This window comes from Protopterus annectens, chromosome 7.part0, assembly GCF_019279795.1.
Source record: "Protopterus annectens isolate FY-2018-M chromosome 7.part0, PAN1.0, whole genome shotgun sequence".
In the NCBI taxonomy this organism is placed as follows: domain Eukaryota; kingdom Metazoa; phylum Chordata; order Ceratodontiformes; family Protopteridae; genus Protopterus; species Protopterus annectens.
Window position 1 is genome coordinate 1,413,053,842 of NC_056739.1, and position 72,089 is coordinate 1,413,125,930.

A 72,089-nucleotide genomic window follows, 5' to 3' on the forward strand; every position below is an offset into this window, starting at 1 on the left:
ATTTGATATATCAGTGCATGCAGAGGTCTTTTATTCAAGACATATTATACCTTTATTAATGGGTTACAACACCTTTTCATGCTGTCTCACTTATTTTATATAACAGTACATGCAGAGAAGTTACTCAACACTTATTATACCTTTATTAATGGGTTACAACACTCATTTTCAGGCTCTCTCACTTCTTTTATATGACAATACATGCAGAATAGTTACTAACCTGCCTGGTGGCGCAGCCTTAGCAGCCTATCTGCATAGGCTTGCTGATTTGCAGCACGGACACATGCAGCTGTGAAGTAAATGAAGGGATATTGACACATACCTATCCATAACATAGACTACAATAGCAATTCTTACATACTTCATTCCATGGCTACATACTCAGTAGTGGGGCATTTTCTATTTCACAGGCCTCCTGTATCCACTGGTTCAGTCAGTCCTCCTTGCGTCTCTTCAGGTCTGTGTAGTGGTGTCTGACCTGCTCACCAGTCCGGGGGACACCTGTGGCACTGGTGAGATCATGTGCTAGATGGTTCCAGGCTTCCGCTTTGTACTCAGTGCCCTGAAACTGGCCCTGCAGGAGTCTTGCATCATGATGATGGACGAGGAGCCAAACCATTACTTTTGACTCCTCAATGCCCCACCGTTGCGCTCGAAAATGAGAGCCCTCTCCAACACCAGCCATATTGTCTGCAGATGGGAGCTACAACCAGTTATGGCAATTATTCCTGCCTATGGAGCTTAAATATGCCTCATTTCCCGCACTTATTTGTGATTGGCCGGTTTTGAAAAATCTCAGCTAAAAGCAAACCTGCTTAGCAATGGGTAAACTTCCACTGATATATACGAGTGTGTTGGAAATGCATCCATATTTAAAGCTGTCAGGGCTTAGTGGTTTAGTACTGTGATTATGGTTCACAGTATCCCGGGTTCGAGGCCTGTCATTGCTTTTTATTTTACTACTGGCCAGACCGGCTAGGAGGTGTGGCTGTGTTTAGCCGACTTTGCTCAACTTTGCCCAACGTTGCTCAACATTGCTCTACGCTGCCCGACATTGCCCAATGTTGAGCTAGTTAGCGCGGTGCGCAGCTCCGTGCAAACATGTTTTGTTTGCACTAGTTGGCGTGATGCGCAGCTCCACACAAAACTATTGCGCTAGTTAAAGCAGTGCTAAGCTATGAGCAATTGTATTTAACTGTGCTTAATACTAGTAAACTTTGCTTAGTAGTGCTTCACATTGCTTAAGATACATTACTTATGCATTTATCAGTATGCATGACCATTCCACCTTCTTATACATATATAAAATATTGTTCACTACCACATAGGCCATTTCAATGCATTTTACTGAAATTTAAAAGGGAAATGTCAGGAATTCTTTTTATGCACACATTTCCGACAGAAAATTGTAGAGGAGTGGCAGGACTCCAACCGGGAATGCTTTCTCTTTGTGTGAGGGCTCTACCACTACACTATTGCTATTTGGCTTAATTTGCATACAAATAGTTTATTATCCTCTTCGATGTCTACACTGCTAACTGTAGCTAAGCAATGCAATGGGCAAACCCGTGCATACACGCAAAAATACGGACAGCTATATCGGGAATAATAATAAAAAAAGGAAAGCTTTACATTTTAAACTTGTACAGGGATTTAGAATGTGGGGGAGTGTAGTGTTGGGTATGTGGACATTTGAGAGGACTTGCTCATTTCAGTTCACATTTGCAGTTTAGGCACTTGCAGGGGCATGGATATTTGGACTGCTCGGCAGTCTGACACACCCCCTACACTCATGCATGCTCCGTGTTAGCCCTAGAATTGAGTCAGCGCGCCCTCATCAATATGCATGATGCGCTGACATCATACTCTTAGACTGCAGTTTCCGTGTAAGACTTAGTCTTACATGGAGGATTAGTGAATCCCGGCCTAAGTTTATAATTACTGAGAACAAAGTCTAGATTTTTTTTCTTTTTTTCAGCCAGACTTAGTCCCATACCTTGAAATCAATAGAAATTAACTAATGTCCATAATCCATTATTACATTTTAAGACTATAAATGTAAAAAGGCCATATTGATCCTCATATTTATGAATAACTGGTGGACAAACCTCTCAACTGTCCCGAATTACTCGTTTTTTACCGGGTTTTGGGGTCCAAAAAAGGGGTGCCACGATTCCCGAGTGGCACCCCTTCATTTCCGATTTATTTGCACTTTTTTTAAATTTTTTAAAATTTTCGCGCTTCGTGTGCTGATGTCATCACATGCGCGATGATGTCAGCTCCACCAGCCTGTCAGACTTGCTCGCGCTCGTACGTAGCATGTATTTCCGGCTCTGGTTCAAATGCATTTGCGAGTGGCAAAGTTACCAGAGCCGGAAAGGATTTACTTTTACTGGTCTGGAATGGATCTATTAATTTTAGAAGACGTCGTCGCTCGCTCGCTCAAAGCCAAGGACTGGATCTATTTATTTATTTTTGAAAAAATGGATGCTCGTCTCTCGCTCATCGCTGGACTGGAGTTTCAGAAGAAGATGCTTGCTGCAGTTTTCCAGATGGATTTAGAGGTAAGGGGTGGCGGGTGCCAAGTGTTAAGGAACTGCTGAAGTGAAGTCTGCCCATTTGATAGTTATCCTTTCTATATATAAAAACATTTCAACATTTTGGCATTTAGCTTATTGTATTATATACAAAACCGATGCACTTCAGTAAAACAATAGCAGGATATCGATTTCAGGTTTTGCATTTTCTGCACTTTTATTCTGTCCCTCGGCCCTCACAAAGAAAATATAGCTGCTGCTGTTTGAGCGTGATAACAGTTTTCTCTGGACTAGTTTTCTTTCATTTTCACTTTTCATGCTAAAATGTAGGAAACCTGATAATGAAATAAAGTATTATTTTCAGTAATCTGTGACTGTGACACACAAGTAGCTGAGCTAGGTACATCACTTTAAGGGAGTATTTCTATATTCCAAAAAAAGCCAAGAGGCTGTGACAAGTTAAGCAGAGAAAATGACAATCTGTACAAGCTGCATGTGTATTTATTTCATCTGCGTACTGGACTCACTGTTTTACAATCTATCTACTTAACAGACTTGTCCAAGCTGGGGCTTGTGTTGTTTCATTTAATCTGCTTAAAGGAAAGTTATGTCTGTGTGTGTATTTTATCTGCTTACTGGGCTCACTGTTTGCTATTTGCTTAATGGACTTTAACAAAGTTCAAGCTGGCTGGGGCAGCTTGTGTTATTTATCCAATCTGCTTAATGTAAAGCTGTATTTTTATGTACTGGGCCAAAATGTATTGGACTCATTGTTTTACAAGCTATTTATTTAACTGAGCACAAGCTGGGGGGCTGTGCGTTTTACCTGCTTAACGGGCTAACGGCTGTGTATTTTATCTGTTTAACAGCTATGTATTTTACCTGCTTAATGTCTGTGCATTGGACTCACTGTTTTTAAAAGCTATTTGTTTAATGGAGTACAAGCTGTGGGGCTATGTATTTTATCTGCTTAATGGAAAGCGTGTGTGTGTGGAGGAAGGCTGGGGGGCTGTGTGTTTTACCTGCTTAACGGGCTAACGGCTGTGTATTTTACCTGCTTAACAGCTATGTATTTTACCTGCTTGATGTCTGTGCATTGGACTCACTGTTTTTAAAAGCTATTTGTTTAATGGAGTACAAGCTGTGGGGCTATGTATTTTATCTGCTTAATGGAAAGTGTGTGTGTGTATGGAGGAAGGCTGTGTATTTTATCTGCTTAATGGCTGTGTATTTTATCTGCTTAATGGAAAGCTGTATTGGACTCACTGTTTTACAAGCTATTTGTTTAATGGAGCAAAAACTGTGGGGCTGTCTACTTAATGGAAAGTGTGTGTCTGTGTAAAATGCCCTAGTTAAGTATAACTGGTGGTAGGGGTTACTTAGTCTCAGGTTCAAACCCTGCTCCTTGGGTACAAAAAGCAAGAGCCTGAATTCCCTCCCCACTTGTGCTCAATGTTTGGCTCTGGTCTGTTCCTCTTAAAATTTGTGATTTTCTAACAAATTAGTGAGAAGAACTGAATTCATTAAATAGCCATTTAAGTTTCAGTTGTCCTATCTTTCAGGAAACCCTTGGTAATTTGGTAACACAACATTGTATTCTAGCAATTTTCCAAGATTATATAAGCAATGTTTAAAATGTGTCCCTGGTTATTGGGATTTTTGTTTCCCCCTGGTCCCCCACAATAAATTTTGGCATTTTACAGATTTTTACAATGGGCTGAGAACTTCAGGGGAAGAGAAGTTTAGTGCTGCTTGTACCACGTTTGCTTGCATTATTAATAGCATAATGGGTAGAGTACTTGCTTTTGATGTAGAAGGCTGTGGATTCTACTCCAACAGTATGTAGATGGATTGCTGATACTATTCTGTGCTGTACTTTTAAAGGCGGTGGCTGGTGAATGCTGCAGTCCTGAGAATGTCCTCCTTTAAACGAGATACCTAGTAATTATGAACCTGATGGCTAGCTAGTGCAATGCAAGCTTGGTTGGAATTAAATTGTCACCCCCCCCCACCTTTTTTGATTTTCTACATGGAGTCTGCTGTTTGTCAGCTTTCATCTCTCGATTCAATGCAGTTGATTTTAATGTTGTAAAAGACAACTTTATTTTAGTTTTATACGAGTTCGAAGTTTGATACACGTGTGTATTTTGTGCTTAATATTTTGTCCAATGTGTTTGGTATCCCACAATTCCAATGGACTGGGCGGGGTTACATAATTATGCATGTAAATGTTTATGTTAATTAGCGTACAGATTTGTACCTATTTTTCATAACCTTTGTCCAGATTTTTGATTATTTCAGGTTGAGAGGTATGCTGGTGGAAAATCTATGTTTTTCCAAAGAATCATCAAAGCCTTTCCCTTAGTTTTAAAAGAGGATTAGGTTAAAATTATACAATTATTTGGGTTCTAAATGTTTTTCTATATGCTTGATGTGAGTTTCTTGAAAAAAAAAAACACTTGAGTATTGTTTGCATTCAAATAATGTATCAAATTTGATCTTTTTCTTGGATTATTTAAAGCATTAACATATAATAATAACAAAGTTAAATACATCTGTAAGCTAATTTGGACAGCTTTTCCCTTCTACAATCCTTAAAAAGTATAAACAATATAACATAATACATAAAAAGAAGACTATTGTATCTATGGAGCAAAAAGATTAGTAGTTCAGGACTAATATAAAACAAATGAGATGATAAAGAAACACTAATAACTATTTTGTAAATAAAAAAGTTACACATATAAAATGATCTAAATTCCTAACCCAGTAGAATAAAGAAACTATCAGGCTATCCAACATTACCTAACAAGTCTATACCTTAAGAAGTAAAAGAATAAAAAAAACTAAATCTAGAGCTCTGCAGTAAATAATTCATCTAAAGAAGACATTATATGTAATATATATATATATATATATATATATATATATATATATATATATATATAAAATATAAGAAGTCAAACAATTTCATAAAATGAGTATATGGACACATAGGTTCATAACTGCTTAGATTAGTACTAGGCTAACTGCCCTTGCTGGCCATTTACGCTTAGCCAATTACCCCATGTGAGAATCAAACCTTGTACCTTGTGTATGCAAGGAAAACACCTTAACCATTATGCCAGCATCCCTTGAATGTGAATGAATCCATATCCTACAGTCTTACTTTCAAACCAGACTTCTTATGTATGCTAGACAGTGATGCATAAGACCTAAGATGATCCATTGTATAGTGATAAAAAATGTTGAAACACTTTTTCTGTCCACTCCTTTTCCTATTACCTCTGTTCTTCTCACTCACAAACTAAATCAGTTCACCATCTCTAACTTCTCTTTTACTTAATTAAATTGTTTTAATGGAAAAGAAGAGCAACTTATTGCCAATCAACATTGAGCTATGCATTCCTATTGGTGAATTAATTTTTAATTTTCTTAGTTACTATATACTCAACTATAACAATGTTTAGATTTATAATGTATTATCTATTTATCAGAGGTTCTTATTTAAGGTAATATCATCTTAATGCTTTTAAATCAATTCATAGTTCTATCAACAAAAAATATAAAAGTAATAAAGCTCTAAGTATTTAGAATCGACTAATTGTGAGACATATATTTAATAGTATAATTGGATATGAAAAAGTCATAGTTGCTAGAAATATAATTATAAGAGTTAAAGGAAATACATTGAACTAATATATTACATACATTTCATTTTAATTTCTCTGTCTCTGTTTTTCACATCACCAAGATGTTTTTATTAAAAGCATAAAGATTTAATGTAAACCAATGTCATTATATATAATATTTGAGAATAAAATGAAAATTACATGATAGAGGCAAGTTGTTAATAAAAGTATAAATCGTTTAACTCCAGTCATTCAGTTTAAGAAGACAAAACCAATAAAAAACAATATGTAAGGGGCAACGTCATTAAGAAGGAGTATGATCACTTATAACAAAGGTGACTCCTGGAAAACACCTTAACAAATGAAAAATTGTGAACTATATTGCTAAAAGTCTATATGTCTATATAAGTATGTGTGTTTGTGTGTGTGTGTGTGTGTGTGTGTGTGTGTGTGTGTGTGTGTGTGTGTGTGTGTGTGTGTGTGTGTGTGTGTGTGTGTGAGTGTGGGCGCGTGTGCAGATGAGTGTGTGTGTGCGCAAGTGTATGTGGGTTTCATGTGATATGAAATATTAGCCCTGGTCTGCAGGATCTAGACTATCTGTCTGTGAATGAATTCATATCCTACAGTCTTACTTTCAAACCAGACTTCTTATGTATGCTAGACAGTGATGCAGGCTGTAGCTAGCATAACAAGCTGTCTCATTTTGTTAATAATGTTGTTAAAGCAACCGTAATTAAAGTACTATGTTGATTTTTTCCCCTTTTCCCTTTTGAAATACCTTACTGTACAAAATTGTGCCAAACAGCCAGAATCTGTTTCTGGAAACTATACAAATGTTTAAAGCCCAAGGTGACACAAATAATTCACTGTAGCATATGCATCGATTATACCAGTGAATTCTCCATTAAACATTATTTGTTTACTACATGTCATACATAAAGCAAACTTTAAAGAAATATAAATATAGAGCTGACAAACGAAAAACTGAAGAAAAGAACACACTGTGAACAAGCACCAACACTTCAGTCAGCTAGATGAAGAAATAAATGTAAAAAGCTGAATAAGAACAGCTTTTTACATTTATTTCTTCATCAAGCTGAGTGAAGTGTTGGTGCTTGTTCACAGTGTGTTCTTTTCATAAATATAGAGCTCTTTACCTGATTTAGAGATGGTTTATATAATTAATGTCGACAAATCTATAACACCTTTACCTATGGGAAAAAAAAACACAGAAGCTATTATTTTGACATTGCATTCAAGTATCGAGTTATTTCTTGAATGGTTGCACTTTACTTGATTACATTTGCTTGACTTCATTTACTTTTTGTGTTAAATTACCCCAGAACACACCTTGCTTGATTGTATTTTAATGCCCCTGTTTTGCAAGGTCTGGGCTAACATTTGACAGACTATTAAATTCAAGTCAAATGTTTAAAAACAGAATACAATAAATCCCAAAGAGAACCCATAGTAAGGTGCAATATAATTATTAGTACAAAAACATCCCAAATGTGGAATTAATACACATCTTTATCTAAGTAACAGTCCTTCCCCTCACAAAATGTGTCCCCATTCAGGATACATGTCATGATATTTGAAGAATGCCAGGAATGGGTATCATAAATTAAGATTTTTTCCATATTGGACTTAATAAAGTTTGTATAATTGACTGTGAGAATATGAGCATATATGTATATAAATGTGTGCATGTATGTGAATGCGCATCCTTTAAAACAACTGTTAAAACACTATCACTTAAATAAAATGTATGCAATAAAACAATAAGCAACATTTGAAATAATCTACAAATTTAATATCTATTCCCAACATATATAATCATCCAAACACTCCACATATCTCATTAAAGAATCATTGTAAAATACAACAATTCTACAAGTTTCTGATTTCATAAACAACAGGATTGCAAAGCAAACAAACCTAGAAAAAGAACTTGTGCCTCTGCTTCAATATGACCAATCAGAGAACATACCCTAGAACCTATAAATGATATAAAAACCAACAATTTACAAATGATAAGGTAATTTATGTGCAGCAAACACCTACAGCAGGCATCAGAAAACTCTCACTAGTAAACAAAGACAAACAGGAAGTCTCCATGTTTTGTAAAGGAAGAACAGAATCTTGAACAAACATCTGTGCAGCACCAAGAAATTAAAATGGCCATCACAAAGACAGCAACTAGTGAATTGCAGCAAAATAAAAAAAAAATAACAAGGTAAGTTTATATGGTAAAACGTATAGTGGCAGTTACAAAAAAGAAACAGACATCTAGATCAAATGGTGACAAAACAAGTATACAAAAGAAGAAGATTTCAGTGTAAAGCATCCAAACAAGTCCATTATAAGAAGAATTCACTCTCAAATAATTTCTAATATACAAACAATAATTCAGCAACAACATCAAAGCAGATTAAAACCTTGTTCTTTGATGAAAATTGTAAAAGGAAAAATATACTTTAAAAATTATCAATACACGGTAGGTTCAGGTTAAGGAACTTTAATCTTGCAGCAAGGAGACAAAAATGTGCTAATACAGAGTTTGTCTGACCAGAAGCAGGAAATGCAAGCATTTTTATACATTTTCTAATAAGACATTGCCTACTAAGCTGATGTAGCAAATCACAAGTTTTAACATCATCATCATTACATAGCAGTTGTTTTCGTGAATTTCTGCTTGTACTATCAATTTTTTTGTGAGAAACTTCCTAAGAAAAACAACGTGGCCTTGGCTACCACCGGTTAGATATATGCAATGTTACCATTCAAGGTACTATGGCTAATTTGAGCACAAAGAAATTATAGATTGCAGTTCATTTCTCCAACAGTTCTTTGTTTGTCTTTATCTTTTCCTTCTGCAGCTGTAAACATTCTCATACCACGAACAGAGCTAATTGTTCAAAATCATAACATTATAGAATATGGCATTGTTCATTCATTGCTTCCTGACCTAGCAGATAATCACCTGTTTCTCAAGTACATTTCCAAAAGGCATAAACATGAATTTTGCTGTGCTAGCAGTTACTAGGTCACAGGGCATCTTGCAAGTTTCAGAAAGCACACTGCAGTTTCAAAAGCATCTTTTAGTCTCATATAAAACTAAGTTGTATATAAAATAGTGTATATAAAATAGAATGAAAAACATGTTAACTCTTTTAGCTTCTAATTAGCATTAAGCACACACATTAATACATATTTTTCTAACAAAAATAATAATAAAAATAATATATAGCTAGATACAGACATATATAATTAATTAATTAATTAATTAATTAATTAATTAATTAATATAATTTATTTATTTGACGTTTGTTTACTGGGAAAGTCTGGCTGGGTATGTACCCATTTTCAGCGGAGACCTGGGGAGAAAAGCTCCAGAAGCACAATCAACATAATTACAAATTTACATAGATTACAGAGATTATTGTTTTTAGCAAATGTGGAAGCTTCCTCCAGGTTATTAAAACTTCTTATTCCGTTAGTCAGATGTATTTTTATTTTTGCTGGAAAAATTATCTGAGATTTAAAGCCATTTTGTCTGAGAGAGTTTTCAACAGGCCAGCAAGTTTTTTCTAAGGTCAATTGTTTTAGAAGAATAGTCATTCTCAAATCTTATTGAGCATTGCTTTTATTTCAGTGGAGCTTTTCTCCATGCAGTTTTTAGAAATAACTCTTTATCAATGTATGACAGAAACTTAATGACTATAGATTTTGGAGGAGAAGATGGGGAGTAAGAGATAGGTTTACCTACGGCTCAGTTGTCTCTTTCTATCCCATAAAAAAAACTCTCTTGGAGATTTAATATTTCTGGGCTCTGAAAATTTAGAAAAGTCCTCACCTTCAGTTGTTTTCTGGTAAACCAAAAATCCTTATGTTACGACTTCTTTCTCTATTTTCTAAATCAACTATTTTGTTTAGAAGCCAGGTGTTTTGCTTCAGAAAAATGTCAGTTTGAGATACTTCTTCCTTTAGTCTGCCATCAATGTCATTCAAAGCATTTTCCATGTCAAAGATTTTGGTTTAGTGCTCTTGTAACAGTTCTTTGAAGACCTCAGTTTGTTTAAAACAACTTCCTTTTGGATTATTCAAGTTCTCCTGAAAGCCATCCATTTTTACGGAAAATTTTTGGCACCCAGGCAATCAAAAACAGAAACAAATAGTAGAAGTAGAAAAATAGTAATACTGCTGCTGCTGATGCAATATTTATTTCACAAAAAAGAGGTGATGGCTTTAGAAATGCATATATCATGCCTTTAACCACATCTAATGTATCTATTCACAAAGAGGCAAAGTCAGGTTAGTCCTGAATGATTATATACTTAAGACTGCAAATAGAATCATAAGTGGCCTATACAGGAAGTGTATTAGTGTGAGTACTCTACCTGGTTTAAAACTATTAGATGCAAAATATATAATACCAAAACTGTTCCATGAATGGATTACAATCTGTTCTTAGTTCATGCAGAACCAATGACCTGAGGTCAGCACCACTTAACCATATGAAGAATGTCATTCTAGAAATAATCAAAATGATTAACGAAGCTTCTATTAGCCTTATACTTAATGAAGTAACACCATCTCCACCATGGAATAACTATTTTTTTACCAAAGCCCAATGTTTCAATATTTGCTTAAGACAACTTAGTACAGTATACAACATCAAACATATCCACTGGTTGTAAGGCTGTATATATAATAACCACATATTTCCAAAGTCAAAATTCACCATAGTCAATATGGGACTGATTTTGCATCAGGGAAAATTAAGGAATACCTGAAAATGCTTTTACACAATCCAAAACATCATCCTATAGCAACCCAGCATATAGAAGATCTTAAAAAAAAACAACTTTGAAATGTTTTTATTGTATTGCGCATACTTTTGGCAACACATCTGATGAATTTTGTTGGTATAGTTACTGAACATAACTTTACAGTATTAGCAATTATGGAATCTTAGAACATGTCAGCACTGGAAATTCCAAATTACACAAAAAGTTGAATGTCTCAGAGAGTACTGCAGGGGAGGGGACATAATATTATACATTCATAACTATATTCTGTCTTTATATCTGAATTCAGTTAATGAGATAGAATATTTTGTTAATATTCAGGTTTTTGATCCATTATAAATCCTTTAGAACCCTGTTTAACCTGTTTAAATCATAACTTACCAAATTTGGACATTATAGTATTGGGCAACTTCAATTACCATGGTAATTCTTGGGAAAACCATTCTACAAAAATTACTTAGGAAACAGAATTTATTGAGTTCATATTACAATGAGGACTGACCCAATATATCACTTATGGTAAAAGAATAACTAATATTCTTGATCTGGTTCTGACCAACAACCCTAGTATTATTGATAACATAATAACTGGGGCACCCCTAGGTATTTCAAACCACAACTGAAGATTCATTTAAAAATACAGACTCCTGTACTGACTACATAAATATACAATAATGAAAGATTCAATTTTAGGACTTAAAGTCAGTATACTCAATAGATTGGCACTCCTGTTTATTGAATAACAAAGTAAATTTTTAGGTAAAACACTTTGCCTGATTTATTTCTTAATAGCTTTTAGCAAAATAAACAATTCAACTTCTATGGGTCTTAATTCAACCCCTTCCATACGATTACTAACAATTAAAAATCACTTACTGTCAAGGGGTGGAATGAGTCAAGGAAACAGAGTTACATATATTTGGAGAAGGATGACTATAGAACCCTGGTTCTCAGAGCAACTTATTTATTTTTTCCAAGTGAAGGATTGGCAGGTACTTAAAGAGGAGTTTAATCCGGGTTTTAGATACTATTTGGATTACTTAAGATTAAAGACAGAGTTTAGGGATTCTGAAAGAGGTACCAAGGGTTATAACACAAAGCCTTCTCTGGTGGATCTTCTAGTAGACATAGGTCACCTATATGTCAGAAGAAGAGATTTCTTAGCAGGGCATATACAACTTTGCAAAATACATTAAATCAGGCAGATGTTGAGGCCAAGGTGTACTGGAAAAAAAAAACTTTCAAGGGAATTCCTACCTGAGGATCATAAACAGATTCTATTGCCCCTACCTATTTAACAAAGTCCAATAGGTTCAAAAACTTTGCATGGAAGTGTTTGTATAGGTACTTGTATACACCATACAGAGTTTTCAAAATGTTGGCCAAAGTTTGGCATATAGTTGGAGGTGTGTTGAGCATGAGGTGGGGACTTGGGAACATATATTTTGGGATTATAAGGATCTGGCTTCTTTTAAAGTGGAACTAACAGAATTAGTGAGTATGCTGAAAGGTATACAGGGAATTATAACAGAGGAATTCATGCTGCTTAGCTGGCCAAAAGAAACAAACAATAGAAATGCAAAGGCCTTACTATCCTTAACAGAAATACCGGCTAAGAAGGCCATTACATGACACTGGAAACTAGAGAGCAATTGAAGGCAACAAAACTTAAAAAGTTAATAAATTAAGTTAAGGAATTAGAAGTAGAAGATAATATGACTGACGTATTTAAGCATGTCAGAAAGAAATGGTCACTCTAGAATGGGTTGAATGTAATATAAATCTAGGATTGGGATGTCACAAAGTAATGCATTACAGCAGTTGGCGGAGTAAAAATTTCCACTTTAAAACTATGGGAGGGTTATATTATTTACTGTATAAAATGTATCTGCTCCTGGAAATTATAAATATATATGTTAATAATACCAGAGATTTGAGAGTTATACTTTGTAATGTAAGTGTATTTATTTATTTATTATCTTCATTTATAGTAGTTCAATTTCATAAAATGTGTTACATTTCACTTGAATGTTATATACAACAGTATAACACTTATCTCTTGATAGCAGAGGGGACTACAAGGGAGACTTGTTTTTTCTTTGGGTTTTTATCTCTATTTACTACAGACAACATTCAGTACTCTGCTGTAGACTGAATTGTGAAAGTACTACCATAGATATACCTGAGCTAGTCAAAAATATAGGCAATTGTAATGTTGCTTACAATGTATAACAAAAATGGTGTCAAATATAAAACTTACTGACAATGTTATACCAAATATTTAATAAGCTATTACAAAGAGGCGCTGTCCCCAGTTCGTGGAAAATATCTGCAATAATAGCAATACATAAAAAAGTAACAAAAGTGATGTCAGCAACTTTAGACCTATTATCCTGAGTTCTATTATAGGCAAATGCTTTGAAAGATGCATTACTGAAATACTGGGGAATAATACAGATATAGTCATTTTTTACTTAGATCAACAAGATCCTGTGAAGGGTAGACTTACATTGACAAATGGGAGGGAAATTTAAGACAGGGACACATTTTTCACTACAGATTGCCTGCACCTACCAAATGAGGGCTTTTGTACACTGTTTAAAAATGTCTCTGCCCCCATAACACCAGTGCTTTTTTAGATAATGTTACCTTAACTTATTACAGCTAGTTTATTGGCCGTTTGGCAGTTTTTTCCATCTCTTTCAACTTACTGGCTTGAAGCCCGCATTTGCGCTTGTTTCTCATCTTTCCTGTAACTAGTCTAGTCCAGATACAGATTTGCTGTATGCAGGACTGTTTGTAAGCTTCTGAGCCCCCCAAGCCTTTCTGTGTTGGAGGGAAGCCTTCTGGCTCATCAGTAGGAGTGGTAAGCACTATGTAGCCCATCTACCACAAGAGTGGTTTCTGACCCAGAAATTGTAGTTTATTGGCTGTTTGGTCAGTTTTTCCATCTCTTTCAACCTTCTGGTTTAAAAGCCCACGTTTGTACTCAATTCACACCTTTCCTGTAACTAGTCTAGTCCAGATACAGATTTGCTGTATCCAGCACTGCTTGTAAGCTTCTGAGCCCCACAAGCCTTTCTGTGTTAGAGGGAAGCCTCCTAGCTTATCAGTGGGAGTGGTAAGCACTAGGTAGCCTATCTACCACATGAATGGTTTCTGGCCTAGAAATTGAAGTTTATTGGCCATTTGGGTGGTTTTTCCATCTCTTTCAACTTTCTGGTTTAAAAGGCCATGCTTGCGCTTGTTTCCCATCTTTCCTGTAACTAGTCTAGTCCGGATATAAATTTGCTGTATCCAGGACTGTTTGTAAGCTTCTGAGGCCCCAATCCTTTCTGTGTTGGAGGGAACCATTCAAGCTTATCAGTGGGAGTGGTAAGGACTAGGTAGCCTATCTACTACAAGATTCAGGTACAGATTCTTAGTTTTTGCACTTGAATTTGCTTATTCGTGCTCAGCACTTGTTCAGAACTTGTTAGCACCAAATAAGCTACAAATTACTACAGCACTCAACATTCCTCTTTACCTGGAGGAAAACAGTTTTTGTACTTACTTTCCTCACTTGCTTAGAGAAAAACAGCTCTTATACTAACTTTCCTCAATTGTCTAGAGGAAAGTAGTTTTTTATTTAGGCATGTCCAAGGGTCAGCTCCCAGTGTTCTCTCCTGTCTATATGATGAATCTGGGCATATTGAGGCAATATAGCAATTGCCTCATGTACACAGACAACCCTCTCCTCCTACCACCCAGCACCACAACCTGTGAGAGATGCACTTATCTAGCCAAACTGGAGGTAAAGTTCTCTCCAACCAAGACTGCACTTGACAGTCAAGAGGAGGAGGTAAACACCTGAAACACCACACTCATCACATAGTCCCACTAAACCTACACCACCGAAATCCACACAGAGAAACACAAAAACATTTGCAGAGGCTCTCAATAATAATCTGCTCAAGCAACAGAGACCTTCAAAGCAGAAATGCAAGCAACCTCCACCCCCCAACACAACCCAAATGACACACAGCCCACAGACTCAGTGTGCCAATAAACCACAGCCCATAAGGCAAACCAACGTACCCAACACACTAGTCATAGGTGACTCTATAGCCAGGCACACTGATGTCCCACTCACCAGGCTAAACAAGGAGAAAGTTACTATTAGCTGCCTGTCAGGTGCCAGGATCCGCCACATAACCCATGCACTTAGGTCACTCCACAACAGGTACAAATATGACTCTGTCATTGTCCATGTTGGTGTGAACAACCTGAGATGTAGCTCCCTGGACTACATGAAAAGAGACATGGAAGAGCTCTCCGATCTTGTATCCCAGGAAGGTATGACGCTAGCCCTGAGTAGCATCCTGCCAATGCCCAGAATGATACCGCAGTACAAGGACAAAATGGTTGACTTCAGCAATTGGCTAAGCCTCTGGTATCCTTCTAAGGGGATCCAGTATCTCTCTGCCTGGGACGACATGGTTGACAGACCACAATGCTTTGCCAGAGATGGCCTGTACCTGTCACCCCTGGGATTCCGAATACTGGCTAAGACTCCTTCTGCCCCTGTAGTGCCTTTTTTAGGCAAGGTTCAAATGACAAATTCACCACTGTAACAGGAACAGGCAAGTAAAAACTGAGGGTAATGCTACTCAATTCTAGAAGTCTAAACCTTAAAATGCACTCACTCAAGGCACTCCTTAAAATGGAGAACATCGATATCTGTGCAATGACTTCAACCTGATTCAAGGCTCTAGAGAGCAACCCTGCATTACCAGGCTATAACTCATACCACACTTTTTGGCCATCTAACCTGGGCCAGAACACCAAAGGCATGGGTGTGTTTATATTCATTAAGGATATCCACATCTCCAGGCTAGTTGCGCAGCATAATGCATCCGAGATTATCCAAGTGCAACTAACTCTGGGAAAAACTGCAATCCAAATTGTAGCTTGCTACAGATCCCCCACCATGACCCAGGATTCCCACTCCTCTTTTCTTGATATACTGGAAAATATTTGAGTTCAAACAAACACCCTAATAATGGGCGATTTCAACTACCTTACTAATAACTGGGAAAACTACTCATGTACCAACTCCTTCACTCAACGCTTTCTGGAATTCATAAATTCCAATGCCCTGGATCAACTTATCCACACCCCCTCCAGGGGCAACAATATCCTAGACCTAGTCATTACCAACATGAGTGACCGGTGTTCCACACCTGAAATCAACTCCTCGTTGGTCAGATCTGACCATAAGCTAATCACCCTAGATATCCACATCCTGCCCCCACCCACCATTAAGGAAACCACAGCAAAAAATTTCTCCAAAGCCAACTTCATGCTTCTTAAGACAAAAGTGGCAAATGTCATGACACCCATGCAGATGGACAATAAAGTTATGAGTGCTGATTCCTACACAAATGCACTCTATAAGCATTTACAAGAGTGCATGGATTGTGCTATCCCAAACAGAACCAAGACACCATCCTCCAAAAAAAGGAAGCCAATCTGGTGGTCCCCTGCCATAAACAAACTCTACAACAGAAGTAAGAAACTGTTGCAAAAGAGAGTAAAATCCCATGAGTGGAGGAGCTGCCTGGTCAGTCTCAGTAAGAAGCTGAGATCCCTTATAAGATCCTCCAGAGCTAGCTCCAAAAATAAAATTGCCACTGATTCTAAGGGCAACCACAAAGCATTGTATAGCTATGTCAAGAATCTCAATGGCAACACCCAGATCTGCTCTGAGTTACAGCACAACGGCACAAAAATTACAGAAACAACTGATATTGCCAACATCCGGGCAGATAGGTTCAGTGCTAACTTTACCCCTCTCTCACCCCCTAAAGGGCCCATATCTATACAGGAAGAATGCGGAGTCCCTGCAATCACATCTATACAGGTAAAAGCTGCACTCTCTAAAACCATAAACACAGCATCCATGGGACTGGAAAACATCCCAGGTTGTATTCTACATGAAGTTCAGAATTAACTATCTCTCCACTTAAGCACCATGTTCAATCATGGTCTCACATCAGGCTTTGTGCCCACTGAATGGCGCACAGCAACAGTTATCCCACTTTTCAAAGGGGGAGCCACCACTGATTCTGGGAACTATCTCTTTTAGCCTGATGAGCCTGTTTTGCAAGGCCATGGAATGTATCATCTTGGAACTCATAAACAAAGACATTGGGAACCTCCAAACTCTGGACCCCACCCAGTTCGGGTTTGTGAAAAGCAGATCATGCCTTCTGAACCTAATTGACATCTCTGAGGCAGTCAGCAAAACCGTAGATGAAGGAAAGATGGTTCACACAGCCTATCTTGACCTTGCCAAGGCTTTTGACACCATCCTCTATTCTGGAATTATAGCTAAACTCACTAAACTAGGTATAAATCCCTATGTCACAAGATGGGTTGCCAACTGGCTCACTGACAGAACCCACACTGTAAAAGTTGCAGACTCCAAATTTGACTTCAAACCAGTGACAAGTGGAGTACCACAGGGTTCAGACCTGGGACCTCTCCTGTTTGGTATCTACTTCTCTGAAGTACAGGCTAACACAGAAGGCCTCTGGCTAATAAATTTCACAGATGACTGCAAACTAGGAGCCATAGTCGAGTCCCCAAATGATGTGGACATCCTACAGAAGGGTCTCACTGAGACAGATGCCTGGTGTCAGAGGCATGGCTTCAAGCTCAATGCCAAAAAATGCATTGTTATCCCCTTTAGTAAAAACTCTGTACCCACGAACTACAACATAAATGGCAGTCTACTTAATGCCAAATGTGTGATAAGAGACCTTGGAACCCAGGTGGGCAGTAGTCTCTCCTTTGATAATCACATCGCCACAGTAGTCAGGAAATCCTTCTATGTGGCGCACCTCATCACAAAAGGGTTTTCATCCAGGAAAAAAGAGGTCATTGTTCCCCTCTACTTGGCACTCATTAGACCCATTATAGAGTACAATGCCCCTTTTGGAATGTACCTCACAAGATATCTGCAGCAGCTGGAAAGGCCACAGAACTACCTCACAAATAGGATTACTGGCCTCAAACAGATGCCCTACACTAACCGTTTCAAAAAACTCTAGCTTTACTCTGTAGCACATCGCCTACTCTGAGGAGATCTCTGTCTAACATATGAAGCTATGTTAAACCCATAGTGGTTGGACATGCTACACCTTAAGAAATCCCAGTCCCTCCGAGCTACACTCTCTAGGGACCTAACCCTTGTCACCAGAATAAACATGGCATGCTGGAAGGATAGATTCCTGTCCCAGAGACTTTCTATACTCTAGAACAAGCTACCCATCTATGTCAAGCAAAGTTCCTCATTAACACTCTTCAAGAAAAATCTTTATGAGTGGATGGGAAATAGGAAATACACCCTGGTGATCACTTCTGTGGCTCTGCTCAACAGGGTCACAGGAAATTAACTTTCTTGGGTGGCGTAAGCCAGGGAACCTTGTTGGTTAGGTTTACTTAGGCCCTTGGGCCGATAGCCTTGTTCCTACCTATGAATCTATGAACCTATGAATCCAGGCGTTTCCACAGTTAACTCCTACTGATGCCTCTGGGTGTCAAATATTGCCTGCTCATATTTACATTGATAATACCAAAACCATGGTACATAAAAGTTATCAGAAGACTTCATCTTAAAGCATACATGATAGCAAACAAAAATATATCAATATTTGACCTCTATCTAATGCAGCTAAAGAGATTTTGAATATTATTTATATACTGTTTATTTGTATTGTAACAATTTTCATGTTTCTCTAAATATCTCAGGATTCGGATAACACAGACAGACCTGCATAGTCTCACATGAAAGTTCACAGCTGTATGAAGAAAATTCTGCTGACAATATGTGTCTTGCTTTAATAGTTACTGAGATATCATGAGGTGTTTATGCAAAATTACGAAATTAATATTCACTTCCTTTATTTTGGCTTATAAAACCTAGTTTAAAACATTGGATTGAATGAATGCCACTAATGTAAAGATTAATTTATCCTGAATAGTTTGCAATTCACAGTTTTCTAGTAACACTTATGGTTCCAAAGATATGAATATCTGTTTGAAATGTAAGGTGATAACTTCATTTTTAAAAGGCTCAATCCACACCTACTGCGAGTTAAAAGTACACAATCAAAAGAGCTGTACTGGAGGGAATAAGGTAATCTAGCTAACAATGTAGTAAATACAAGTTCGAATCAGTCAAATACTGCTGTAGCAAAGTTTAGCAATAGCAGCATAAATTGGACAATGCTCTCTCCTGTGGCCTTCCTAACACTTGAAAGTATGGATATTTGTGTTATCACTAATGCCTGGTTCCAGAACAGTGGCAGCACCTTCTTCTTGCCTAGCTTCCCTGCCTATCACTCACAAGTGCAGATAGCAATAATACTTGGTGTTTATTTGAAAACCCATCACCTCTAGACTAACTGACCAGGAAAATGATCTTATATTCCCACATTCCTAATATCAGTAAACAAAATCACATATCAAATTCTAGCCAGCTATAGAAAAACATCTATGACATCTGCAAATACAAACATATAGTAGTAAACCTGAGTCTTTTTTCATTAACTCAAATGCCAGCCTTTTAGGAGATTTTCATCCAACTGGAACCCCATCAACAATACAAATATATATGCTCAATGCTTCCTTGCTTTGCACACCAACCATATAAATAACACCCATTCACTCTGGAACAGCTCAGAAAAAGCTGCCTGCTTAATTCCACCATAGGAACAACAGTGCAGCCTGAGCTAATTTTCAGAAAATTAATTTCTAATACCATACAGAAAACAAATGTTCATAACTCTTTAACTATAAGAGGTAGACTAAAAATGTAAATGAGAAAGCTGTTCAGCAGAGACTGACCTTTCCAACGGTATAAATGTTGATAATGTATATCAAAGACATTATTAAATATTTGGCAAGGAATGTTGATTTTGTGCATATTTTTTTACCTTTTTGGAGAAGCAAAGCACAATATCTTGGTCAATGTACCATGTAGACCTATACAATTTGTATTTAATTTATTTGGATGAATGTCAGCTTTAAAATGATACCTTACGCATTACTGTGTGATGCTCCTTTACAGAGATAGTAACAGAAATATGATTAATATAATATTTATCATAATTGATAAATAAAGCATAATATCTCATCACCTGTAACAGACAGAGGCTACCTATCAGAGTATAAGTTGTGCGTCTCATAGTCAGCTTCAAAATGATGCATCATTTGTGTCATCATCATACTCTCTTGCAAAATATATGGGCATAATAATGCGAAGTAATGGGAATGTAAAATTTTCATAATCCTACAAGACTAAACAAACAGTGCACAGACACAATTCTTTTACCATGTTGTAAGGAGTAACACTGTCTTCAAAATGAGGTATTACTTGGCACAGTGACAAGCTCCCTTGCAAAGTTATTTACCAAAATATGAAAAAAATCATAATTTCCATAACCTAAGTCCCAAACAAACTTTGAAATCTGCATATGTGTACAACATCCAGATACAGTTCTTTTACCATGTTGGAACTATGAATACTGTATTCAAAATGAGATATTACTTAGTACATTCAGATGCTCCCTTGCAAAGTTATTTACCAAAATATGAAAAAAAATCATAATTTCCATAACCTAAGTCCGAAACAAATTTTGTATCTGTACATGTGTACAACATACAGGCGTAGTTCTTTTACCATGTTGGAACTATCAATACTGTCTTTAAAATGAGGTATTACTTAACACATTCAGATGCTCCCTTGCAAAGTTATTTACTAAAATATGAAAACATATAATAATTATAGGTTCATAGGTTCATAGGTAGGTACTAGGCTATCTGCCATAGGGCATTTATAAGCCTAGCCAGAGTGTGTCGGCTTTCGCCACCCCATTGATTAATTAACTGATCCTCTGTCAAGCAGAGCCAATGAAGTGATCCCAGGGGTGTATTTTCTGTTACCCATCCACTCGTCAAGGTTTCTCTTGAAGAGTGTTAGTGAGGGGCTCTGCCTGATGTAATTTGGAATTTTGTTCCAAAGCATGGGGAGTCTCTGTAACAGGAATCTATCCCTCCAGCATGTTCTATTTATTGCTGTGGTGAGGTTTAGCTCACTAGAGTGCATGGCTCGCAGTGACTTGGATTTCTTTAGGTGGAGCATGTTCATCAATTCTGAGTTGGACATGGCTTTGTAAGTCAGGCAGAGATCACCTCTGAGTAAGCAATATGCCACTGAGTACAGCCAGAGATTTTTCAGTCAGGCTGCATAGGATATATGCTTGAGACCAGTAATCCTCTTGGTGAGGTGCTTTTGTGGTCTTTCCAGCTGTTGGAAGTGTCTTGTGAGGTACATCCCAAAGGGAGCATTGTACTCCATGATGGGTCTAATGAGTGACGAGTAGAGGGGCACTATAACCTCTTTATTTCTAGATGCAAACCCTTTAGTAATTAGATGGGGCACATATAAGGATTTCCTAGCTACTTTGGCAATATGATTGTCAAAGGATAGATTACTATCTACCTGGGTTCCCATATCTCTTATTACCTCTTCTGCATTAAGGGGGCTGCCATCTATGTGGTAATTTGTGGGTGTTTTATTTTTCCCAAACTGGATGACTATGCATTTTTTGGCATTTAACTTAAGGCCATGAATTTGACACCAGGTGTTTGTCTCAGTAAAGCCCTTTTGGAGGATGTCTATGTCAGCCAGAGAGTCAATTATGGTTCCCAGTTTTCAGTCAACAGTGAACTTGGTTAGCCATAGTCCTCCTGTGTTTGCCTGTACTTCTGAGAAGTATATGCCAAACAGTAAGGGTCCCAGGACTGAGCCTTGTGGGACACCACTTGTGACTGGTTTAGAGTCTGACCTGGAGCCCGCTATTCTTACCGTGTGAGTTCTGTCTGTAAACCAGTTGGCAACCCATCTCATGATGTTGGGGTTTATGTTCAGGCTGGTGAGTTTTTCTGTAATACCCGAGTGGGGAATGTTGTCAAAAGCCTTGGCGAGGTCAAGGTAGGCTGTGTGAACCACCTTTCCCTCATCTATGGCCTTGGTGACTGTCTCAAAGAAGTCACCTAGGTTTAGAAGGCATGTTCTGCCCTTAACAAAGCTGAACTGAGTCAGGTCAAGTGTTTGGAGGTTCCCAATTTCTTTGTCAATGAGTTCCATGATGATGTGCTCCATAGCCTTGCAGACCAGGCTAATCAGGCTTATGGGGTGATAGTTAGCAGGGTCAGTTGTGGCCCCTCCTTTGTGTAGAGGAATAACCATTGCTGTGCACCATTCTATGGGCACATAGCCTGTGGAGAGGCTGAGGTTGAACAGCGTGTTTAGGTGGGGGGTTAGTTCGTTCTGTAGTTCGTGCAAGACGCAGCCTGGGACACCATGTGTACCCATTGACATTGTGTTTTTGGCTTTTGAAAGGGCTGTTTTCTCCTGTGCCTCTGTGATTTTTGGGACACTACACTTTTCCAGTATTGTTGTGTGCCCTTTTGGAGGTGAGAGGGGGGTGAAGTTTGCACTGAATCTATATACCAGGATGTTGGCAATATCAATAGGTTCAGTATATTTTGTGATATTTTGCACTAGTTCAGTGCATGTCTGCGAATTGCCACTTAGATTTTTAACGTAGCTAAAGAAGGCTTTGTGGTTATCTTTTGAATCCTTGGCTATTTTTTTTCGAAGTTAGCCTTGGATGATTTCATGAGGGACCTCAGTTTCTTACTGATACTGATCAGGGATGTCTTTCCTTCTTGGGATTTGCTTTTTTTCTGAACTAGTTTCCTCCTTCCATTGTATAGCCTGTTTATTGCAGGGGTCCACCAAACTGGTTTCCTTCTCTTAGAGGAGTGAGTCTTGGTTTTGCTAGGGATGGCACGATCCATGCATCCTTGTAGGTGCTCATAGAGTGCATTTGTAAAGGTTTCTGCATCTTGGGCAGCATTATCCTTTACTGTGGGAGCTGTGAAACTTACCACCTTTGTCTTAAGTAAGGTGAAGTTTGCTTTAGAAAAGTTTTTTACTGTGGTTTCCTTAGTTGGAGGTGGTGGTGGGGTGTGGACATCCAGAGTGATTAGTTTATGGTCTGATCTAAACAGTGACTGGTTGACCTCCAGTGTGGAACACCTGTCACCCATGTTGTTGATGACCAGGTCCAATATGTTTTCACCTCTGGTAGGGGAGTTTACCAGCTGATCCAGGGCATTTGAGTTGATGAATTCCAGAAAGCGCTGGGCCTGGGAATTTGTACTCGAGTAGTTTTCCCAGTGAATGGTAGGGTAATTGAAATCACCCAATATCAGGGTGTTTGGTAGGACCTTCATGTTTTCCAGTGTCTCCAGAAAGGTGGAGTGGTGGTCCTGGGTCATAGAGGGTGATCTGTAGCAGGCCACAATTTTCATTGCAGATTTGCCCGATGTTAGTTGCATATGGATGATCTCAGAGGTATCATGCTGCACACCTAACCTGGAGGTGTAGGTATCCTTGATGAATATGGATACATCCCCTCCTTTTGTGTTTTGGTCCGTGTTCTGTGGCTGAAACGTGTGGTATGAGTTGTAGCCTGGCAGTGCTGGGGTGCTCTCTGGAGCCTTGAACCAGGTTTCAGTTACTGCACAGATGTCAACGTTCTCCATACTGAGGAGTGCTTCGAGCGCGTGCATTTTGAGATTTAAACTCCTGGTGTTGAGTAGCATAACCCTCAGTTTTTTGTTAATTGTGCTGTTTACAGAGGTTGGTTTGACTTTTGAGCCTTGCCTAAAAAAGGCACTATGGGGGCAGCAAGAGCCTTTGCCAGTATTCAAAAGCCTAGGAGTGACAGGTGCAAGCCGTCTCTTGTGAAGCAACGTGGCTTGTCGAGCATGTTGTCCCAGGCTAACAGACACTGGATCCCCTTTGAATGACATGAGAAGCTTAGCCAATTGTTGAAATTGACCATTTTTTCTTTATACTGAGGTATAATTCTTGGAGAGGGCAGGATGCTACTCAGGGTCTGGGTCATACCAGCCTGGGCTACATGATCAGCGAGCTCTTCCATGTCTCTTTTCATGTAGTCCAGGGAGGTACGTCTAAGGTCATTCACACCAACATGAACAATGACAGAGTCATATTTGTACTTGTTCTAGAGTGACCCGAGTGCTTGTGTTATGTGGCAGATTCTGGCTCCTGACAGGCAGCTAACAGTAACCTTCTACTTGTCCAGCCTAGTGAGTGGGACGTCAGTGTGCCTGACTATAGAGTCACCTATTACTAGTGTGTTAGGTATGTTATTTCACCTTAAGGGCTGTGATTGTGCGGCACACTGATTTTGTGTTTTATGTGTTGTCTGGTTTGTGGCGGGAAGTGCAGGTTGTTTGGGTGTCTGCTTTGGAGGTCTCTGATGCTTCTGCAGGTTTTTATTTAGAGCCTCCGAGTATGATTTTGTGTATTTATGTGTATTTTTTGCCAGTGCTGTTTTAGTAGGACTGTGTGCAGCTGGAGTTGTGGTGCAAGTGATAACCTTCTTCTCTTGACTGTCTGTTCCAGTCTTGGGAGGAGACAGCTTAGCTTCCAGTTTGGCTGTATAATTGCATCTCTTGCATATGTTAGTGTTTTGTGATAGGAGGAGAGGGTTGTCTGTGTACATGAGGCAGTTGTAACATTGCCTCAGGATACCCAGATTCACCAGCTGAACTGGAGAGTGCACCTAAAGTTGCCTTTTGGTCATGCCTGAATAGTAGGGTGAGCTCCTTACTTGCTTGGTTGGTGAGGGGTGACTAAAGAGCCTTGCCCTGCTGGACAATCAATGTCAGGGTATATTAGTGCTTACTATTAGGTCTGAGCAAGTGCTGGGCTGTAAAATGCTTTTTGAGTGCTTACGTTGAGAGTTAGACTAGTTTCAAGGGAAAAACTGAAGAGGAGACTTAGTGGAGCCGGGAATAATTAAACCGTAGCTAACCGGCACTGCCCAGTGTGCAAAACCGTGCAAATGTGGTTTTTATAGGAAACCGACCGAGGAGGGAAACCACGCAAACACAGGGAGAACATGCAATAGTAGGAAAATGAAAGAGATAGAAATGAGCCCAAAATGGCCAATAAACTACTAATGTCTGGACTGGAACCACTCCTCCAGGGACAGATAGGTTGCTCAAAGCTCCTCTCTCTCACAGGTGAACAGAGAAACTTCCTTCTATCCAAGTAAGTTAAGGGCAACTCAGAAACTAGTATCATCATAACCAAATTCCTATACAGTCTGATTTCTGTATATGTGTACAGCATACAGACATGGTTCTTTTTCCATCCTGTAAGTACTAATACTGTCTTCAAAATTAAATCTTACTCAACATGTTGATATGTTCCCTAGCAAGGTTATTTATCAAAATATGAACAAAATTCATAATTTTCATAACCTAAGCCATAAACAAACTATGATAACTGTACATGACTACAGCATGCAGATAATGTTCTTTTATCATGTTTTAAGTACTATTACTGCCTTCAACATGAGGTCTTACTCAGCATGTTGACATGTTCCCTAAGCAAGTTATTTACCTACATATGAATACGTGTAATAAATTTCACATCCTAAGCCATTAACAAACTGATATACTATGTACATGTGTACAACATACAGACAGTTCTTTTAGCATTGTAAAATGAGGTTTTACTCAGCATGTTGATACGTTCCTTAACAAACCTTTACAACAAAATATAAAAAATATCAGTGGCACTTAAAGACATCTGGAGTGTCCCATACCTGTGCTTGCAATGTGGTAATGACTTATAGTAATGTGAATAAAAGTGGCAGCTGCTGATGATTTTACCTAACAAGTGATAATGACTCAGCGTTATACTGTAACATCACAAATAATGTGATAATGGTCATTACTGCAAGATTCTGCATACTCATACAAAGGTGATAATTGCTGCACATAATCTTTTCAGCACACATTCATTGCATTACTGGTGCTGGCGTAAGCTATGGTATCTTGCTGGCTAGGCTTATGTAGGCCCTTGGGCCGATAGCCGAGTACCTACCTATGAACCTATGAACCTAAGCATTCTATAATACTGAGTCATTACCATCTGTCAGGAAAAAGCAAGGATACTACAGTAAAAGTTGTATAACACTTGTATATTACTAAACCCTTCCTCTCATCTAAATTTTACACGACTCCCATTCTGCCAGAACAAACTGTCCAACTAGAATTAGAGAAGCAAAAAAAAGTCTATGAAATAACACTGGCTAATTATGTCAATTAATGTACAGAATACAATAGAAAAAAACACAGAGAAAATTAATCCTTGTCTGGGCCAAACACTTTTTTTTTCTCCTTTCTATCCAAGACCACAAAAGCAGCCATAGGCAAAGACATCCTACTTGCCTTACTAGACTATGGACTCTCACTAACAGTGGCAGGGTCTACAAAGAAAACTACCAAAATACAGATCATTTCCAATAACATCTGCTACTCCATGACATTCTCCCCAGGAGATGAGCATCATTGTACTACTGTACAAAAAGGTATATGGACTCCTGCTGATACCATCAAAATGCAAATAAATTTAGTGCAGGCTGGTTATTCACAGTCTCTCTTGTATGTAGTAACATTGTCCTCAAATGGTTATATCAATATAAATGCATGTTAGCATAACCCACTTCTCCTGCCAATAACTCCTTACTAGTGAACCAGACCAAAATGCTTTCAAATTTTTGCAGTTTTGCATAGTTTGTGAATTATATTTATGGGTTGCTCCAGCTCAAACAGGCTGATGGACAACTATTATCTTCAAAGTGATTATAACCAAAAATCTATACTGCCCATAATGGCAATTTCACTTCAAATAACTAAGCAGCCAGGACTGTGTCATTTGCAATATCTTTGGTGAATTACACTACTTACCATTAAATGCTAGGCTCTTGAATATGTTTGTTTTACCATAGTCAACTGTCTCTTTTTGGTAAGTGGTGGGTTTTGGGTACTGTAATCAACTAAAATCTAAGACTGCAGCACCTTCTGCAACCTTTATAGACTGCATTCACTATATACCATACCCAGGCAGCACAACTTAAGCATTTTTGAGAGGAGGTCTGAACAAGATAATAATTCAGCTATTATGGTCAGAGTATATAAATGTGTGGATCACAAATCATAAAGGATGCAGGCACGGATATTTAGTATCTTCAAGTAACATGCACACTAATACAACATACATAAGTTTTGAAGATCATTGCCATAACAGTATTCTGAACACCATTAAACATCATAATCCCACTCTACCGCTTGGCACAATAATCAGGGACAAAACCAGAACTCAGTGTGACCCAAATCAGGGCCAAATATAAACTATTGACCTCATATACATAGAAAGCTGCTAGAATATAAAGTTATATATTAGCATGAAATTCAAATGTTCTCATTATTTAGCGACTATATTCCACACACTTGCCGAAAAAGAAAAACACTAACTTTATGAGAAATCAAAAATACGAGGCAAAATCAGAGACCTTTTGCAAACTTATCTTCTGTCTCCATCTGCTCTCATCAGATGGACAATGCCTCAATAAAACATTGAATACACAAGATACAAGATATTTCGTTTCACTTACTCTAAAAGTATAAATAATTTTCATTTTACTGTTAGTATTTTTATAAGAAAACCCAAACTTTTAATGTGTTAGGAGTCGTACCCAGAAGAAACACAGTAGCACACTTTCTAAACTGTATTAGGCAATTGGGCCAGTGAATGGGCACCTATAAAAACACTAAACTATGCTGAGAAAACCACTTTGACACACAATTCACTATCCACATGACAGGAGAAAGAGGAACTTTCCTCACAGTATTTTTTTTTTTTTTGGTTGCACGCGGGTGCGGGTGCTCAAATTGCCTGCCAGTCTACTAGCTGTTTATTATACAATACATTCACCAACACAAAACACGCAGACAGAAATACTAGTGACAGCAAAATAATGTGACTGAAAGGCCAGCCAAAAACTCGACATCTTGAGGAAGTACAAGACAACAGCAGATCTGAAAGTAGGAGTTCTGTTTGAGCAGCTTCCCTTACCTAATTCTTCGCAAAGGAAAGTAATGCAACTCTCTGTGAAAGCCTGAAAACCTTGGTCCTTTTATTAAAAAGAAGTAACAGTAAAACAGGATGAAGGGAAGGTAGTTCACACGGCCTACCTTGACCTCGCCAAGGCTTTTGACACCATTCCCCACTCGGGAATTATAGAAAAACTCACCAGCCTAAACATAAACCCCTACGTCATGAGATGGGTTGTCAACTGGCTTACAGACAGAACTCACACGGTAAGAATAGCGGGCTCCAGGTCCGACTCTAGACCAGTCACAGGTGGTGTCCCACAGGGCTCAGTCCTGGGACCCCTACTGTTCGGCATGTGCTTTTCAGGGGTACAGGCAAACACAGGAGGACTGTGACTGACCAGGTTCGCTGATGACTGCAAACTGGGAGCCATAATTGACTCTCTGGCTGACATGGACATTCTCCAAAAGGGCCTTACTGAGACAGACACCTGGTGTCAAAGTCATAGTCTTAAGCTGAATGCCAAAAAATGCATAGTCATCCCATTTGGGAAAAACAAAACAAAACACCCATGAATTACCACATAGGTGGCAGCCCCCTTAATACAGAAGAGGTAATAAGAGATCTGGGGACCCAGGTAGATAGTAATCTCTCCCTTGACAATCATATTGCCAAAGCAGTTAGGAAATCCTTCTATGTAGCCCATCTAATTACTAAAGGGTTCGCATCTAGAAATAAAGAGGTTATAGTGCCCCTCTACTCGTCACTCATCAGACCCATCATAGAGTACAATGCCCCATTTGGGATGTACCTCACAAGATGCTTCCAGCAGCTGGAAAGACCACAAAAGTACCTCACCAAGAGGATTACTGGCCTCAAACATATGTCCCATGCTGCCTGAATGGAAAAACTCCAGCTGTACTCAGTCGCATATCGCTTACTCAGAGGTGATCTCTGCCTGACTTACAAAGTCATGTCCAACTCAGAATTGATGGACATGCTCCACCTAAAGAAATCCGAGTCACTGCGACCCACTCTCTCTAGTGAGCTAAACCTCACCACAGCAATAAATAAAACATGCTGGAGGGATAGATTCCTGTTACAGAGACTCACCATGCTTTGGAACAAAATTCCTCACTAACACTCTTCAAGAGAAACCTTGATGAGTGGATGGGTAAAAGAAAATACACCCCTGGGATCACTACATTGGCTCTTCTTGATAGAGGCTCAGTTAATTAATCAATGTAGTGGCAAAAGCTGACACAATCTGACTAGGCTTATAAATGCCCTCGGGCAGATAGCCTAGTACCTACCTATGAACCTATGAACCATACTCCTCAGCTTACGACGTACAGATGAACTTGTTTGGCATGTGAAATGATAGAGCAAGGTTATGCAAGAAATTCAGCTGTGTCAATCCTTCTCATGCCAGAGGTGAGAGGCCCTATTTCTGGTGTTTAAAACAACAATATGTTATTTTTTAAACATTTGTTCACCCTTTATTTTAGATAACACGAGTTGAGAGATCAAGAACGAGATGTACACAAATCTCTCTGCTGCTGCCAGGGATCGCTCACTTTCATTCTCTTTCACACACACAGACACACACACACACACACGCGCACACACACACACACACACACACACACACACACACACACACACACACACACACACACACACACACACACCTTGCTTTCATGCATGTAGCAAAACAGACAGACACACACACACAAACACACACCACACACACACACACACACACACACACACACACACACACACACAAACATACTTTTTTTCAGTTTATTTTACATTTTACAATTAAAGGGGAAAGCAGAGAAAAGCTGCTATCTGTGACCAATCAGAAGCATAGCATGAGTGCACAGCAAGCCGATTTTCTCTAAAAAAAATCCTATGTAAACAACAGTTAACTCCACTGCAAAAATAAAGTTGAGAAGGTAATTATTAAAGTTCAGGTTCCTTTTCAGTTTAGTTTTCAGCAGTGGAGTTTGCACTGTCTTTCTAAACTCAGTTGCGCTCCCAGACAACCTCGGATGTAATGAACCAGGATTGCTATCGCCTCAGGGAGCGCTCGGATGTAACCTTAAATGTGCCCTATGGTGGTACTTGGGGTTAATGAGCAGACACTCTCATTACAGACCTATACATAGTTGCGGGTAATAAACTTTTTGATAAGCATGTGTCATCTGCCATAAGGAAAATCATCTATCTTACCCAAGTGATTACCAACGGCATTTCTTGTCAGTCAAAAGAGGTCATGATCCTCCTTACTTGGCACTCATCAGACCCATACTGGAATGTAACGCTTGCTGTCTCAGTTGTAACACTGCTACTTCACCAATGTCCTCAGTATGTCATCTCTGTCCTGCTCTTGCTTCTTTGTCAGTCATAGACTGTCTTGATTTGATATTGCCATTCTGAAATACATGTCTGTGCATGACAATGTTCCATAGCATGATACACACAACAAATATTGTGTTGCATATATCTAGGCTATATTGTAATGCCTCATTGGAGATGTTTAAACAGCAGAATCTATCCTTCAGTAGTCCAAATACTTTTCACAGTATTCTTTTCTCTGCATGGGCTGTGTTGTATTGCATTTTTGCCATTATCTGCAGGTGGTTCATTAAGGTCATCACCGTGACCCATGTCTTAAGGACATACTTGTCATCACCTGCAGATCATATGGTACATAATTTTGTGCAGGATGCTCCCATCATGAATGCTACCTGTACATACCAAGCATGTAATCCTGTTGCAAGTTCGCTTACAGCAACAATTAGCATACTTCAGATGTGCACTGCATGTGTGAATCATATGAACTGCCCAAGTAGCACACAGACATGTGGTCGACATTACCCTCGGCATTAAAGAATGCCCCCACCCCCTGGAAGTACAGGGATGGTAGCCCTCCTGTTTATGTTTCTCTGTCATTCTGGATCAGCTAGGGCATACATTTAAGATTAGATGTAATCTACAAAGCTCATGACTTGAAGGAATTATACAGTTTCATAGAACTCCTGCATACTGTCAGTTTTCTCCTTAGCTGTCCTTGGGAATCATACATACACGTGCACTTGTTTAAGCATAATGTCTAAGACTAAATCGCATATCTTCAAAACAGAGGCCTCATTTATATCTAATGATTATATTTAATATAGTGTTTTTCACCGTTTCACATAATACATCTAGTTGGTTATCATAAAATTCAGACAACTGCAAGGTAGGATTCCTAATTTCCAATAGAAAAAACATAACAATATTACTAATTATTTGAATGAAACCAATGACTAAACAAAACAAACAGGACTTAATTTAATTTCTGATAAATTCTGTGTCCTGTAATTTGGAAACCAGGATTTGTAAATACTATCACTTTATCAACTATAATATTACATACTGTGCATTACTTTTAGGTCTTGGACATATTTATATGTAATAACTTTTCTTTTAGGAATCATGTGGAAATTATTTGTATTCAAGCAATGAAACAACTAGAACTTGTGTTACAACGTGTATCTTTGAGAAAAGCAACTGCTGAACAGCTTGTACAAGGCTTATATCAACATTTTCCTGGAGTACAACAATGTCTTTGTCTTTGTTTTATAGTATAGGAAATTTAGTCTTTGGATATTTATCTCATTTGTTTGTTATTATTTAATATGCTGTTACTTTATTTTAATACTGTTAATTTTTACTTCTTTGCATGTTTAGTGGAGCTTTTCTCCCCGGGCCTCGGCTGATAAAGGGCTTTTGCTCAGTCGGACAATCCCAGTTAACAAATGCCGAATAAATAAATAAATATACAACAGAAATGTACCAATAGATGACAAATGTCAAGGGGCTGTCCTATCAAAAGAGATGTATACATTTAAATATGTATATTTTGGAGTACAGTTATTATAGAGACAAGTTAATATGGGTATTACGATATTTCAGGGGGAAATATTATGAGCAATATCTAATATAGATAAATACCATTGTGATTATGTCATAAAGAATAATGAGGTAAAATGACTGTAAATAAATTTAAAATATGATCAAGGCAATCATTCATTACAACTAAGACTGCAAAAATGTAGAATAGATTTTCTCCATGGATCGGGGCATCAAAAACTTGTATACATATAATCATACTCTTAATCTTTGACCTAAACACTGCAAACATACTTATGAAGTTATAAATCTGTCTCCTGTAAGTTGCTGAGACGTCCCTTGTGCAATGCTTCACATACATTTTTGTCCACAAGAAAGAACATACCATCCATACCCATCAATTTTTCTTTAATGTAACACAGTTCAGCCAAGCCTTATGCATTTGTTTATTCCATATTGCTCACTTAAATAGATTCCTAATTTGCATGTCATTATTCATTCATTAGCAAGCACTGCTTATTGCACAACTTCAAGCATTGTTTTTTCACACAAATGGTGCCCATGAATTGGCTATTCCATAAACTACCAAGTGTTTTGCAGAACAGTTGGCCCCATTACCATGTGTGTGTATGCTATACTGAGATTGTACATCATGTGCATGTGACAGATCTCTGGCATACATCACCTGTTTCACTAGCACCATCTTGCATGTTGTCCTGCGATTGGTAAGCAGTGGCATATGTATGACAGACACAGTATTCATGAATGCAAAGTAATGGTCAACTGTATATTGCATTGTTTCACTATAGGCGATGCTGATTACATGTAAAAGTCATGGTGCCTTAAAGCATCTTGTAACAGCTGTAGCACAGAAACACAATGCTGTACATAGCCAGAAAAGAGTCATCATGTGCCATGTATTTTGGCACCATAAAGCATACATTACTGCCTCATAATCTCTGGTAACACTCTGCAGAATGCTTTACAGAAGGTTAAAGAATGCCTGTGGCATGTGTTGTGCTGCAAAATTTGCTGACATGCATATGCCATCAGTAGCAATGAGTGATGTGCTGACAGAATAAAAGACATGATATACTAAGCCCTAGGTATATCTTACCCCTGTCTGGATGTCCTTATCTCAAGATCTGCAGTGCTGGTGGAGGTAGCAGCCAGGAGCACTAAGGCATAATGGTATGTGCATGTATGTGGTTTCTCTGTGTGACAGGGGTGTAGTTTTGCTAGGATAGGTTGCAGGCAAAGGAGAAGGTAACCACCCCACCCATGATGGCATTATAGGTTTGGCGGGCATAGCTACCCTGTGGTTATAATCACTGTCAGGCGGAACCATGTGACACATCACAGAGAAGTCCTTACACAACATAACATGGTTGTGTTATGTATAAAAAAACACTTCCACTCATTGATGTCTGTGCAACACCAGTGCTTGTATCATGTTATGATGGCAAAGCCCTTTGTGCTAGTTGATTGAATCTGTGCAAAATAGTAGTCAAGCTGGATAGGGGATTTCACGGTCTGACATGTATCCACAGACGATCATTCATTTATGTGCAATACTGGGTTATGGCCCCTACACTACCATAAAGCAAACCACTCAGTCAGCATAAGTGATTCTAGTTAATCAGTATTTAGCATTTCTGGAGTCTGTAGACACTCCATGACATGACAATGACCTCACACCTGAAGTGTAATAATCATGCTATCTCTTGCCTTCCTGCATGACGTCACTCCAAAATGTTGTGATGTACTCATTAGTACCTTATCCAGTATTTTACAGCATATGAGTGATATCTGTATCTCATTATTGTACATATCAGCAATATCTTCAACAGATGCTAGTGAGTGTATTGCCAAAAAGAGCTACCGTGCCACTCTGAGGGACAGGTGTGCCTCTATCAGTGCTGCCATCTGAATCCTGCAAACATTATGCACATACCGACACAATGAGATAGGAAATCAACATGAAAATCATTTTTGATATACACCACCATTGTGCATCTGTGCTCTAGTGCCCATCTCTTTCAGAAGCAGTAGTAATACAAGATGTGCAGGAGATTTTCTACTTCAGTACCAATACTTTGGTTACTTTTATAATGGTACTGCAGGTAGGTGGGCAGTATGACCATGACAGTAGTTAACATGGCACAAATCTACCTGGTCATGCCTCTGCTGACGTATGCTGTAAACTTTGCAGTGCCATTAATGCCATGTGCAGCACTAGTGTACAATTGGATGGATGTGCTGTTACTTCTTTGTTATGAGAAACATATTAAGCTGTCTATATGTGCCTTACTGGTATACATAACCATATGTAACTTTTTGTTTTCTTGAAGTATTTGTAGGGAATAAATGAAAAGAAAACCCAATCACAAATGTTGCAATAGTCTGTTTCAACAATTTGGTTTCTAACAAAAACAAGTCCACAAAATCCATTCTTTTTATACCATTTTACAGCAGTGAACTTAAATTATTTTCAAAGTTCAGTGCAATATGGTCTGCTTTCAGTCAGCAAAAATGTAAAATTCTTTCATGGAGATTACACAAGAGTTTTCTCCAAAGGTGACCAGAAAAATAAATAGCACTTACAGCTAGCAGTATTTTCTCTTCAACACACTTTACCATACAGGCAGGAGTAATTTAAACTACATTCTTGTTTGCAAGACAACAGCTTCTACCCATTTACAGGTTTCAGGAACACCTTCCAGTCTTCACATATAGATGCTTTGGAACTTCTAATAAAAAATATCTCTGTACTCAGAGGTCAGGAATCTAAATATTTCAAGAAACAGTATCCATGATCTACTCCTAGAGATAGCAGCTTCCTATTGATTGTCATGAAGAGTTGCTCTACTCTAATTGCCTGCCTGCTTCTGACATAGATAGTCTGCTGTTCTATTCTATGACATGGTTTCTTGTAAAAGTGATCGCAACACATAACTCTCAACTGTATAGATTTTCACAGCATGCCCAAATTTTGCATCATATTATTTTTGTCTGTTCCTCATAAAACTTGTCACTTTCTGACCAATTATTGAGGACTGAAGTCACACTTCAGTTTCAGACTTTATATCCTTCAGAAAATGTATGCTAATGCAAAACCTATAATTCTATCAACTTTCTAGGTTTATAAGACTGATATTTAAAAATTGTCCTGTTTTTAGGTCTTAGTCCTAACTCTCCAACATTATTTTTGGATTTGGCCAGAATTCTTACATTAAGAGGTTGAGAGTTATGTCTTAACTAATCACTAAATAGAAAATATGTTTCCGCAATAGTGCACTTGACAGGCTCTGCAATGACTATGTCATTCCACCACTACCACCACCACCACCATCACCCCACCCAGCAGACTCTCCTGCTCTAGCAAAAGCAGATGGGATGTAAGCTCAAAACAGCTCATAGGTTCATAGGTGTGTACTACACTAATGGTCCTGGAGCCTTTACAAGCCTAGCCCAAAAACATTGCCTAGGCACCATGCCACCCGATGTTAGTTTACAGTGCCCATATCCAGTAGGGCAACTGGGAATGATCCCTGGAGTGAACTTTCTGTAATACATCCACTCATCAAGATTTCTCTTGAAGAGGGCCAGTGAAGTGCTCTGCTTGACATGAATGGGAAGCTTATTCCAGAGTATGGGCAGTCTTTGGGAGATGAACCTGTCCCTCCAGCATGTTCTCTTAATTGTGGCAATGAGGTTGTGATCTCTGGAACATGTGGTATTGGGATTTCTTTAGGTGTAGCATTTAAAGTAGTGCTGTGTCAGACATGGCTTTGTAAGTTAAGCAGGAATCACCTCTAAGTAGATGATAAGAGACTGAGAACATCTGAAGTTTCTTGAGTCTGTCCATGTAGGACATGTATTTAAGGCATAGGATCCTTTTTGTGAGGTACTTTTGTGGCCTCTCCAGCTGTTGTAGGTGTCTGGTCAGGTAAATGCCAAACATGGCATTATATTCGATGACAGGTCTAATGAGGGATAAACAGAGAGGGATGATGACCTCTTTCTTCCTGGATGTGAAACTTTTGGTTGTAAGATGTGCCACGTAGAAGGACTTTCTGACCACAGTGGCAATGTGGTGGTCGAAGGTGAGGTGGCTATCGACCTGGGTGCCTAGATCTCGTATGGCCCCTTCAGTGTTCAGTCAACATTTAAGTGACTGCTGCCTGGATCATATCAGATTTTTATAATTATAAGGTCAGAGAATCAAATCTAATATGAATAATTTTAGGTTGAGATACTTCTCAAAGTAGGCCCCATTGCAGAGGGGCATGGCCAGTGATTTCCACAGATTCTGTACCTAACACACAGTACTTTAAGAAGGTGAAGCCCATTTTACAGCAAGGCTTTCTTTCCATATAGCTAAATAAGGTCTGTCAGCATTGCTGAATGTTCTTCTTATACAACAGATTGAAAGCTTATCTTCATTTATAGGCCCCCCCCAAAAAAAAAACACTGCTTATGCTTATCTCATCATTATGCTGCTGCTGATAATAATAATAATAATAATAATAATAATCATCATCATCATCATCATAATAATAATAATAATAATGATAATGATAATAATAACCATTTGTTAACAAGGTACTCCTTTTGGACATTTTCCCTTTTCAGAAGAACCTAGGAGCGATGTCTGGTAAAATTACTTGCCAAAGTTCACACTGTAGGTAAATGAGGTCTAAGAGAAGCAAACCCTGTATTACATGAACTATAGCTTGCTGCCTTAACCCTCTGTGCCAACAGCCAGAAACAGCAAATGCATTTGTATGCCTTAAAAATTGCTTACAAAAGTTTAAAGCTGGTAGTAAAGATTCTGAACACAGCCTGTCTTTCACTTAACTAAAAGTTTGTTCTGCTTCAACTGTCTAGTTGAACTTCAAGGGAACCTTTCCCTTGGTAAGGTCATTTAGGAGACAAGTAATGGTAGGAAAACCTGGGCTAGATTTATGATACTAGCTAGCCATGACAAAAAAAATATTTCATTTGGCAAGGGCAAGGTCCATTTTGTACTGCTTCAGTTTTTTTTTAAGTTTGTAATTTCACTGTTTCTTGTCTGTGTTGTCCTGTTTTGTCCTATATAGCTCAAGATGTGGACTTAAACCATGCCTATGCTGGATTTAGCTAGGCTAGCAGTCAACACAACTTGATACAGGTATGTCTGGCAGACAATGTCAAGAAGTAAGCCTCCAGACTGTTAATGGGCTGCTTCCTGTAACTAAGACCACAGGGCTTGATTCGTTCCACCTCTAATTTTCTGTGACTTCAGGAAACTCACAAACCCACACATTCTCCTGGGTGCCCCTGGAAATGAATATGTTTGTCCAATAGGTTTAACTAATTAAGCAATGTATAAATAATGAAACTGGAAAGCTAAAATGTTATGATCTTTAGTGAGATAGAAAGTATTATAATGTCATCGTAGTGGGCTGCTGAATATCTTGTATGGGGTCTAGAAATCTGGGATGTTACAGGTGCTTTGTGCAGAGCAAGTCAGGCCTTTGTAATAAGAGTCCATCTAGTGTGTAAAAAGTCCATTTTTCCCTTAGACGTTGGTGCTACTGGAATTTGCTAGTACCCTTTGGTAAGATCCAAAGTGGAAAAAAATATCCTAGTCCAATTTTTAAATCTGTTTATCTACTTGCATCAATACTCTGAACCTCCAGAGAGGCAGTGACCATGATCTCATAGCTGGCTCAAGAACCTTTTCCCACTGCTCAGCTCTTCAAGTGAAGATACCAACTAGGTGACCAGATACACAACATTCCAACCTCTTTCCTACCCAGACATTCAGATCGAATTTTTGTGACCTGGCCTTGACCCTTCTCCATTGCATTTGTGCTCAAACCTGATTGCTGTAGCCCTCTGTAGGTGGTCCATACTGTAGCAAGAAGTTTGCTACAGTTTAACTCATTAACACCTATGTGGTGTGGAATGTCGCACCTCTAGCAAACTACACACATTGCATGTCAGAGCATTTTTGAAAAATCAACTTAAAAAACATAAGACAAACAAAGGAAATATTTTGTGAACAGCAAAAGTTATCAAAACTGTACAAATAGCAATGTAATCAGTAAGAAACATTCTGTATAGTGATAACTGACAGTGCATTCATAGTCTTCTCATAAATGCTACTGTATATTATAATGCACTCACACCTAAAACATTCACAAACTGTCATATTCTGGAAGCTGTACAATATAGGCATATATTGTCATAAAATTGTTGTTAATCAGATATAACCTTTCATATGACAGCAAGAAATTCTTCTCTGAGTGCACGTTTATGGAGGTATTTATAAAAATATTAAAAAACATATGCTTAACTGTATAATTAGCAATATAATTAACACTGAGTCTCTCTCAAAATGTGCAATTTATAATGCAAATATCAAAGAAAGTTTTCTTAAGGTTCATCTGATGTCATGTAACAGTTTGTAAGTCACTTGTTTGTTTATAGTATTAAATACATGGGGAAATATTGTTTATTTTCAAAATTACTAACAAACAACTAGCAATATCTCAAGTATAGTGTCATTAATATATATATATATATATATATATATATATATATATATATATATATATATATATATATATATATATTTATAGGCATTGATAGTGCTTTTTTTCTGACTCTCACCATGGTATATCACACCATACCTCTTAATAACATATAGAACTCTCAGTTATGAAAATATGAATAAAAATATGCAACTATGAATAATAAGTGACAAACAGTAATTCATTTTCTTATGCAGAAAACCCCAGATTAAACACTCTTAGTATCATTTTGCTCATAACTTCTTGCACTTTCCAATACTGTCTATCATTAGCTGGCAAGTCACTTAATTAAAGAAGCCAGACCCAAGAAAAGGTCTAGATGTCAAAAAAAGCTATGGCCATGAACTAACAGTTTATAAAAAGGTGCTATAGGCTTGAATGAGTAAAAAAAAAAAAAAATATATATATATATATATATATATATATATATATATATATATATACATATATCTATATATATATATTTTTTTTTTTAATAAAACCTGAACACTGTAGTGCTCTGTGCAGCCAGGGTATAAACTGTAGCAATTAACCAAACACAATGTTCATGTTGCAGCTATGAGGTACTTCATTGTGCATAGTGACTGGTACACCACCGTCTCATGTCTCTCACACTGGTCACATGACCACCCACACTGCATCAGTAATGTAATTGCTACTGTTAATACTGGCAAATTAATTTTCAATACAGCCTTTTTCCAGCATGTCAGCCCTATGATGGATCTAATATTTAGCGAAGTAGTATCACACCATGTAACACTAAAACATCTGTGATATTCATTGCAGCAATACTGCTGCATTATGGGTCATTTAGTAAATGCCGTGTACCTTGTTTATTTTGAAGAATCTTTATATTGAAATTTATTAATAGGACTTTTGTTTCATTATATAATTATTAATATATATCTTTTAAATATGTCACAGGAAAGTGCATAAGGATCACATACACATGTGCACACTCTCACACACACACACACTCACACATGCATGGTAGCCTTCAGTGCATTAATTAATGAAGGCTACCATAGGCAGTGGTTTGGTGAGCTATAAGCCTGAACCCAGCCACCCACCAAACCACTTCCCCCCTGGGATTATAGCTGCACTCATGCTGCTCTGCCCCTTACCCAAATCAGCCTAACCACCCTCCCCTGCCAGTGCCATAAAGTACCTGCACTAGAAATTGAACTCAGGTCTCATCTCTCTATCTCACCAGCATTAGCAAACATTACAGATAAAGTAGCTGTATACCCTTTCCCCTCAGGCCTTTCATTTACTGAGAAACTTTTTAGCCTTTGCTGCCACCAGTTTTGTTTCCGGTAGTAGTACTAATTCAATGCACTATCTCTTTATGATTTTTAAATAGCTTTTTCTTTTAATATCCATCTGGAACTGTGACCCATTCATTTTCTATAAATTATTTAAGACTGATAATGAACTACAATAAAAATGCATATTGAAGCAATTGAATTACTCAAAAGCTTTGGTCTGCACTGGGGCAACGCAATAAAAATTATAATTCCAGCATACTAAAGGGATAACTATTATATTTCCTAACCTGTGACTCCTATTCAAATTAGCTATGTATGTCTTTATATTACAATATTTATTATCATTATATGTATATATTAATCCTGCCATGTTTTGATGCAATTTATATATGATTATTAGTATTTAATTGTTTATTTAATGTCTGCAAATAGTTTCATTTACTTTATTGTGATAGAGTTAACAGTTTACTAATAATTAAAAAAATAGTGTACAGCAAGATATTACTTTATTCAATAATTTACCAGTTTTTATTGATCAAAACTGAAATTCAGTAAAGTATATTTAAGGAAAAAGTAGAAATGCCAGTTAAGTGTCATGATCTGTCTCTGCAATGGCCAAGCTTATCAGAAACGTAATTCCAACCAGTCAAACTGTAAGCCAATTGAGGTTATTTGATAGCCTGTTCTCATTATTGTCATATACAGTAGGCAAGTCACCTATAAGACACATGCAGCTGTCGTCACATTTGTCTTGTCCTTCACTTACAACCCTCAACACAAAAATATTGGAGAATTTTTTTCATTTAATTTTTTTATTTATTAAAATAAGTGACATTTCAAGATAAGCCTTTAATCTTGGATGTAATGTGCTTGGTTCAAAAACGGTTGCCATCTTCTTGTCCCTCAGTTTCCATTGCTGTTCTAGTTTGCAGATATAGTAAGTGCAAGTAAGTTACCCCAGTGAAGGTAGTTATACAGTTTTTGTTTCTTTCGGCTTTTCCCGATTAGGGGTCGCCACAGTGGAACTCCAGTCCGCTAATGATTGGCAGTAGATTTTGATGTGCTGGCTTGCCGGGCCTAACACACAACCTTCAATGAAGGAATGCCCATTCATGCATGTCACCACACAGAAGATGCTCTAACTGAGAATCGAACGGGCAACATCTAACTTTGAGGCGACCGTAGTTATACAGTTAGAAGATAGAAAAGAGCAGCAGAAATTCCAAAGGTTCCATTTTGAACCTCTGATCCCTCCATTTTGCATCCAATTAGTGTTACTGTAGGCTTATTGCTGGACTTAGTAATACTACGTCCTATCTAATATTTTCTTCAGTAACACAGGTTGTGTCCTACAATCATCTGGTGTTATGATATTTTTAAACTGGTTTTGAGTAATACTGAAAGAATTCATCAGCTGTAAATGAGTAGGGTATGTATTATTTTCAATTAGCAGTATTAATGTTAGTGAAGATGAAATTAACAAGCATACACAGTTTATATACTGAGAAAATACATAGTTATATGAACAACTTAAAATTTTTAGCTTCCTAATATATTACAAGTTCTGTAAGTTGTTACCATCATTTCTGCTCCAGAAAAGTAAACATTTTAAGAATGACTTTTGACTCAATTGCATTGCACTGACTTATTGCATTGCCTGCTGTCTTTTAATTTTACTGAGATAAGCATTTTGCTGTCTGTGTGTGTTCATGCATATGTGCCCATATATGTGTGTATGTGTATATGTGAGTGTGCGTGACTGTATGTGTGTGTGTGTGTGTGTGTGTGTGTGTGTGTGTGTGTGTGTGTGTGTGTGTGTGTGTGTGTGTGTGTGTGTGTGTGTGTGTGTGTGTGTGTGTGTGTGTGTGTTTTGTGTATATGCATATGTGGGTCCATGTGTATGTGTATCTACAACCTTCTGATGTACCTTGTGTTCCTGTTATAGTAGTTTGTGTGTGTATGTGTGTATGTGTAAGTGTGCATACACGTGTTTTTGCCCCTGAGAACAGGGGGTGGCCAGGACCACAAAATGTGTATTTCATCCTACCTGAGCTAATTGGAGGAAAGGCACTGAGCAAACTCGGATCTTTATACTGTCATCCCAAAAGTCAGCTGTATCCAATATGCTGATGACTCTACTCTGATTTGCTCAGCCACATCTCCAGTAGAGTTATGGTCAGCTACCCAGACCACCTTTAATACAATAGAAAACTGGCTTTCTGAACATCATCTGATCCTAAATCCCCAAAAAAGTAAAATGCTGTTATTTTTACCAACACGTAGGTCTACCGCTTTCACCTTTACCATACATTCAAATGATGGCACAATAATCTCTGCTGACTCCTCTACAAAACTATTAGGTGTCATCATAGACAATAATCTAAAATTCGACCTACATGTTAACCAAACTATCAAAACCATCAATAAACAAGCTGGGGTCACATTACAGAATAAAAGCCTTCCTAACCCCTCCAGCTAAAATTGCCATAGCTCACTCTCACCTTCTTTCAACCCTTCTGTATGCATCCCCTCTACTCTCGAATTTAAACAAGACTGTCCTTAACAGACTCTCAATTTGCTACAACCACATTGCCAGGTTTGCCACTTGGCTGTCTTTTAGGACACATCATTGCATCAATCTAAATCAGCTTGGGTGGCTTGAACTACCTAGCCTAATCCAGTATAACCAACTGATTATGGCCTATAAAATCCTCTATAATCCGGACAATACTCCAGCACTTAAAAATATTATTACCCCCTATAACAATCCTAGACCACTTCGATCCTCTAACAAACTACTAATTCAGACTAGCAAAATTAATAACACAGCCGGTGACTCTCTCTTTGCAAACTCTGTAAGTAGATCCTGGAACTCTCTTCCAGCTGATATTACCTTACTTTCTACCTTAGGTCGATTTAAAACTAGACTCAAACAACATTTGTCACTTAACTGGCTATGTCAATGTATCAAGCCTGGCTAACTCTCTCTAGAATGTGTAAAAATCTGTTAACCAGTTTACTGTGTAATTTAATTTAATCCTGACTTGTGCTCAGGATTAACTCTAACCTGCGGAACTTGTTTAACTTGCTTACTTATGTAATCTCTGTAAATAGTCTGTTTGTAATATGTAATGCTGGTATTATGTAATGCTGTATCTGCTTACCCTTGGAGTTTTTCTCCCCAGGCCTCCACTGAAAATGGACATGCATCCAGTCGGACTATCCCGTTCAACAAACGTAAAATAAAATAAAATAAAATAAATAAAATATATAATATATAACATTAAGTATCCTGCTTTTTGATTATTTTTATGAGTTATTTATAGCACTTTTATTGTCTGCTGAATACTTTTCTAGCTAGTTTCACTGTGCGTGAGGTATTAACTGGAAATCGTCTCTATTTATTAAGCATCTGTTTGGGTTTTTTGTTATGATTCCTGCCAAGGAGTGTATCATATAACTTGTTTGCAGTTAAAAGCTTTCTCTAGAGTTTCCTTTATCTGTTTAAATCTTTCATTTAAAGCCTCACTGCTGCTTTTCTGCTGTGATAATCATTTCTGCATTTTTTTTCTACCTAAGTAGTATGGGTATTTGTAGCATTGTCCATATTCAGACTTGTGTTTTGGGCTAGTTGTTTGTGGAGGCTGTGTGTCTGAGCACATGTTTAAGGCCATCTTAGTTTAGCCAAAGCCATTCTGCATTTCAATGAGAGGGGATTGTTTATGGTCATTGGCTGATTGGAATTACATGGACTATGGCTTGGAGTAAGCACCTCACTGGTTCTTTCGAGCTTTTTTTAAAGTTGTTTCAGGTTTCAACTTTCTGTTACATAGGATGTTAACTTGTGAATGTTTCTGCCATTTCTCACTGAGCTAATCAGAGGAAGGGCAATGAGCAAACTTGGATCTGTGATATATAACATTAAGTATCCTGTTTTTGCTTATTTTTAAGAGTTATTTATAGCACTTTTATTGTGTGTTGCATACTTTTCTAGCTAGTTTCACTGTGTGTGAGGTATTAACTGGAAATTCTCTACATTTATTAAGCATCTGTTAGGGGTTTTGTTCTGATTTCCTGCCAAGAAGTGTATCATATTGTTTCCTACCTGCCCTCCCTATTGATATCGTGTTCTTATACTTGGTGGCCTTGCAGTTGCCCGCCCCTACTGTAAATTTGATCCGGGACACTCCTCCTAGTCTAGTGTCATTACCTCATTCTACCTAATCCAGGGAGAACATTTGAGAAGGCCAACCCACTTAGTTTCTGCTCCTCCTTTCCCCTTTACACTTTACAAAGAAAAAAAAAATATTTCTAAGCTTGTTTCCTGCCTTTCCTGTAAGTAGTCTAGTCCAGATACAGATTTGCTGTATCCAGGACTATTTGTAAGCTTCTGAGCCCCAAGCCTTTCTGTGATGGAGGGAAGCCTTCTAGCTTAATTTTGTTTCTTAGAACTAGCCAGTTTTTTAGTTTCAGCACTAAAATCTGTTTCTTTGAGCTCAACACTTATTCAGAACTCATTGTAAGCACTAAATAAGCTACATTACTACAGCATTCAACTTTCCTCACTTGTCTAGAGGAAAACAGTTTTTAGTACTTAATAAATAAGCACCTATCCAGGCATGTCTAAGGGTCAGCTCCCGGTGTTTTCTCCTGTCTACCTGATGAATCTGGGCATCTTGGGGCAATGCAGCAATTGCCTCATGTACACAGACAACCCTCTCCTCCTACCACCCATCACTACAACCTGTGAAAGATGCACTTATATAGCCAAACTGGAAGCAAAGCTCTCTTCACCCAAGACTGTACTAGACAGTCAAGAGGAGAAGGTAAACACTTGCACCACACCACTCTCATCACATAGTCCCTCCAAACCTACACCACCAAAACACACACATAGAAACACAAAACACACACCTACATTCACTGAAGCTCTCATTAAAAAATCTGCTCAAGCAACAGGGACTTCCAAAGCAGAAACACAAGCAACATCCGCCCCCCCCGGCACAACCCAAATGACACATAGCCCACAAACTCAGTGTGCCACTCAACCACAACCCATAAGGCATAACAACGTACCCAACACTCTAGTCCTAGGCAACTCTATAGTCAGGCACACTGATGTTCCACTCACCAGGCTAAACAAGGAGAAAGTTATTGTCAGCTGCCTGTCAGGTGCCAGGATCCACCACATAATGCACGCACTCAGGTCACTCCATAACAAGCACAAATATGACTCTGTCATTGTCCATGTTGGTGTGAATGACCTGAGACATACCTCCCTGGACTACATGAAAAGAGACATGGTGGAGCTTTCCGATCTTGTAACCCAGGCAGATATGACCCTAGCCCTGAGTAGCATCCTGCCATCACTCAGAATGATACCACAGTACAAGGAAAAAATGATTGACTTCAGTAATTGGCTAAGTTTAGGTGTCAGTCTAAGGGGATCCAATATCTGTCTGCCTGGGATGACATGATCGACAAACTATGATGCTTTGTCAGACATGGCCTGCACCTGTCGCCCCTGGGATTCCGGATACTGGCTAAGGCTCTTGCCACCCCCATAGTGCCTTTTTTAGACAAGGTTCAAATGACAAACTCACCACCATAACAGGTACAAGCAAGCAAAATCTGAGGGTAATGCTACTCAGTGCTAGAAGTCTAAACCTTAAAATGCACTCACTTGAGGCACTCCTTAAAATGGAGAACATCAACATCTGTGCAGTGACAGAGACCGGGTTCAAGGCTCCAGAGAGCACCCCTGCATTACCAGGCTATAATTCATACCACACCTTTCGGCCACCTAACCTGGACCGAAACACTAAAGGTGGAGGCGTGTCCATATTCATTAAGGATATCCACACCTCCAGGCTAGTTGCTCAGCATAATGCATCCGAGATTATCCAAGTGCAACTAACTCTGGGCAAGACCGCAATCCAAATCAGATCCCCACCATGCCCCAGGATTCCCACTCCTCATTCCTTGATACACTGGAAAATATTAGGGTACAACCTAACACCCTAATAATGGATAATTTCAACTACCCACCATCAGCTGGGAAAACTACTCATGTACCAACTCTTGTGCTCAACGTTTTCTGGAATTCATAAATTCCAACGCCTTGGATCAACTTATCCACAACCCCACCAGGGGCAGCAATATCCTAGACCTAGTCATTACCAATATAGGCAACTGGTGTTCCACACCAGAGGTCAAGTCCTCGTTGGTCAGATCAGGCAACAAGCTAATCCCCCTAGACATCCACATCCTGCCCTCCCCCCCCAATTAGGAAAACCACCATAAAAAATTTCTCCAAAGCCATCTTCATGTTTCTTAAGACAGAAGTGGCAAACTTCACAACACTCATGCTGACGGAGAATAGAGGTGCGACTTCTGAATCCTATACAAATGTACTTTATAAGCACTTACACAAGTGCATGGATTGTGCAATCCCTAACAGAATGAAGATGCTATCCTCCAAAACACCAGAACAAAAAGCTCTCGTATGGAACCACACGCTGAACAAGGAAGCCAATCTGGTGGTCCCCTGCCATAAACAAACTCTACAACAGAAGAAAGAAACTGTTGCAAAAAAGAGTAAAATCCCATGGTTGGAGGAACTCCTTGGTCAGCCTCGGTAAGAAGCTGAGATCACTCACAGAATCCTCCAAAGCTAGTTACAAAAACAAAATTGCCACTGATTCTAAAGACAATCACAAAGCATTCTATAGCTATGTCAATAATCTCAAGGGCAACATGCTGATCTGCTCTACAGCACAATGGCACTAAATATACAAAACCAACTGATATTGCCAATATCCTGGCAGCTAAGTTAAGTGCTAACTTTACCCCCCTTTCATCCCCTAAAGGGCCCATCTCTATACCAGAAGAATGCAAAGTTCCTGTAATCACGGCTGCACAGGTAAAAAACACACTCTCCAAAGCCAAGAACACAGCAACCATGGGACCTGACATCCCAGGCTGCATTCTACACAAAATACAGAATGAACTGGCAACCCAACTAAGTACCATGTTCAATCATAGCCTCACCTCAGGCTTTGTGCCCACTGAATGGTGCACAGCAACGGTTATTCCACTCCACAAAGGGGGAGTCACCACGGACCCTGGGAACTACCGCCCCATTAGCCTGATGAACCTGGTCTGCAAGGCTATGAAATGTATCATCATGGAACATATAAACAATGACATTGGTAATCTCCAAACTCTGGACTCCACCCAGTTTGGGTTTGTAAAAGGCAGATAATGTCTCTTAAACCTGATAGACCTCTTTGAAGTGGTCACCAAAGCTGTAGATGAGGGTAACATGGTTCACACAGCCTATCTAGATCTCACCAAGGCTTTCGACACCATCCCATACTTTGGAATTATAGATAAATTCACTAAACTAGGTATAAATCCCTAAGTCACAAGATGGGTTGCCAACTAGCTCACTGACAGAACCCAAGCTGTTAAAGTAGCAGACTCCAAATCTAACTTCAGACCAGTGACAAGTGGAATACCACAGGGTTCAGTCCTGGGTCCTCCCTGTTTGGTATCTACTTGTCTGAAGTACAGGCTAACCCAGAAGGTGTTTGGCTAATGAAGTTCGCAGATGACTGCAAACTAGGAGCCATAATCAAAACTCCTAACGATGTGGACATCCTACAAAAGGGCCTCACTGAGACAGATGCCTGGTGTCAAAGCCATGGCCTCAAGCTCAATGCCAGAAAGTGTATTGTCATCCCTTTTGGTAAAAACTCCATACCCATGAACTACCACATAGATGGTAGTCTACTTAACACTGAAAGTGTGATAAGAGACGGTGGGACACAGGTGGACAGTAGTCTCTCCTTTGATAATCACATTGCCACAGTAGTCAGGAAATCCTTCTACGAGGCACACCTCATCACAAAAGGTTTCTCATCCAGGAAAAAAGAGGTCATTGTTCCCCTCTACTCATTACTCATTAGAACTATTATAGAGTACAACGCCTCTTTTGGTATGTACCTCACAAGACATCTACAACAACTGGAAAGGACGCAGAAATACCTCACAAAGAGAATTACTGGCCTCAAACAGATGCCCTAGGCAGACCGTATCAAAAAACTCCAGCTTTACTCCATCGCATATCGCCTACTCAGAGGTGATCTCTGCCTAACATACAAAGCTATGTCAAACCCAGAGCTGTTGGACATGCTCCACATAAAGAAATCTCAATCGCTCTGAGCTACACACTCTAGGGACCTAAACCTTGTCACCACAATAAACAGAACATGGTGGAGGAATAGATTCCATTCTCAGAGACTTCCCATACTCTGGAACAAACTACCTATCTATATCAAACAAAGCTCCTCATTAGTACTCTTCAAGAAAAATCTTGATGATTGGATGGGAGATAGGAAATTCACCCCAGGGATCACTTCTGTGGCTCTGTTTGACAGGGGCACAGGAAAATAATTTTCTTGGGTGGCGAAAACCAGAGTACCTTTTGGCTAGGCTTATATAGGCCCTAGGGCCAATGGCCTAGTACCTACCTATGAACCTATGAACTCTTGCTAAAGATCTACTCAGACAGATCAAATACAGTTGGGTGTAGTTCTTAGGTATATATCGGCAGCCTTTCAATATGGATTAATTGTTGAGAATAATTACATCCAATATCAAAAGTACCCCAGGAGGGTAGAGGCAAAGAAAAGTCAAAATGCGAAATCTTAAAAAGTTAATTTCTGTAACAACAAGGTACTAAAGAAAGCCTGACTTTTGGAATCATGATGCAAGGATTTTTTTTTTTTTTTTTTTTTGCAGTGGTATGAACCAGTGATCAAGTGGCCACAAATGAATGACTGCACTGGGGACATTTTTGAGGTAAGCACTGAATACCACTACTACACTGAAGGAGAGTTCTTTGTTGGCACCATTTTCCAATTGTCAGTTGGCTGGCTTAACAACTGTTACCCCACCCTGTTTTGAGCAAATGAGGTAAATGGCTTCATCATCTTTTTGAATTTATGCTCACACTTCAGCTAGAAACTTAGCTGGTGGAGCACAGACAGGTATGGAGTGCTGTTTTGCCCCTGGTGTTTACCACTAGAAAGGAAACAGGGATGGTGAATGGAATGTTTTAAGACATTTTTGATAATGCATTCAAGAGGAAATATGGATAAGCTGATAGAATGAAACAAATGTTAGTCATTGTGAAATACTAAATATGGTTTTCTATAAATAAAACCATGAAGTTCCAAGTTTCTGTAAAAAAAGCTACTATGAGATTCTGTGAACAGAGATAACATCAAGAGAAAAAGACTTCAGCCATGATATAACTTCTCAGCTGTGAAGATGCAAACTCAAGTAGGCAAGGACAATCTTGCCACTACATACCTCTCAACCTCTTAGTGTAAGAAATCTGGACAAAGCCTAAAATAATGGGGGTCAAAGGCACAGAAATAGGGACAGACCTTAGTATTGCTCTTATAAGCTTAGAAGGTTGCTAGTTGCTAGAATAACAGGATTTATGTTGGAATGTGTTTTCTGAAGTATATAGAGCCTGAAACTGAAATATACATAATTATTTACTGACTTCAATCCTCAGTGGTTTACCAGAAATATGCAGATTTTATGAGTAACAGACCAAAAATAAGATGGTTGAGTAAAAGGTCTGTCCTTGTTCTGAAGGTGAAACAGAGTTACAGTCATACTGATGAGTAGAATTTGTGCCTGTACAAGAAACTTGCTTTGAAGTTCTGATCTGTTAATAGAGCAACTTCCAGACAGAACCTGCTATTTCCATATCATGAATCTCCAGCTAGGGTAAAATCAGAGAACTGTCCCATAAAGAATGCCCTAGCCTGTGACTTCTGGATTAGTCAGCTACCCTCCAGGTACAGTTGACCATCATAGTAGTGGTGGGCAGCATACTTGATGGTTAGCCTTCTCCAGTAGCATAGAATGATAGGTCGAGGACTATGACCTAGCTAACCCAAGTTTGAGCAGTGGCTCATATACCTGTTAGAACTGGCAGGAGATGAGGAAGGAATGGCAAGGCTGAGCCTACTTTTCTTTCATGGGTGGAGAGGGGGGATCTGGATAACATGTGAGTTGTCTAGACCACCTCTGGTTCTGCCAGAAGTCAGAAGAGAAGAATGTCAAGATGAGCTGAGTAAGCTGTACTTCTACGAGAGTGCTATTCTTGGGTTCAGAGTAGGATTACACCCATTAACCATAGCTTAAGGCTACTCTCATACTCCTAAATGATGCATATATGAGAAGAAGCTGACTACCCAATGCAAAATAAGCTTACCTCAGGTTCATAGGTGTGTACTAGGCTAATGGCCCTGGAGCCTTTAAAAGCCTAGCACATAGGATTACCCTGACAAAGCACCACCCGACCTTAGTTCCCAGTGTCTCTGTCGAGTAGAGCCTCTGGAGTGAGCCCCAGGGTGAATTTTCTATTTCCCATCCACTCATCAAGATTTTTCTTGTGGAGGGCCAGTGAGGTGCTCTGCTTGACATGTATGGGAAGTCTATTCCTTAGCATGGGCAGTCTCTGGGTTACAAACCTGTCCCTCCTGCTTGTTCTGTTGATTGTGGTAATGAGGTTGAAGTCTCTGAAGTATGTGGTACAGAGGGATTGGGATTTCTTTAGATGTAGCATTTCTAACAGAGCTGGGTCAGACATGGCTTTGTAAGTCAAGCAGAGATCACCTCTAAGTAGGCGACATGAGACAGAGAATAGTTGGAGTTTTTTGAGTCTGTCCATATAGGACAAGTGTTTAAGGCCCAGGATCCTCTTTGTGAATTACTTTTGCAGCCTCTCCAGTTGATGCAGGTGTCTAATGAGGTACATGCCAAATGGGGTATTGTACTCGACCTTTTGGCCTAATGAAGGAGGAATAGAGGGAGACAATGATCTCTTTCTTCCTGGATGCAAAATCCTTATTAATGAGATGTGCCACATAGAAGGACTTTCTGACCACAGTGGCAACGTGGTGGTCAAAAGAGATGCTGCTGTTAACCTGTGTTCCCAGATCTCTTATAATGCCTACAGTGTTCAGTGGACTACCATGGGAACTGGGTTTTTCCCAAAGGGGATGATGACACATTTTTTGGCATTGAGCTTAAGGCCATGGTTCAACATCAGTCGCTGTTCTCAGTGAGGCCTTTCTGTAAGATGTTAACATCACTTCGGGAGTTAATAATAGCTTCCAACTTGCAATCATCTGTGATCATTGTCAGCCAGAGTCCCATCATGTTGGCCTGGACTTCAGAGAAGTAGATACAAAACAGAAAAGGACCCAGGACCGAACTCTGTGGGACTCTGCACGTGACTGGTCAGCAGTCTGACTTGGAGTCAGCCACTTTCACACTGTGGGTTCTATCTGTGAGCCAGTTTGCAACCCACCTAGTGATATAGGAGCTGATGCCTAGGTTAGTGAGTTTTTCTATGATTCCTGAGTGGGGAATGGTATCAAAGGCCTTGGCCAGATCAAAGTAGGCTGTATGAACCACCTTGCCTTCATCCACAGCTCTATTAACTGACTGACTCAAAGAAGTCAGCCAGGTTGAGCAGGCATGATCTACCCTTCACAAAACCAAACTGTGTGGGATACAGAGTTTGGAGATTTCCTATATCCTTGTTTATAATGTCCATGATGATGTGTTCCATAGCTTTGCATATCAGACTCATCAGGCTAACGGGGTGATAGTTCAGAGGGTCTGTAGTTGCTCTTCCTTTGTGGAAAAGGATGACTGTATCAGTGCGCCATTCGGTAGGGACAAAGCCTGAGGTGAGGCTGTGATTGAACAGGGCACACAGGTGAGGTGCCAGTTTACTCTGTAGTTCATGTAGAACACAGCCAGGCATATTGTCAGGTCCCATAGAAGCTGTGTTCTTGGCCTTGGACAGTGCTGTTTTAACCTGTGCAGCAACAATACTGGGTGCCTGGTAATCTACTGGTATTGTGATTGGTTCTTTGGTGAGGAGAGAAGGGTAAAGTTGACAGTGAGCAGTTATGGTGCTTTCCAAGCTTTTTACTTGTGAGACACCCATTTTAAACAGCTTATCAGAGAGCTGGCAACACCAATCCAAAGGGGTCTAACGCACACAACCATTGAAATGTACTCACAGATTAGAGTGACATGGAACTCCAGGGAGGCCATGCTGCAGCAGGAGTATGCATAACCCAAATACAGCATAGAAGAACGTGTCTTAGAAAATAAAACAGGCCTGATGTATGGAAGACTCTGCAATCCATGAGGATAATTCATATTCCTTTTGGATTGAAATATCTAGGAAGCAGATGAGCAATCTTGTGCAAGTTTCAATGTTTTATTTTTATAACCTGTAGGCCTTACCAAAGGCCATACAGGAGATCTGTATCACTTATAGTTGTATTCTACTGCAATAAAATGTCTGCTTCCTTATACAGAGGCGTTCAACCAAGTTCAATATGATTTGTCCAAAGAGGCCTTCACTGAGGTAGAGTACACCAAGGACGGCTTGCCTAAGTTTTTCCTTGAGGGTGCAAAGCTGGAGCCACACACTTCTAGGTAAGCAGTATCCTCATCCTGTTGTCTAACCATAGCTGGAAAAAAGTCAGAAAGTATAATGGGCAGCAGAAAGGCCAATGTAAAAGTCATGGCAAGGTTCAAAAAGCAGCTGTTGCTCAGCACCAGATATATTTATGTATTATTCAATCATTTGTTTTCAGGTAGGTGGGCTTATTATCGCATCTATTTTCCATCACTGGTCCATAAGTAGTTACTAAGCATACACTTAAGAAAACAGTTAAAAGGGGTAGCCCAAATTCTCAATTGCCTCAAAACACTATCTGGTTAGTGACTTCAGGGATACTCAGAATGCAAATTAAGCCCTGTACAACAGGCAGTTGGCTCTTATCAGTTCATAGCCTTATTCTTCTCTATTACCTGAGACATCAGAACTGGCCAAGTTCTGTGAAGAACACAAAATAGAGACAGAAACAGCAGTACAATGTAGACAGTACATACTGCAAAACATGCAGAAAGTGAGTCAAATGTGTAAACCATGTACATTAACAAAATACAGCTAGCAAGTAGTATTTACAATGCAATAAGGTAAATAGTAGATACAACAAAATATATGATAATAAAATGGATAGCAAGACTAGGTACATTTATTAAAGTGTGCTACAAAATAATAATAGCAAGCTATTTGGGAGACAGTTCTAACCATTTTCTGTTAATGAAATGCATTCATGTTTAATTAACAACTACTCCTTTATTTAATATTTAAACCTAAATATGATCCACTTGGGAGGGATAGAAGATGTTCTAGTGCCTCGGCCACTAGATAGGACCATAACCTGTGCTAGTAAGAAAAATACTTCAGGAATTTAACGGTATATGGCAGAAGAATAAACCTTCCTACTCACACTGTCCAAGGTTTTATACTTTTAATTAGTAGGGAGAATGGAGAGTCTGCTTTCAGCAGAACACGTGCTGGACTGCAAATCTCACACAAGGATCATCTCTAAGATGCTTATAAGGGATTTCATTCTACTCACCTAATGGATTTTAGAAGGAACCCACCATAGTAAGTCAGGGAAAGTGGTGTAAGTTTGATTCCAAATTGTAAAAGCTCAGTGTGTATAATGACAAAAACCTCTTCCTTTTTTTCTCAGCTATTTACTCAGACGCTTTTTTTTTTGGGGGGGGGGGGTTAAGGGTGTCTGTAGACCAGAATATGAAGGCCATCTTGTGTGAAAGTTCTTCCGAAGGTGCAGGCATCCGGGGGTTCTGCTAAATGGAGTAACAGTCTTGCTGTTGTTATCCATCTTGGAATGAAGATCATCAGTTTTCTATGCACACTCCTTCTATGATATATAGAGGAAGACACTCCAATAACTATATATGTGGATTGGTGCACCCTCAGTCAATCTACCTGTGAGGAATTAATCATGTAATAACTGAAAAGCTGAATACTGGGTAATAAGGTATTAATGTTCAGGAATGTATCTGACAAGAGAGGCCTGCATTGTGCAGAAACCAAAGAGTTCAACATTTCAAAATATCTAAATATTATAGGGACATTGAATATTGAATAAAAATATTTTGGATAGTTTTGTCTAGTTCAAAAAAAAAAAACACTTAAGAATATTTTTAACACACCCATCTGAGAAGCCTTTGTTTAGCATAATTTAAATAGGACTCATTAATAAAAGCAGGGGATCTAAAAATGTCACATATAAATCTCCATCTGTATGTCATAGACAGATGGAACCCTAACTACAACCCCGTTGACATGAGATTGGCTAGAATGTAGAAGCACTGGAGGAGTAGAGGAGGGAAGGTTGGGGAAGAGTGGCTTTTCTTACCTGCCCCCTCTGTGAGGGAGGGAGGGGCTTCTGCCTGTGATAATAACACATCCCCGTTGTTTCCCAGTGATATAAATCTGTCATAATAACGGGGCAAATTGTCAGTAAAATTATGGCACTTGAGGGAGGGTGTGGTGGTAACTGATGATGTGTGAAGATGTGTTTGATGTCAGTAGTTCTGTCCATTGGTGTGGTGCCAACCCCAGGGGATAGTTCTGATGACATTTAAGATAAAATGTTGCAGCCAGGCAACTGATGGTCAAGTGGGATGCACACATGTGGGGGAAAAGATATTGCAAGTAAAGAAGATGCAAGTGAAGTAAGATTAATATCATATAGTATGTAAGAAAACAGTTTGTATGTAGCACGCCAACTAGGCAAATAGGTCCCCTAGCTTAAGCTGCAGCCTTTCATCAATAACCAACATCAAGTATAATGCAGGCCTCAGTCCCACTCATGACAATTACAGCCAGACCATTCAACTGCCCCTATTTTGAGGAATCTTCCTATTTTCAAGCCTGATTTATGATGTCCCTATTTTTGGAGGTGTGCCCCTATTTTCAGGCATGATTTAATCCTTCACAAAATTTTCTGAATCATTGTCATCACGTGTGATTTTTGAAACAATTTGGTACTCAGAAAACCCCACTACATGACCATCATACTAGTGGCAACAATAATTTAAAGAAAGATGACACACATTTTACATATTCTTTCTTCTTAAGCAAAAAAAAAAAAAAGTGTGGTAAAAATTTGCAATGTAGTTCATAAAGTCTACAGGTTTTATAGTGTCTCTTTGATAATGTACTTACATTTTTCCCTCATTTCTGTTAATCTCTGTTTTTTAAACACGTATTTCTGAGTAGTATCCCACACTCCTACTGAGAGTGGGAGTAGTTATGAGCTGTTTGGTATTCACATTTTATGCTAATTAAATGTTTAGATTTTTAGCTGAATGCTCCTTCTTTTCAAGGGTCATTGTCACTATTTTCAATGTTTGCAGTTTGAGAGGTATGGTCACAACCTAAAACAGAAGAATATAAGTTAGCACGCATTCTCTAATGAATACAGGAATAAAGCAATTAAAGACTGAAAAGTTTTGCAATTACAGTAATAAGTTACAATTTGACAGTAGGTGGAAAATTTTCAAAGTACTTATTTTAAATTGGTGATGAACATTCTACCTTTTCTGCACTTCAAAATGTCATTATTCAGGTAACTTATTTTATAGAGCTGCATTCTTATAAAACCTGCCTGCTTTAGAATTTGAGTTTATGAACTTTAATTGAAGTGATACTGCCCATGTATGTGATGGAACATCTTGGAACTGTGTGTTTTTATTTCTGTGTTTTAATTCACTCATACTACTGGAATTTTATATTTTTCTCTGAGTTTAGCTTGAGCATGGGTCAAAAAGCATGAGTTTGGTTTAGTCTTCACTTCAATTTATATTTATGTTTAATATTTTTATATCTCCTGCATGTATATATTATAACAATATGCTGAGAACATATTATTAGTTTCTGCACTTTGATCACAATGTTTTGGAAAATGCTTTGGTTCATAGGGCTTCAGGTGCCTAGGCAGCAAGATGTTTCCCTGTGGTACATTTGACTGGGGACACATGGCTGAAGTGACATTAAACTACAGAGAAATATGGCTGTTTGCAAATTCCTTGTGGGCAAAGAGAGGTACACACTGCCATGCTCACAGCTTTAATATCCAAATGCTTGGTGGCAGAAGAAGTAATGAGTATTGTGCTCAGTGTACAGTACATGCTTATGTAACTACAACATGTAGTGTGGTACAACATGGAGGAAATCCTGCATGCTAGTGTAGTCACATCTATGCTCCAATATGCATTTAAGGTAATTCTTCTTCTTCTTTCGGCTTTTCCCGGTTAGGGGTCGCCACAGTGGAACTCCAGTCCGCTAATGATTGGCAGTAGATTTTTATGGTGCTGAGGTGTCAGCCCGACGCCCAACCTTCAAGGAAGGCACAATTTAAGGTAATGTTTCCTAGAAACTGTGAAGGGGGTAGTGGTCCATGCATATCACTTATAAAGGCACTGCCCATTGTGCACTGCATTCTTACTGCCACTGACATGCCCTCTGGGCAGACTGCTGCTGATATCTGCCATATTTCTTGCTGTCTCATGTTGCCTTGGGGACCATGGACATTGTTTTCCCCCTGTGCATTTGGTTATTGAAGTTGTGGGCATGGTAACATATTCTTTTCTTTGCCCACAGGGAATTTGCAAACAGCAATATTTCTCTGCAGCTGAATGTCACTTCAGCCATGTGTCCCCAGTCAAATGTACCACAGGGAAATGTCTCTCTGCCTAGGCACCTGAACCCAGTTACTAGACATGTAGTCCAGGAGAACACTGAGGAGGCTAGTTAAATTTCCAATTGCTTAGTAGCACTGTATGGTTAAGTAAATTATTCAGCGTCATACGGTAAGTGAATGGAGACTGAAGGAAACAAATCCTGGACTACAGGAAGGAGATAAGTGCTAGGCATTAGGTTTAAGTACTTATGTAAATGATTGTTCACTTATGTTGAAATGGCTACTTTTTTAGTAAATTGAAAATAGCTATCATTATGAAATAATAGGCATCTAAGGTTCATTTTAAATTATCTTTTTATTTTATCACTTTCTCCCCATTGTCTGCTGATTTTCAGCAATCCTGTGACAAAGCAGGTCAATTCTTTCATTGTGGACAAGAACCATTTGTGGGAGGGAGACTGGGTGGTTTACATGCCATTGCTCAGATCAGATGATCTTACATCACAGTTGTTTGGACAGATAGTGTTTGTGTTACAGTGTTTCTAATCTCATGTGAGTGTGATGTTACTGCTTGACTGAGTTTATTTTATGCATAATTTGTCTTGGAGGAAAAGTGAGACAAACTTTACACTATGTGTTAATATGGTACAGCAACCTAATACTAAGAATAATAGACAACAGTTTTGTGGAGACAAAATACCCCACAAGGTGAAATCAGGGTAATATTGTATCAATTTATGTACATATTTTCCAAATAACTGTGTATTCAAAATCATGCATTATGCAATTTATTTGCATAGGATGTGGGGTCTAAGTAATTATTTTGACCACACTTATTCAAGCAGATATTAGTGCTTTTTATTTTTTATTTGTCCCTAACCCCTCAGTACAAGATGATTGGTTTGTTAATGGAGTATGTGGATGAATGATTCATACGTACTTAATGACAGCATTTCATTAAATAAAAGTAGGCCACATATTTCTGAAAGAGCACGGAACTCATGTAACATGAACAGAGGCTATGAATAAGGACTACAGTGTAGTGAAACAAGGCCTTCACAAACCTTTTTGACTAATGTGTCTCTATAGACTAAGCAGAAGATGAGAAAACAAAGCAATATAATGAAAATCCACTGGAACGGAAATGATGGCACTGTTTCCCCTGAGCAGTTCATTTGAAAATCAGTCTTGCCAGAAAATAAAGAGGTTTCAAACAGTGTTTTCAAATCTGGCTAATGGCAGTAGGAGACCATTTAAAAGACTACAAAAGACACGTATCTCTGTGTATCTTGGGCTCTGTCTTTCTCTGTCCATCTCTTTCTCTCTCACTTAACATTGCTGGGAATTTTATAATTGCATATGCCAAGGTGATAATGCTGAGTAAGGAAATTATTTAAATACAATAACATGGAAGTTTAAACCTTACTGTAAACCCCAAAAATATTATGCGTGAGAAGAATAGATTTATCACTAGGGTTCAAGATAAGGAAATTGTAATGCAGTTTGTAACTAATTTAATGTAGAACAGAACCTTGTGAATTTATTGTTTTGGAAGAACACTTACTAGTGGTAGAACTGTACAGCATTAAGTACTTAAACATTAAGAAAGACTGTTTACAAGGACATGCTCGTAGAAATGATATACATTTTGTATAACTACAAAATATAATAAAAATAAAAAAAACAAGCAATGAGTGGAGAATGCTTATTGTACCTAATTTAGTATGAAGCAGAAAAGCAGTGTATTTAAAAACCAAAGACAAAATGGAACTATGAAATTATTAATACAAGATATGAAAGTGCATGTACCTAGGTTGTGTTGATTCCTGTCATAAAACTGAAGCTTGATTAAAAATCATAAAACTGAAACCAGAGTCCCGTAGGCAATAAAACACACTGAACCCAAACAGAGAAAAAAGTTAAAATCATGAAATAATGCCAAAAATATATATGCTGGCAAAAGCAACCATGACTTTTTTTGCAATTATGGTTCATTCAAAACTGGATACATAAATAAATTGTGCAGTAAATCACACACTGCAGAGAAACATTTGCGATGAACTTGAAATCGGAGCACAAGTAAATATGATATCTTAGTCTTACTACGTTGTAGAGAATCTTGCAAAATAACTCATTTATATAGATAGATAAATAAAGTTTGCCACAGGAGTAGATATTACAGTTCTGTGTGCTACTGCATGTAGAAACATGGAACTAATTAATTAAAATAATAGTATGAATGTAGATGCTAGTGCTAGAGTACACTATTCATAAATTAAATATAAAAAGCGGCAAGCAAATCTACCCAGAAAAAATAAGTCTTATGAGACAGTTTAATTGCTGATCATGTCTGAACTAAGCAAATGCTTATAATTGTCAAATTATCAAAGCCAACAATACAGATAAATCCCACACTGAGTGGGTAGCAGCAAGCTAGAACCTTGTTTCAGTAGTTGTACCTTAGAGTCTTAAACCAAACAATCCATCTGGAACATTTCCTATTGTGTTTACTAGATGAGATACTAAGAAGCCAACATAAGCTAAGTACTATTCAATCTTTGATGCTGGTTTTCATGTTTTATATCTGTAACTAGTCAAAAATGTCACGTGTTATTGAAAAACTGTATGAATTCTCTAAAATATTATAACCTCAACTAGTGGCATTGTTATTTGATGATCTAAGAGTGAAACCAAACCAGATCATGTTAAACCAACGTTCAGTTAAACAGATATTTTTCAGACCTATGCAAAGCATTATGTTTACAAGACAAAATGGAAAGTCGGGCTGCAAAAAAAAACACACACACATATATATATATATTGTACTAATCAATACTGGGCTCAGTCAACATCAAACAAAAATAAAGATAGAAAACACTCGTGCTTGGGCATTTTTTTTAAATATGTTAATTCTTGTTTCTCCACTGAAATAATTCTATTACTGTATGGTATGGTATAATGGTCTATCAAAGCAGTTATTACTTTTAAACTGATATCAGCACTGGAAACTTTTATAAACTATTATGTTATCAAAAATCTCATAACCGTATCACTAGAGAGAGATCAAAAATAGGTTTTATGCAGTTAAGCTGCATTTAATTTATTCAGTTTATATGTATTCTGTTTGACAGGTTGTTTGTACTGGGAGCATGCTTATTTTCTGAGTGAACCTCTGTGTGCATGTTGGGAGGGATACTTCAGTTACGCTGCACTGGAAATAAGCAACTAGTTGTGTACACTTGCAACCCCCACACATACACAAGTAACAGATACACACACACACACACACACACACACACACACACACACACACACACACACACACATACGCACTTCACACACAGAGCTTAAGATCCTTTCTGATAGGTTCATAGGGCTACTGATGACTTCAAACAGATAAAATACTAGTACATAATTTAAGAATTGGATTTCATATTCAAAAGCTTGCTTGTCATTAGGTATGTCTACAATTTGTACCTTATACAGTAGTTTTTTTGTTTCTGAGTAAGGCAGTAATTGTCATCAAGCATTCACCATATATCCTTGGAAGTCATTTTTAGAACCATAGCAACACTGCGTTAAACAAAATTGTAACTATGGTGCATGAAGGTTACATCTGCTGTGGTTGCAGGCTCTTAAGGGGCATGAGGTCTGAGCCAACTGGCCCATTAAAGTGAGAGGTTCTGTTGTGCGCAGTTGAGAGCAAGTGTTGGTAATTACTTAAACATCTGTGATATGCACTGCAGCTGATTAAATGTTGTAAAAGACTATCACCAGTGCATGTGTGTTAGTAATGGCAACATGCATTGTACAGTCTCTGTAGTAAAGATTATTAAAGTAAAAGAACTGCATAGAAATGTAATAGCTATTTGCTAGTATGGTCAGATTTTTTTCTAGTTGGTGGGGATGGGGGCTGAGCAGGGTTGTTGTCTATGTTGCTAATACTATCTGCAACTGTGCGCTGAACAGACCTTTAACTGGTTCTTTCACTGTCCTCTGGTTACTGGAAAGGGTCATCATAACCCAGTACTTATCATTAAACAAGAACCTACCAAACTTTCAGAGAACATTATTGCTCCTTAAGAAACAGGAAGTTTTGCAGTAGTATAAACCTTGGAAGAAGACGTATGCTATTGGTACACTGTTAGGGCAAACCTAGTAGCCCCTGCAAAAAAATATTATTATGTGAAACCCAAAGTGCAAATGCCAATATAGATTTAACCAATAGAGAATCACAAGACAAGCAAGTACATAATGCAAGATTACTGGACGAATTACTGGCATACAGACCAGGAAGATTGGTCAGAGAAAATAGACAAGCGCACAATGACATCCAGATATATTAGAGATTTTTCATGAGGAAAAAAGTCAAGATGCAAAATTCCCTGTTCAAATTTGCTGCAAAAGTTATGTATTTATTTATTTATTGTTTTATACAAAACATAGGGACTATTTATAGAATGCTACAAGGACACTTTGGATTAGAATCATGGTGAGGATGTGTACAAAATGTCATATTGTGCTCAAAAGTTAACACATACATAGAACCTTATGTATCCAAATCTCAAAATACAAAAATGGGGATAGGTTGCTCACTAACTTGCCAGACTGTTAGGCTGTGCTGTCAGCCAATAAGACATGGTGAAAGGTAAACAGCTGAATTTGGTTGTCATCAACATAATCTATGAAGAGGCTTGTACCATCTTTACTATGCTACTTATAATAACAAAGAATGAAGTTATACCTGCTTAGGAAAGAGGGAAAAACACTTTATGATTTATAAATCAGTCTGCTTTCTTTCATTCATAACTTCAATTTGGCTGTCTTATACACAAACATAAAACAAGAAAAAACTCTTGAGAAAACCATTGTAACTGCATGAATTTCCAGCAATACCAAGACAGATATAAGAATAAGGTGAAGTCCCAAGACTGGAAAAACTCCGTTATCAGCCTCAACAAAAAGCTGAGATCCCTCATCAAATCCTCTAAAGCTAGCTATGAAAACAGAATTGCAGCAGATAGTAAAAACAGCCACAAGGCCTTCTGTAGTTATGTAAAGAATCTCCACGGCAATACCAAGATTTGCTTTGAGCTGCACAATGGTACCTCCTTTACTGAGCCAACAGATATTGCCAATATACTGACCAACAGATTCAGTGCCAACTTTACCCCTCTCACACCCCGAAAGGATCAATCACAATACCAGTAGATTGCCAGGCACTCAGTATTACTGCTGCATAGGTTAAAACAGCACTGTCCAAGGCCAAGAATACAGCTTCTATGGGACCTGACAATATCCCTGGCTGTGTTCTGCATGAACTACAGAGTGAACTGGCACCACACCTGTGTGTCCTGTTCAATCACAGCCTCACCTCAGGCTTTGTTCCTACTGAATGGCACACTGCTTAAGTCATCCCTCTCCACAAAGGAGGAGTGACTACAGACTATGGTAACTATCGCCACATTAGCCTGATGAGTCTGATATGCAAAGCTATGGAACGCATCATCATGGATCTAATATACAAGGATATAGGGAGTCTCCAAACTGTGGATCCCACACAGTTTGGTTTTGTGAAGGGTAGATCATGCCTGCTCAGCCTGGTCGACTTCTTTGAGTCAGTCAGTTAATAGAGCTGTGGATGAAGGCAATGTGGTTCATACACCCTACCTTGATCTGGCCAAGGCCTTTGATACCATTCCCCACTCAGGAATCATAGAAAAACTCACTAACCTAGGTATCAGCCCCTATATCACTAGGTAGGTTACAACCTGGCTCACAGATAGAACCCACAGTATGAAAGTAGCTTACTCCAAGTCAGACTGCTGACCAATCATGAGTGGAGTCCCACAGGGTTCGGTCCTGGATCCTCTCCTGTTTAGTATCTACTTCTTTGAAGTCCAGGCCAGCACAAAGGGACTCTGGCTGACAAAGATCACAGACAATTGCAAGTTGAGAGCTATTATTAACTCCCCAAGTGATGTTGACATCCTGCAGAAAGGCCTCGCTGAGACCAACGACTGGTGTCAGAACCATGGCCTTAAGCTCAATGCCAAAAAATTTGTTGCCATCCCCTTTGGAAAAAACTCATTTCCCATGAATTGCCACATTGACGGTAGTCCACTGAACACAGAAGGCGTTATAAGTGATCTGGGAACACAGGTTGACAGCAACCTCTCTTTTGACCGCCACATTGCCACTGTGGTCAGAAAGTCCTTCTGTGTGGCACATCTCACTACTAACGGTTTTGCATCCAGGAAGAAAGAGGTCATTGTCTCTCTCTACTCTTCCCTCATTAGGCCAACCATCGAGTACAATGCCCCATTTGGTTTGTACCTCACTAGATAGCTGCAACAACTGGAGAGGCCACAAAAGTACCTCACAAAGATGATCCTAGGCCTTAAACAGTTGTCCTATATGGACAGACTCAAAAAACTCCAATTATTCTCTGTTTCATATCATCTACTTAGAGGTGATCTCTGCTTTACAAAGCCATGTCAGACCCAGCTCTGTTAGAAATGCTACATATAAAGAAATCCCAATCCCGCCATATCACATGCTCCAGAGACCTCAACCTCATTACCACAATCAACAGAACATGCTGGAGGGACAGGTTCATAACCCAGAAACTGCCCATGCTATGGAATAGACTTCCCATACATGTCAAATAGAGCATGTCACTGGCCCTCTTCAAGAGAAATCTTGATGAGTGCATGGGAAATAGAAAATTAATTCCGGGGATCACTCCAGTGGCTGTACTCAACAGAGACACTAGGAACTAATGCCAGGGTAATCCTATGGGCTAGGCTTGTAAAGGCTCCAGGGCCATTAGCCTAGTACACACCCATTAATCTATTAAACTATGAAATATATTTAAATAGAATGTACCAAGAATGCTGGGAAATGAGCCATTACTATTCAAAGTATTTTGAAGAAGCTTTAAAATGAAGATGGGAAACATTATCCAGCAGCAGTACCTCAGACATATCCTCTTTGTTCAAATATCATAGTATTCCATGCATAATAATTTCAAATTATTGTTTGCTTTTTATATTTTATAGACTTGTAGAAGACAGAAGATATGAACTTGCAAATTCAGGTTTGAGATACATTATCATCGGTCTTTGTTGAAATACATGATATAAAAAGGATTTGAATTACCAGTTATAAATAAATTCCTGAAGAGAAAGATAAAAACTAAGCAAATAAAGGAGAGTACGATAACACAGGCAACAGCAATATTCTGAAATAATTGTAGCAAAGCTGTTTTGACATCAAGTGGACTAATCTTTTGATATATAACAAGCCTAGAGGTAGAATGCAGTTCTGATCAAGCAAGTACCTCATAATATTAAATATTCCTAACCAGTGGAGTCCAGAAATAACATTAAAAATATTGCACACCCAGAGCTTCCATGGAGTAGCTAACCAAGATAACTGTTAACCCTGAGTTCTAACTCATTCTAAGAAAAAATCTCCAAAACATAAAGGAAAAGTGGAGATAGAAATAAAATAAAAGAAAAAAAATGGAAACAGTATTACATAATATGGGTAACAATGGAACAACAAAAAGAAGGAAACCAGTCAGCAGGGGTCCCCTTCACATTGTCGACACTTCAAAATGCCAAATTTCATATGGCTGAGACCATATGATCGACATTTGAAATGCAGGCAATGTGGAACCGGCATCTCCGTACAGTGCGGAATGGAAAGATTTCCATTCCTACACTGTAGTGCGATCTCGGAGTTGGTATATTTAAGTTATGGGGGTGTGGAGGGGCAGAGCCCCACACAGGGGGTGCAGGGGGGGGGCTAGCAGTGCTTAGGTAAATGTATTTTTGTTTTTTACTTTTGTATTTCATATGTTCGACATTTCAAATGTCGAACATATGGTCTCGGCCATATGAAATTTGGCATTTTGAAGCATCGAACATATGAGGTAGATCCATCAGCATATATATAGGAAGACTGATCTAGATAGTGGATAAAGTCTTAAAAGATATAGGTTTCCTGAGGGAAACAATGCAGAGCCAGTAGCAGAAAACTGATAGAATGTAAAGACAGCTACAAAAATAAGTAGATAAAACACAAAAAAAATACAGATGACCAACTGATATGGGTCATGGAGAGACTAAAATCCCAGGAGGATGAAATGTAAAAGTTGAAAAATAAGATGGATTTACAAAAAAAACAGATCAACAAAGAAGAAATGAACATTTTTGGAATCAGTATGGTTTTCAGGTAACAAGCGATACAGTTTTCCTAGACTCTGATTAAAAAAAAGAAAAAACATATGTAAAAGCCACTGAGACTCTGTGCTTAGAAATAGACAGAATACACAGACAAGCAAAAATCAGGGACCCGGTGGGCAGCCAAGGCACGTTCTGTGTAAACTTAACTCCTACACTACAAAACTGTGTATTCTCAGCAGTGCCAGGGAAAGTAATGTAATAGGTTCATAAGACAGGGAAATTGGAATCAGTGACAATTAATTCACCAGACTACATTGCTTAAAAGACAGCTTGTGCAACCTGCTGTCATTGAGTTTGTCATGTACATAGACCTTTTCCTAGTAAACTAAGGAAGATTACTGTATCCACGCCTCAGTACATAAAGAGAAAGTTACTGTGGAGTTTGAGGAACTGGGCGTGCAAGTATTTATCAGTGTTACATTAAAGGGAACAGTACTCTGTATAAGTAACTGCATTTGTACAACTTCATTTTCTGCTTATTTTCCTCTTGGGTCTTCTCCTCATGCAGTTCAGTCAGGACATTTTGTGGTACTCCGCTTGTGTTGCTACAGGGTACAACCATTGGAGTACAGCTTGTGAAAGCCAGGCATTAAAGTATCATACTTTATATTGTCCAGAAACTGCATATTAATGTAAAAAACTGTTGTTTTATTAATTTTAGAGAATTACACTAATATTAAGAACTGTTCATGAATGTGGGCTATTGCCCCCCATTATTATTGGGTGCATCCTACATTCTACAGAAGGTGTGAGCTCTGTCTGCATGCTATTCACATGGCAGTTGATTTCAGATGTCCATGGGGGCCTGCACTGTACAGCAGAGATTTACTAGGATAGTACATCTATAGCTGGTAGGAGACCAGGAGGGAAAGGGAGAAACATACAAGTCAGGGTAACCATAAATACACTGGCATAGTGTGAGTAGCTTTACCCGAGGAAAGTAGGAGCCTGAAGGTACAGCAGAAGTGCAGAAAAAGTAAGCAAACCTAGAGGTGAAACCCAGTGACATTTATAACTTTGGTGCACACCCTGCAGATAAAGAACCAAAAGAGCTAGGTGAAGCAACAGCTTATGTGACAGCACCATCATACAGTAAATGATGCATAATACCCTTCAAGTAGACACAAACATCTCAGGGGATAGGAAGATAAAGATGTACTCACAAAAATACAGAATGAGGAGAAGCTTGTATTTGCAAGGAAGATAGGGAAGGACATGCAATAGCAGGAAATGTAGTTAACCAAAGAAAGAAAGCATGGCAGGCTGTAAAATTGTGCTAAATACATCAAACAACGGTACATATGTTAGAAAGGGACTTATAGAAAGACCAGCAGTGCTACAGTCATATAGGCATAAAATCGAGGGATTGTACCAGAGACTATGAATAGCTAAATGAGGGCACCAGTGCAGCAACTGTGAAGTCATTCAGTGAGACAAAAATAGTGAGAAGCTGGAATATGGGTACATCCGTGGATCAGAAGAGCCAAACATAAAGAACAGGACAAGAAATAAGGAGGTAGATGACAAACAGATACACCTTGGAAAAGTAGATAGCTAGGGGCTAGAGTGATATTTACTTCAGAAAAGCAGAAAGAAACAATACATAGATAGATAAATAAATAAAAGTGAACATGAATAGGAAAAGAGGAGCATGGTGGAAGATACAAGGAAACCAAGGAACAATGGGGAAGGCCGAGGAGGAAGCAGAAGGATATGTCAGCGGGAACTTTTAAGGGAGCTGCTACCATGAGTATCCAATGGCAATAAGACACAGGAGCGAAGGGAGAGAGGAAGGCATGAAAGAGAGCTAAATATTCTCTCCTGAAAGCCTGTGGGAGGTGTCAAACCCAATAAAAAGACATCAAATTATGAAAAAAGTGCACAAGATAAGAAACTGACATGTGCCTGATCCAGGAGACAAAGCTGAAAAACCTAACTCTAAAGGATACCAGTAAAGAGTGGTATACTACATAAAAGGTGGCTGGAAAGAAAGGTTCTGCTGCTTTATTCAGAAAAACTATTACTAATAAAGAAAAATACAGCAAAGAGAAACTGAGAGGGATAGAGGATAATATGGGAATGAACAATCCAAGGAAAGAACTGGAAAATAGGAAAGATCAAACAAGGATACTAGCAAATTATTTGAAATGTTTTAATACCTTGAACAAATAGAAATTGGAGACCAGTTGAATGGGGGACAACTACAATATAACTCTATCTCAGCACAGCAAAGACAGGAAAGCAAGATATAAAGAAGGAAATGCTGGTAAAAAGAAAGAACCAAAGAAATGAATGAGAAATGCTGGGTGGTTAGATGTATGGAGAGACAGACACATAGATGTGAAAAAAATCTACCTTCTCCAAAAATACTAGGGTATAGGCTTTCTGGATATAGGTTGGGAAAGTAGAAACAATGGAGAAGTCAATATCAGACCATATCCCATGATAATGAGATTGGAAATGACAAACAGGAAGAAACAGCAGGGGCAATGGAAATGGGAAGCATCAAAATGGAAGACAGAAGAACAACAGGAGAGACTTAAAGAAGAGAAAAATAGAACAATGAAAGACAACCGAGAAGGTAAACTAGATCATAAGGCCCAATGGTGTGAAGGGGTCAAGGCTGCAATATGAAGCTGGTTAATGCAAGGAGCCAACAAGTACAAAAGGAACATAGTAGAAAATTAAAAAAGTCTGAAGTAAGTTTTAAGAAAAATACTGAGGAAATTGGACAAGGCAAAAGGGAATGAAGATCTGCATCTGGAGGAATTAAAAACAAGGAGCAAAGTGGAAGGGCTAAAAGTTAAAAAAAATAGAAAAAAGACATGACTGAAGAAGACATTCATGGTGATTACAGGAGAAATCCACCAACTAGGAAGAAAACACTGAAGTGATAGCAAACAAATAACGCCAAGTCAATGCTGTAGAGATATACGTTTACTCGTTAGCGCTTTCATGCATGCCCATGCATGCACTTCTTCAGACAAGTTAAAATGTAAAAATGCACAGATATTTATACTCATTTTAATTAAACAATTAATCAATAAGTCAATTTTAATTAATTTTTTAATAGTTGTTATTATTAAGATCATATTTATTATTACTTTTTAATTTAAATCTGTGCTCTTTTTAAAAAAATGTTTTAAGTGAATATTAAGTATATAGTACTAGATTTATAGTAAGTAATTATTAATGGTTTATATATATTTGCATAGACCAATTTGTTTGAGCTGGTTTACAATCAATTAAAATTGACTTATTGATTAATTGTTTAATTAAAATGAGTATAAATATCTGTGCATTTTTACATTTTAACTTGTCTGAAGAAGTGCATGCATGGGCATGCATGAAAGCGCTAACGAGTAAAAGTATATCTCTACAGCATTGACTTGGCGTTATTTGTTTGTTATCACTTCAGTGTTTTCTTCCTAGTTGGTGGTTTTCTTTGTGCGTTTTTATGGCTGAAATTTGTGATAGCCAACAGTCGCAGTCGATGTTTTCTGGCAGTCCTATTTCCACTAAGGCTTCCAGTCAAGATGCAGATCCTTCCGGACATTCCACCGGTAACCTAACAGCTCTGATACAGCAACTTACACAACGTGTAGAACGTTTGGCAGAAAAAGTGGAAAGCTTACAAACGGAAAGAGCTCCAACCGTTTGTTCCAACCTACCGGCAACTAATTCAAATATTCCTGTTGTACGACCTCGAACGGGTGTAAGGTTTAATACCATACCCGGTGAATTACTTTCAACTGCTAATATTCCAGCAGTGATGACAGAAATGCAGACCGGACAAGGCGATACTGTTTCTACTAGTATTCCACCAGGTCAAGTAAGAACTATAAACACAATTACTTCTAACCAAAACAGCATTGTAAATGTGACTAATAATAATGGCAATCTGTCAGCAAGCAATGGTCTACCTGAATTGAATGCCTTCATTAACATGCCGGTTAGTTTATTTTGTGAATCCCAAAATAACATGACTGGAGCACAATCGAACACACAAAATGACAATGTCACACCTGATTTAGTCTCTAATTTGAAACTATTTGACAATCATTTGATCAAATATAAAAAGCTTCAAATTGAAATTTTGTATTTCCGTGAGTGCCTCAGACTTAATATCGTACCCAAAGGTCTGAGGCAATGGAAATACCCTTCGGGGTTAGTCAAGCAATCAGCATTTTTTTCTCAACTAGTCGATTTTTTTTAACAAACAAGGACTTCATTTTTTGGAGCTTCTAATCGAAGACTATACCAAGCAGATGGTTGATTTGAAAGAAATATTAGCAACCATCGACAATGACATTAAAACCGACCCTGATTTTAATAGATATGCATTTGACTATACCAGGATCTTTTCCAGTATTAATACATTGGTGAATAAAATCTGTGAGACCAAAAAACGGAAAATGAGCAGGGATAAGCAAGCGTATGATAATGGTAACGCTTATCCCGATCCACCTCCTACTATTGGGCGTAGAACTGATACTGATTTTCCACCCCGCAGTAACAATGACAATGTAAACACGAGTACGCATTTTTCAATCGACGATGAACCGGAATTATTTGCGTCATCAACTAATGGTCCTCCATCGTCCAGCTCACCTGCACCTCCCATAGTAAGACGAAGCGAACGCATATATAATAACAATCATCAGAAGCAGTCTAATCAGACTCAAGGCTTCAAACAAAATGAAGGTACCTATCGACAGAATCGACAGCAGGATTTTCCGCAAGGTCAGTCGAATTGGAAAAAGAACACGAGACGCAACAAGAAGGGGTACAACAGAACAGCCTTCAACAAGAACAAGAACAGGAGGTAATTGAATCCTGTTCTTTTCAATATCCTGACGTCATTTTAAGTAAAGCTAATGACTTCAAAGTGTACAACTTTACTTCTATGGACATACCACACAATTTTGTGGAGCTTTTAGCTAAAGGCTTCACTTTCGTATTAACTCCCAAATTTGATATTGCACGACTGTTATGTGATTTGAAAATGTATACACGGAAGCTAAATTTACAAATCATAATGAGAAATACAACCCACACATCAAGAAATGAATTGGTCTCTAGCACTTATAACCCCCCCTTAGACAATAATATATTGTTATATGAAAAGATTTGCGAAGCCCAATTTAGATGTTTAAATAAGAATGTTAAAACTTTTAAACGAAATACTGCAGAAGAACTCGACTTAATAAAATGGGCAAAATTACATGAAATACGGGTCATGAAACCCGATAAAGGTGGGGGTGCTATTTTAATGTATGAAAATGATTATGCGACCAAGATGTGCACACTATTATCAACATCTAGTTACAAGCAAGTGTCTATTAACGAACTAAATCAGGCACATCAAAGAGTAAAGAATACGTTGAGTGACCTGTTCATTGAGGGTAGTATTTCTTCAGAATTATATCACTATCTAGTTATGTCAGCTCCCCTCTTGCCAGTCATGTTTGGTGTTCCCAAACTACATAAAAACGTGCACGACCCTCCATTTAGACCCATCATAGATGGGCGTAATTCCATCACATATTCTAGTGCAAAGTGGGTAGATAACAAGTTAAAAGACTATTTAAAAACAGAACCACAAATTTGTAGGGATTCGTGGCATGTTTTACAACAGCTTAATGACATACCATTAGAAGATGACTATAAATTTTTAACAGCGGATATTAGGGATCTTTATACTGTAATCCCGCAAAACACAGGCTTAGAATGGGTCCGTGAATTCCTATTAAGAAAACAATGTCCAGGACAAGAAATTGATTTAGTAATTAATTTACTCGAACTTGTCCTGAATAACAACTATTTTATGTTCAAAAAGAATATTTATTTACAACAATCTGGAATAGCCATGGGCTCCCCATGCGGCGGAAGTTTCGCCAATTCTGTGATGGCTTTTTGGGAGCATCATTTTCTTTTCAACCATGCTTTATATAGTCAGATTGTTGTCTGGTACACGCGTTACCAAGACGACATACTTATGATTATAAATGGCACAGAAGGAGATGCTTTTGAACTAATAAAAGTGATGAATTCATTCACTCCTTTTTTACATTTCACACATGAGGTAGGCATTTCTTCCATTAATTTTTTAGACATTGTTATTCAAAAAAACAATCAATATAGTAGGTTTAATACGAAAATTTATAGAAAACCTCTATATAGTAACTCGTTTTTACACTTTACAAGCTGCCATCCTTTCTTTCAAAAGAAAGGAGTGGTTAAGGGACAGCTTGTACGAGCTTCTCGCATGTGTTCAGACGATGATTCCTTTGAAGAAGAATGTTCTAAACTTAGCGAAATGTTTATAAATAGGGGATATCCCACAAAACTAATTTACACAGTTATGTGGGAAGTCAAACGTAAAAGACAAAGTGGACAATTTAGCCCGATTCTTACGACTGGCTATAATTTAAACTTACTAGAAGTTTCAGATATTCAAGTTAACAACACAAGTTACGATAATGCAAATAATAAGCATACGGATTATAAAATTAGTTTTCTCACCCAATTTAACCATCAAGCAACTCAGATTAGAGAAGTATTATACAATAACTGGGAATTTGTACTATATGGTAATCAATTTAACAGCATTTTGGGTGAAAAACCTTGTATTGTTTTTAAAAAAGCACCATCATTAAAAAATCTTCTAGAAGCCCCCACGCAAACATACAAGATTAATAAAGGTATGTTCAAATGTGGCCATTGCCACTATTGTAAATTCATTCAAGTTGGAGCAACATTTTCTATTCGGGATGTTAAATATTACATAAATGATAAATGTAATTGCGAAAGTCAAGGCGTTGTTTACCTAGCAACATGCAAAATTTGTTCCGCATTCTATTTAGGTAAAACGGATTGCCATTTAAAACAACGTATTTATGAGCATTTATATGCTATTGGTAAACAAAACATCTCTAACGCCCTTGCTAAACACATACTTGAGAACAAAACCCATAGTTTTTTATTTAACGTTGTTGAAATAGTACACAAAAATCCTAGAGGTGGACCCTGGCACTTATTATTACAGGAACGTGAACTGTTATGGCAGTTTAAAACGAATACATATTCATATCCTGGGATTAACGATATGTGCTCGATTAAATGTTTACTAAAGTTAAAAGCTTTAAACAGATGAGAAAGGGTATAAATTTTTAAAATATTTAACAATAGTTCCCTTCTTGTATTGCATTCAAGCCTATTTATTAACTTTAGGTTTGAACAATATATAAACAATACACATTTCTGCCAAGCATATTTCTTGACAGTTTTTGATATCTGTATAAGTTCTTTTCAAAAAGTAAGTTGCTGTTTTTTAATAGTTGTTATTATTAAGATCATATTTATTATTACTTTTTAATTTAAATCTGTGTTCTTTTTAAAAAAATGTT